Below are 68778 nucleotides of genomic sequence, written 5' to 3'. Positions count from 1 at the left end.
CTCATCCACAACTTTAAAAGAAGATTTTGACCAAAAATTGAAGAGGTGCTAGAGGGGCAGGCTCAAGAGTTTGAAGAGATGGGAGGTTAGAACAGTGTCCAAGAGCCCCAATAGTGTGTAGAGAGTCTAATTCTGAGGAATTCTTCGAGATATTGTAAAAGTGGAGGGAAAGTGAGAGATTTCTTCCTCCTTACTATTTCGAAGAGGAATTTTTTGTGTTGTGTAAAGAAAGTAAGATTCAGAGGAATTTCAAGGAGTTTGCTTGGGGAGGAATTACAGATAAGTGTTAATTACTTATTGTAGTTTGTATGACTTTGCTTTTATATAAAAATTTCAAGTTTTGTTTTATCTTCTCCATGAGTTCTGAGTAGTTTTCTCTATCTTTCTCTTTGTCTTGAGATTTATGAAATGATGATTTCAATTGGTTGAGCCATGAAAATGCTAAAGAAGTTGTGATGAACTTTTCACTTCGATCTTAATTTACTTTCAATATGGCCAATTGATTTGTTAAAATATGTTGAGTTTTACAACTAAAGTGAAGATTACATCTACGATTCAGGAAGGTCAAAGACCTTGAAAATTGGGTGCAAATAAATAAGAAAATAAAATTATCGAACGTAAAATTGGAGATTTTAGAGTGACTGACTAAAATCCAAAATTCAGTCTTATCGTTTGGGTGCTGAAGTGTAGATGTTAGCCCTCAGGCGAGGGGAACGTGGGAGCTCCAAAGTGAGAACTGATATCCTCCCAGCCTAGTCGCAGATTCAGTAACCAAGCATAGGATTGGTCAATGCTCTGTATGCCTTGACCAAAGGGTAAAGGTTATGTTTGGTCAAAATGGTAAAAAATAAGTATGCTCATATTTGACACAATACAATTTAAACTAATTCAATTTATCCATTCACTTAAACTTCTTAACAAGGAGGATGATGCTTTCTTATATATTGAACTTCACATTAGAAACTTTATTTAGTAGAATTAGTTAATTAAGAGTATATTAAAATTACATTTTTATTTCAATTGTCTATTAGTGACAAACATGCAATTTGAACTATATTTTTGTGATTAAGTATTGATTTTTTAAATCTTAGTTCGTAGTCTCTAATATTACTTCATGTGAGATCGATATCCAAGGCTCCATTAGAGCCATGTATTACTTGAGCGATACGTATACTTGCGTTGATAAGTGTACATTTGCAATTATTGAATACTTATATACATCTTTATCAAATCTATAACCGTTGTTAAGTTTGTGGCGCCGTTGCCGGAGATTTAAATCTTCTAGCAGCAGTATCAAATTCTTGTATTTTTAAGCATATATAAAGTCACTGTCAAGTTTTTGGCGCCGTTGCCGGGAATTTAAATCTTCTAGCAGCATTCTAGAAATCTTCTAGCAGCAGTATCAAATTCTTGTATTTTTAAGCATATATAAAGTCGTTGTCAGAAGATAAAATCGATGTCTCGAACACCCTCACACAGTCTGTTTTGTCATCTGGAGTCGTCATGACAAGTTTGTCGATGATCGAATCAACACACTGCATGACAAATGCGATGCGTCAAGCCGATTAGAGTCATTTGACAAGCGAAAAGTAGACCAGTCCTTGCCTATACGGCGACGAAAGTCAAGTAGAACAGTTTCGGCAGCGAGTCAATCAATCCGTGCTGAAGTATCTCGAATTCGTATTATGACGTGTTCATTTCATTTTTTTTAAATTTAATGTTGATTTTAGATAGTGACATGTGTGGATTATGGTGTTTATGGATATATTGTGTAAATTGCGGTGCTAATTTTTTTTTAAATTATGACATGTTCATTTCATTTTTTTTTTAAATTTAATGTTGATTTTAGGTAGTGACGTATGTGTGGATTATGGTGTTTATGGATATATTGTGTAAATTGCGGTGCGTCGAAGAATGAAAACTCCAAGTCCAAAAAGTATTCCTAGTGCATTTCCAATCCTTATAGACCCCGCCTTAACTTTCAACATATTGGTTCCAATCGAAATAGCTAGATATTGAAGATTTGAAACCACACATATTAGACTTAAGGGGAGTCATGGAACGTTTTGAATTTCTAAGTGGGGTGGGTCCCATTGCTAGTCTTCTAGCAGAGTCAGTAGAAAAGTCTTGTGGCTAGATCTTAAGTTCTAGGAGAAGAATTTTGACCTCACCAAAAATGAGGTCAATAGATAGACTCTCAATAAGTGTAGTGTGTTGGACAAGCACACCGCACGTATTGGTGTTGACCGAATCGATCAACCAAATTCGAAGGACTATCAGGGCCAAAATATTTAAGATGGAATACAGATCAAATTTTACTGGAATTGAATTTGAGATAGAAGTTTAAGAGTTTCCGGTGGGGCTTGAGGTATCCGGAGAAAAGGACCGAATGTAACCTTCATTCATGAATTCGAATTTGTTTGTTCATCCATCATTTTTTCTACCTTTTTTTTATTTTGAAAATGGTAAGTGTCGAACATTTATGCCGAGAATTTGGTAGTTTGGTGACAATTTGTGGAATTGCAAAATTGCAGAAATTTATAGAGCTATGGAATTGCGGAGATTGGTGGGATTTAAGGAATTACGAAAATTTTGTGGAAGCATGGGATGACAGAAATGTGCGAAAGTTTATGGAATTGTGGAAATTTGTGGCGGACATATGGAATTGTGAGAATTTGTGGTGGAATTTAAGATAAGATTGAGAAGGAAAGTACTGAGACTTACATCCGACTCAAAAAAACTGATCAAAGAAATTTGAATTTGAAGAAATCGGAGACCTTAACATCCCACAAATGGGGGACTCACACCGATCCTCGAAGCATTGAATTTGAAGAAATCAGAAGCCTTAACATCCACAAAAGGGAGACTCACATCGATCCTCATAGATTTAATTTTGAAGAAAACAGAAGCCTTAACATCCACAAAGCGGAGACTCACACCGATCCCCAGAGATTTGAATTTTAAAGGAATCAGAAGCCTTAACATCCACAAAGGGGGGACTCACATCAATCCTCAGAGATTTGAATTTAAGGATTGCGGGAATTTATGAAATTATGGTGACTGCGGAGTTTTGAAGAGATTTGGAGACTTGTGAAGTTACAAAATTGTGAAAATTTATTGAGATTTGTGAAGTTGTAAAATTGTGAAGAATTTGCTGAGATTTGTGAAAATTTATGAAGTACGGAGTTTTGTGAGAATGTGAGTGCAGAGATTCACAATGTTTGGTGTGAAATCTTGCAGAGATTGTTATGAAATTTTGTGGGGAAACAGAAGTGATGACCTCATTCACAATCAAGTAGAATGCGAAGTTTATAGATTTGTGGAAAATTTGTGAAATTGAAAATGTTTGTGGAATTTTTAAGAAGATTTGTGAGAATTTATAGGTACTATAAAATAGAACCAGTCAAACCTGTTCTACACGGCACTAAAGACTAAGAAGAGCGCGATTCTATATAGATAGAGCCAACTAGCCTCTTCTATGCGAGACGAGAATCCAGAGCCTCTTGTGGAAGAAGACTTTGGCCCGAGAAGAGAAATGGCGATAGCGATAGATTGAGAAGACTTGGCTCTAGCCACGTCAAAATTTAAGTTCGAATTTTTATTTTAATCTATTTTGATTTCATTTGATTTGATTTGATTTCCTTTTGCGTTTCTGAAGTTTCGATTTTTTTAATTTTCTTCATTTATTTTATTTCATTTCATTTATTTTTTTGTTTTAATTACATTTTAATTTGTTTTGATAGTTTTTTTATCCAATTTGATTTAAGTTTTGTGAGTTATTTAGTTACATTCTTTTTATTTAGGATTTGGACCTAGTTTCAGACAAGTGCAACATCAACACTTCTAAGAACAAGATCTCGTTTTTGAAACATTACGCGACACAGTACTTCTTGAGACACTACCACCCATTGATTGGGAGAACATGTGAAGTCACCCAGTTTTAAGGTACTATCAGAACTATGTTCCTCATGTGACGCTCATTTATGAATTGTTTTTTCGATGAGCTTTAAACATGCGAGATCAAGACCGGGACGAGAATGAGGAGAAGAAACCTGATCGTTGAAGAAAGAGGAAAATTGCGGCCATCGAATCCTGAAAGCGGACATCAACAAGATCTTTGTTAGCCCCAACCCTCCCACCACGGCAAAAAAAATTGATTTATTTTGATCTGTTTTGATTTTTTTTTTGACCCAATTTGATTTAAGTTTTGTGAGTTATTTAGTTACATTCTTTTTATTTAGGATTTGGACCCAGTTTCAGACAAACGCGACATCAACACTTCTAAGAACGAGATCTCGTTTTTGAAACATTACGAGATGCAGTACTTCTTGAGACACCACCACCCATTGACCGGGAGAACATATGAAGTCACCCAGTTTTAAGGTACTATCAGAGCTATGTTCCTCATGTGAAGCTCATTTCTGAATTGTCTGTTTGAAGAGCTTTAAAAATCCGAGCTAGTTTCTCTTTTCTTCTTTTTTTTGTCGTGGTGGGAGGGTTGGGGCTAACAAAGATCTTGTTGATGTCCTCTTTCAGGATTCGATTTTCTAGCGAGCCGCAATTTTCCTCTTTCTTGAACGATCAGGTTTCTTCTCCCTCATCCTTGTCTCCGACCTTGATCTCGGATGCGAGTCATGGAGGAGTTTCCACTCTCTAGCTGAGTTGCAACAAGATGACTTTTAATTTGCTTGTCTTTTGGTGTTTCCTCCTTCATTTCATCTTTGGCAAAGCGCAGTAGAAAGCATCGAGGCAGACATCGATTGACGTCATTGTAAGCTTGACGACAACAGACTCTTCTTCTTTCAGGACCCTGTCCAACGACAAAAGCTCTTGAGTTGAAATTAGATTGAACCCAATTGATGGTTTTGCATCCTTTATGGTGCTCGATTTCATTATTGTGACAGGTATCACCTCAGAGAGTTAGCCTGCTAGAGAATTGATTGTTGATCTCCTAAATACGATGCTTTAACTTTTAGCTAGGTTTAATCTGTTCACCATCAAACAGGTCAATTTAGAAGATGACATTTCTTTGAAATTTGCAAATATCAGAGTGTTCGCCAAATTCGAATTAAGCTCCATACTGGTTGTGGAGATTTATAAAGAGACAAGGTACTTCACGACTCATCCATTAACTGGGTGCTTCTTTTGAAACTTATCCATATGAATTTTATTTTTAATTTTGTTTTGAATTTTAACATTTGTTTTATTTTTGAGCTTGGAGAGATTTTTCTATTTAGAACTTTTTTAGATTTGGGATATATATTTTTTTTGTTTTGACATTTGATGCCATATATTTTATTTTGAGGATTTTGAGTTTTACTTTGAATTTTGACGGGCTTTATTTATTGCACGTGGAGTTTAAATGAGGGGATTTAAAGAGTAGGATTTAACCTAACCTGCTAACAATAAGCCAGACTCAAAAGAGGAATAAAGCGAAGGTGAAATACATGACTTAGTCTGAAATTGGAGGGGACCTATTTCACATCGGAATCACTTCGACCAATCATTTGGGATATATATTGTTTTTATTTTGACATTGAGGATTTTGACTTTTACTTTGAATTTTGACGGGCTTTATTTATTGCACAAATTTTATGTTGTTGAGGAAAGCTTCAGGAGTAAAATAATGTGTGATTTGTTAAAAGCAAGTCAAATTCAGAAGGAAGATGAAATGAATTTAAGGTTTAGGACACAATCCAAATTATTTGGAAAGAATGGTTGATTCCATAACAAACTCATTACGTCGCACGTAGCTCCTAACACACCACCCTATTGGGGGTCCAACCCACTTTGGAATTGGAGATTCTAGAACTCCTCTGCTTAAGGATGGATAAGCAGATGACTCCAGAATTAAGGAGAAGTTGACTATGCCTGCTCAAGAAAGAAATGAGCAAGATATGTAAACGGAAGACTAGTAGTCTGACACATGAGGGATATGAATACACTATCGATGATGAAGACTAAACCTTCTGATCAAAGATAGAAAGAGAAATTAGTACTCAGTGAAGTCGCCAGAATTTGTCGATCATTTTTTTTCAAAAATTGAAACTGCTTTTACAGATGTATGAAGACTAAACCTCCTGATCAAAGATGGAAAGAGAAACTAGTCCCCAGCGAAGTCGCCAAAATTTTTTGGTCTTTTTTTCAAAAATTGAAACTAATTTTTAGGATTTAATATGTATTTATATTTAACTTTAATTTTGAAAATAGTATTTTAATTCTGAAAAATGAGACCAAATGGATCCCACATTTGTTTAATAGTTTAGATGATTAAACATGAAACTACAAGTGATACGTTATCCCGAGAGATAAATATATCACTTGTTAGTAGGCTTAACCACCTAAATTAAAGAGTCTTGTGACATCGTAGGCAGGCTTAACCACCTAAATTAAAGAGTCTTGTGACATTCGTTTAGTTTGCAAACCTTTTTCTATGACCGATAAGTCCCAGATTAGGTAGGGTTTATATTACATGAGTTTCTAATTCTCTATAGAGACAAACCCCTATAATTAATTACATCTTAAATGACTGATGTCACTTAATACAACTCTCGATCAAGATCAGGGGTTTCTTCTTCAAGAAATTAAAGTAGAGTTTTTACGGTCGTTTGTAGGAAAAGTTGAGTGAGAATGGATCAAATAGGAATAATTATTTTTAGAATCCAAAGGAGTGAATAGTAGGAGAGGTTGAAAAGTCAGTGACATCTCAAACTAACCTATGATTTGGCTTTACATTTTTGAAAGAGAAATTATAATATATCAATCTTGCAATTTATTAGAATTTGAGACTTATATTTGCACTGCATATGCAAAAAAAACTCAAAAATATAGGAGTATTTATGTCGTACTAAACGACAACCTCAGAACTCTAAAAAGAGTTTGGGACTTATATTCACACGATATACGATCGCATGAAAGCTTAAAGGACAGTGTAAGGATTTACGTCGCGTTAGACGGATAACCTCAAAGTTCTAAAGGGGTTTAAGTTGTTTAAGGCTATGAAACAATTCCGTTGAAGATCATCCTTCACTTCATGTTGTAGTCTCGGCCGTCGTTCGAAGATTGTCAACCGCTCGATCGTGTCATCATCTCGTTCCGAGAAAAGAGGAGAGGAGAGAATTATGCTTAGGACGGTTTATCCTAAGTCGTTGTTATTTACTGTGATCTTGTGCAAAGTGTTTGAAATGATGTTCATCGTTGTTGAAGAAAAAATGAAGGATTTTATTTTAAGCGACACCGGTTAAGATCTCACAGTTCCATCATCCCGACATCACTGTTAATTTTGGATTTACTTAGTCTAACCAAGTCATTGGCTCATTTAGACAGGAGAATTTTCGTTAGCAACCGCAGGTTATCTCATCCGAAAGATTCTCGTAAATCCAAAAAAAGGTGAATTATTATTATGTTATTATTATTTTATTATAATTTTAAAAAATTATTTGTAATTAAAAAAAGAGTTAGCTATGAAATTTGAAAAGGTGTTGAAATTAAAAAAAAAAGTATGTTCACTATGTGTTATAAGATCTCAATCCTAAACATATGTTCTACATTTGTTATTCTATAGTGCTATAAAAATATGCTAGAAGCATAGTAAAAAATAACAAAATAATAATATTGCATGTACGACAAAGCATATGTAGTGAAGTGCGGTAAATAACAAGAGAAAAATATTGCATGTATAAAGAAATATGAATAGTAAAGTGCAATAAAAAAAAGAAAAGGTCAGTGCATACTTGTCGACTCTGACAAATCTTAAAAAGACTTACAACTGTGTAGCACAAGTGTATGTAAGAGATTAAGCAAATAGTTGTAATTTTAAGAAAAAAAATTTAACATGTACGTTTCAATAAAAAGATAAGTGATAAGCATATGAAAAATCATGAAGGGTTACAAGAATTTAGATTAGGGATGGGCTCAGCGCTTTAAACTTCCACATTCGTTGAAGATCATTCCACTTCATGTTGTAGTCTCGGTCGTCGTTCGAAAATTGTCAACTGATCGATCGTGTCATCGCCTCCTTCCGAGAAAAGAGGAGAGGAGAGAATTATGCTTATAACGGTCTATCCTAAGTCATTGTTGTTATTTAGTGTGATCTTGTGCAAAGTATTTGAAATCGTGTTCATTCACGGTTCTATCATCCCGACATCACTGTTAATTTTGGATTTACTTAGTATAAACAAGTCATTAGGCTCATTTAGACCAGAGAATTTTCGTTAGTAGTTTCCTCATCCGAGAGATTCTCGTAAATCCAAAAAAAGAATTATTATTATGTTATTATTAATTTATTGAAGTTTTAAAACATTATTTGTAATTAAAAAAAAAGAGTTATGAAATTTTGAAAAGGTGTTGAAATTATAAAAAAAAAATGTTCACTATGTGTATAAGATCTCAATCCTAAACATATGTTCTACATTTACTATCCTAGAGTAGTATAAAAATATGCTAGAAGCATAATAAAGAATAGCAAAATAATAATATTGTATGTATGACAAAGCATATGTAGTGAAGTGCGATAAATAACAAGAGAATAATATTGCATGTATAAGGAAATATGAATAATAAAGTGCAGTAAAAAAAGAAAAGATCAATGCATACTTGTCGACTCTGACGAACTTAAAAAGAATTGCAACAATGTAGCACAAGTGTAATAGAAGATAGAAGATTAAACAAATAGTTGCAATTCCAAAAAAAAAAATTAAGATGCATGTTTTAATAAAAAGTTAAGTGATAAGCATATGAAAAATCAGAAAGGGGTACAAGAATTTAGATTGGGGATGGGCTCAGCTTTAGATTTCTCATTCGTTATAATCCCATAGGCAACCGAGGTATCGAAGTTTATATACCAATATTGAATAGAAGCTACGAGTAAAACACTCTAAGGTTGGACAACTTTGAATCCCTATTACCTGAATGACAAGTGAACATGTAACAGGTAAGCCTTTCCGATCATATGTGTTATGTATCAATAACATAGTATTTTTGCAACATTGTAATTTCTAAACTTCCGGCAACCAATGTTATGAAGCTATAGTTCACAAGTCATTCAATGTTGGGGTTGAAGCTACCAACAACCTAAAGAAGTGAGAAGGGCAACTACTAGTCAAATATTAATTATTAAAGAGTTTCAACGATATAAGCATGAATATTGTGTTGTACATCAATGCCCTTAACCCCAAACCTTCCAACTTATAGCCCGCTCGATGATATTCATATATCGTCATATTATGAATGTCTCCACTTGAACCTGAGCATTTCCAAAATTGATGTTATATGAGACTGTTAGAAAAATTTGCATGTTTAGTATTCAATTTTCATGTATTTATGTTTCTGACACCAAACTTTAATCTTTTCTTTGCATGAAAATATGTGTTTCACTTTTAAAATGTAAGTGAAAGTAGTATGTGTGACATAATATAAGAAATAAGGAATCTGAATTGCATATAAAAAGAATAAAAATTAACTGTTGAATAAGTAAATACGCGAGAGTTGTATACTGCATATTAAACTTTTCAAATACTAAAATAATTGACAGCATAACATAAAAATGATTCACATAAGTTTGCATAGAAGAATATCTCAATGCTTATTATATACAATCTCTAATAAAAATTTAAAGTTTATCCGTGTCCGAGTGTTTTTTTTTAAATAACGTGCCATAAAAAACTTTTAGTGTTAGACATATGAGCATATAAGTAAAGTGGTACACATGAAATTTGTAGTTTGGGTGTTAGAAATGTAGATGCAAAAGAACTGCGTGGTATATAAGTAAATACTCCAATAAAAAAAAAAAACTATATAGAAAAAGTATGGGTCTAGCAAAGCTCCATATTAAACTTTTCAAATACTGAAATAATTGACAGCATAACATAAGAATGAGTCACATAAGTTAGCATAGAAGAACATCTCAATACTTATTATATATAATTTCTAACAGAAATTTAAAGTTTATCTGTATCCGAGTGTTTTTTTTTTTTTGAAAGAATTTGTCATAAAAAACTTTTAGTGTTAGACATATGAGCATATAATAATTGCATGAGTAAAGCGGTACACATGAAAATTATAGTTTGGGTGTTAGAAATGTAGATGCAAAAGAACTGCGTGGTATATGCGTAAATGCTCCAATAAAAAAAACTACATAGAACAAGTATGGGTCTAGCAAAACTCCTAATTAAGTTGTTCATCCCAATCCTCATTAAACCTGAAACTCAGTCAAACATTCTTTCACATGTTTATCATGATAAGTATGTCCTGGAACAAAGCAAGAGCAATGTAATTGGCAAACCATTAAAGAATTCAACATCTATGAAAAAAATAGTCTAAAATTGCACTAAAATAAGAAAAAAAATTATGAGTAGACTGAGAAATAAAAAAAAGGTAGCTACCATTACCATTAAATGATGATAATCTATGTAAAATATTGTAATGAACCTCGCAAATTTACAACATAATTTGCATCATCAAGTTTTCATTATACTATAAAAACGCCATAAAGGTCATGAGTTATTTTATTCACAATGTCGATGAATGGTCCTAAAAAAATTGAAAATTCAGAGAAAGGATTAAAAAAATAAAAAAAGAAGCGACAGTTACATACATAGCACCCAATTCCAATATATTCATATCGAACACTCAAATATTTCATATAGCATTAAAAAAACCACCGTTTTAACTTTTAAAATGTTGAACACGCCCTTTCCCTTTTCATGCTAGTCAAGATGGTACAAATGTAAAAATCGAAGATTAGGAGTTACATATGTAAGTGCATAGGAATTAAGTGGTTTGTATGCAAATCTTTCCCTTTTCATGCTAGTCAAGATGGTACAAATATAAAAATTGAAGATTAGGAGTTAGATATGTAAGTGCATAGGAATTAAGTGGTTTGTATGTAAATCTTCCAACTACAAAATAGCAATAAAAGGGAATATGATAATTATCCTACTTAACAAACATCTGTTCCACCTTTATGGTTATCGAAAAGAAGATCAGATGAATGCATCATCAACAACACTATTTACTAGCCTAAAAATCTTCAAGAAAACATTGCAGCTTTTAACATCTTAACATCAGAGAGATGTGACATGTTATGTTTCTATTTGTTACAGCAAAAACGAGCAAAGAATTTAATAAGCTTTAAGAACAAGAAATCCCTCTGATAGATGCTGTGAATATAGATACTGTGAAAAAATAGATACTGTGAAAAAACAAAAAAAAAACATGAATTGAAAAAAATATTCTCGTTGTATTGGCCACCAAAAACTAGAGATTTGCATTGCAACAAAAACATAAATGGGTCCAACTAAATATCTTTGTAGCTTCACGTGTTTGACAAATAGACAGTATAAGAACCATTCTTGTAATGATATTAAAAGACGAGATGCTCATAATAGTTCCTTATTTACAAGAAAACAAAAGTAAGACAAGGAAAGTAAACATAGACGCATTTGGCAATGACAGTAATGAATAATGTCAGATCAAAAGTAGAAAATGCATCATTGCACCATTGCAGTTTGGATAATGATTAAAGAGTGTGTTAACTGAGATAGTAATCCTCTTCTTCACAAGCCATTTATTTTTTGAGCTACTTTTCTCCATATTGCCTCTTTTGTCTTTTAATCCATCAACGCTAATTTTATGCATCCATCCTACTCAGTGCATTTTCTACTCTTTAATTTTATTGCACCTATTAAACCACATAAAGTCTACAAGAAACAACGGAAGCAAATCATAAAGGCATGGAAACCGGTTGTCTGCATGCAGACCTTCCAAGATCTCCTTGCCACGTCTGCTTGGGCATAAGATATCAACAGAGCCCTTTCAAAAATCATTAATAAAGATTTAGGTGTTAACCAAATCCGCAAGGTATAAAAATACGCAATGCATTTGCGGTTGCTCACATTGGTTCCCGACTTCTATATGAATTGCTCCAATAAAAAAGAAGTTTATGTTCAATTCCTTTTATCATTTTCATTATCATTTTGTGCTTGTAAATCCTTCAAACCAAGCTAGGCCTAAAGGCTCTGAAGGAATGAGCCCAAGCTGCATTTAGTAAAGCATAATACTTGAGATAAATAGATGAAACCCATATCATAAACACAAAATTTATACAAATATACTAGAATATTAGAAAGAAAGGTAAGAGAGATTTAGAAAGAAAAGCCAACATGGATATGATTGATTCATTGTGGATGAAGCAGACTTTTTATTCCAATGTTGTTCTATTTTAAACAACATAAAATTCTCTATTTTTGTATCTTTATACACACCTCACATGCCCAATTTAGACAACATTAGATCCACACTCTATAATAAATCCACAAGGCATGGTATGGACCAAAAGGTTTCTCATGTCTCATTCACAACAAGAATAATCCCACAAGAGTCAACAGTATTTTTTATGACCCATTCATTCTATTTATAGCTTCAGTTCCCATATCTCACTTCCTTGGCATAATAAAACTCAACTCATTCTTTTCAGCTCATCATATTCATACGAGCAGTAGCCATATGTTATCACATTTTTCTTTAAAACAAAAGAAGAGGTTCATTCTTTAAAAAAAAACAAGTATCTTCCCCTTATTCGTAAAAGTATTATTGAGAAGATTCACCTCCATTAAATTGAAAATGAAAGCTAACTTACGACATCAATATCCATCAATGATACCCTTGCTAAAAGATCATAGCCTTTATCTAAATTATTGAGCTTAAAAGATACCCTTGCTAAAGCACATACAAGCACATGCATGTCATGCATGCTTTTTTGTAGCCCTTAAAGGAGTAAATTTATTGTTTTTTTTTAAAAAAAAAGTTATCTTTAGCAAGTGTTATAAAGCTCAGAAGCCCAAGAATCTCTAGCACAAATGCCTAACCTTGCAACTAAATCTGAAATATTATAGCAGAGACACCAAAAAAAAAGAAAAACACCTCAGCAGCCAAATAAACAACCATACAAGGATATCGAGCAACCAAACAAGATCTCCGAACAACCAAGCCAAAATGACTAATTAGTCAAGCAAAAATGTTGAGTAACCAAGCGAGAGATCCAAGCAATCAATAACTAGCAAGACTATCAAACCGGCAAAATAACAAAGGATACATATAGGCAAAATCCTTTTTCAAGGCAACTTCATTCCGGATCTATCAGATTTACTAAATCCCGTTTAACCTAAATCTTATAGGTAACCAACACCATACAGAAAATAAATAAATAAATTAATTAATTAAAAAAAAACATCAGATAGCAAATTCTTAAAGCCATAAACAACACCTCCGCAGCCTTACTAGGCTATGCTAAAAAAGAAATGAGTCAAAGGAAAAAAACATCAAGCAACAGATCGAGCAAATAAGCAACAAAAAAAAGGGTCAAGCAAACAAAAGGGAAAGCCACCATTCGAGCCAAAACCGAGCAACCAACAAGAACTTCGAGCAAACCACAGAACTATTAGACAAACATACAAGAATATCGGGCAACCAGCAAGAATACCAAGCAATCGAGCCCACGCTGACTCGCCTAGGACAAATAGAAGTAGAGGTTAGAAAACGATCACAGACTGCAAACCCTAAGCTCTTGAGGCCGAAATCCCTTTTGCGATTTTGAGAGGAGGAGAAACTCAAGAGAGGGAGAGGTCGCCACACCCGAAAGCCTTTAAGAGAGTAAGGGGATCGATCAAGCAGCTAGGTTTCGGTGGCTGAGGGGGAGAGAGGATCGGCCGAATGATGAGAGCCGTTAGGCATGCCAAAAAAAAGGGAAGAGAGGGCCGTTGGGCCATGCGAATAAGAAGGAGATAGCCGTTGTGAGGGAGAAAAAATTGGGTCATGGCCGCGTACATTTCGCTTATAGTGAGGTTATACGGAAGTTATACGGTTATATGGGTACAATACATATATAAACTCCTCTAATCTCCCTATAACCCCAAAATATATGCAGCCCTGCTTACTTGTTACTTACGCAAATTTTTGTCGTTGTTGAGGAGGATAACGTGGTTTATAATGGGGAAAAATTTTGGGTACGTCACCGCGTAAGTTTTAGAGGTTATACAGAAGGTACAAGCGGGTTATATCCGTGTTATACCCCCTTGTAACCTCCATACAACTTATTTGTAGGTTACATGTAGGTTATAGAAGGTTACATAGAGGTTAAAATGGGGTATAATACAGATATAACTCTCTTATACCCATTGTATAACCTCCTAAAAGTAGGTAATGTTTCGTACGTTTTACGCACGCAAATTTTTTCATGAGGGGCTTATTATTATTATTATTATTATTATTATTATTATTATATTTCATTTGAATTTGTCAATTCGCGTTCGATTCACTTGTGCACGGAACCATATTGAAATGAGCGTCCTTCGTAAGTAAAATTGAACGCCCTCACTCAGTTTGTTTTGTCATCCAGAGTCATCATGACGAGTTTGTTGATGATTGAGTCAATTTGAGTTCAACCTGCGCACTTCGTGACAGATGCGATGAGTCAAGTCGATCAGAGTCGTTTGACGAGCGAAGAGTAGATCGGTCCTCGCCTAAGCGAAGACCAAAGTTAAGCAGAACAGTCTCGATAGCGAGTCAGTCAACCCGTATCAAAGAGTCTTGAATTCGTATTATGACATGTTCATTTCATTTTTTTTTAATTTAATGTTGATTTTAGATAGTGACATATGTGTAGATTTTATGAATATATTGTGTAAATTGCGGTGCGTCGAAGAACGAAAACTCCCAAGTCCAAAAAGTATTTCTAGTGCATTTCCAATCCATATAGGACCCCGCCTTAGCTTTCAACATGTTGTTTCTAATCGACTCAAGTAGCTATTGAAGATTTGAAACCACACATATCAGACTTAAGGGGAGTCAAGGAACGGTTAGAATTTCTAAGTGGGGTGGGTCCCATTGCTATTTCTTTAGGAGAGTCAGTAGAAAAGTCCTGTGACTAGATTTAAGATTCTAGGAGAAGAATTTTGACCTCACCAAAAATGAGATCAAGTTGGGGAAGCTTTTAGAAGTTCAAAATAGAGTTTTGTTGAAGTTGATTCCAAGGCCGAGAATACCCTAGATTTCAGAGGAGAAACTAGGGTTTTGAGATGGTGTGAGGGCCTAGAAATGATGGGGATGAGCTTCGAAAGTCTGTGGGAAGAGTTTGGAATCAATTTGGTAGGGCTTCGCCAAGGTTTGTGTACTTCTCCATTTTTTGGTCGTGGGGCGCCCTATTTATAAGCTCAACTATGGGAGAGTAGTAGAGCTCCAATTGGTTGGCTTAAGGGCTCAAGAGACCTCTTATGTGGACCACTAGTAGGGGAGGAAGACCAATGGCATGAGTCGCCAAGGATTGGCTTACCCATGGGTGGCTCTCGGTTTTGGCCTCACCACCAAACATGGTGGAGGGGAGAGCCTTGGGTGGTCACCATCTTGCTGTGGGAGGTCAGTGGTGGAGAGTGGTGAAGTCAGTGGGTATATGCCATGTGTCCAAGGGTTGCATTTAATGGGAAAGAATCTAGGTTATTTTAGGTTCCTTTGCATCCAAGTCATGAAAATGGGTTGTAATTACCCATGATGAAGGTTGGGTTTGGTGCCTTGGCTGGGTTTGAGGTGGATGAATCTCCATCATGGGGGATTTGGACTAATTTTAAACTTAGGTGAGTCATTATACTGGTTGAGTTCTTTTTGGGGAATCTTGAAAGTGTGGTCTTCTTTAGCCATTTAAGAAGCGGTGGCTTGCATGAAGCCCATGCATGGTCCATTGGCTTGCACATGGCTTGGGTGAAGATAAGTGGCTTGCCTATGGCTTAGGCATGGCTTACATGGCTTATATAAAAGAGGTTTTGATAGATTTTTTGGATTTTTGAATTCACATGTCATGCACCCAAATTTGGTTATTTCCATCATGTGACTTTCTCCTTTAGGCTTGATATAATTTTAATTTAGTGAGTGAGTTAAATTTTGTGTCATAAGGGACTTTAGCTTGGTTCTAATTTTGGGTAAGCGGATTTGGGCTTGGTTTTAGTGGGCTTTTAATTTTGGTCATGTTGGATTAATTTTGCGCTTTTAAAATTAATGGTGGTGAGCTTGGGTTTAATTAATGGTCAATTCAATTTAAACTTGTGAATGGGGTGAATTAATGTGGAATGTTACTTGTGAGAGGTGATGGCATCAAAAATTGTGGTTTGATTGCATTGTCTGGATTTGGCTCATTTGGCTTATTAAGGATTGATTCACGTGTTCTTTAATTTTGAAATCTTGTTAAGCAAGCCCTCGATCATATTCAAACCAAGATTAATAGAGCATTTTGTAATCTTGGATGCCTTCAATGTTGCCATACTTCTTCTTATAAAATACTCCAACTTTTATCCTTTGACCACTCCCTAACTGTTGTGCAAGGGAAAAATCTCAAGCCAGACTTACAAAACTTCTTCTTTTGAAATTACTAGACCAATTTTGATGAGCTTTATAGTTAGGTGAAATATTTGTGAAATAAGTTTTTCATGGGAGCTCCATTCTTAATAGAGGTCCAATATTCCTTAAGAAATAATGCAAAAGGCTATAACTTTAATTTTATGAATAAAAATTGATTCTTGATGTCTTACAAAATGATCCATTGAATCCCTTACATTCTCATATAAAATTACTTCATGAGAATTAGTCTTTGTCAACTTCATTGGAATTTCAATGGGTGAAACGAAGGGTCAAGATCAATTGGTTATCTAAGGGAGAAGACGGCTTAAAATTTATATATAATTATAGTAGGGTGAGTAAGTGCTCCAAACTCTCCTCTGAGCTTAATACCCCTTCAAGCATTGTTATGTCTAAAAAAAATGTTGAGGCTATTATTAACCTTACAATGTTCTTTACAACAATCCTCAATCTTCTCAAGCCACATTTTTAGACATCCTTATTAAGACCACCTTGTTTAATTCTAAGAACAATTGATTTATTCAAATCATTATTGATAAGAAGCTTATGGATACTCTTCAACTTGATGGTTTCACTGACGAACTCTTCATCCACCCACTATTAGAATATCATTACCTAGCAATTCTTTTAGTAAACCGTCATTCTTTCTCCACAAGTTGAATGCTTAGTATGGATAAGCACTCTTTCATCACCTTAATCCAAAAAATAATCATTCAAACATTCATTTACAAAGTTGTTACAAAATTTTTGCTAACCATCGTTCACACCATTGTCCAACCTATGTAATATTCTTTCATAAAGTGTATAGAAACTATTAGTAATGTTATGTTAGAATAAAAGCTTACTCAAAATTTTAACAATGTTAACTATGATGATCATTTTTTATGCTAAAATTTTTTTATTTGATAGTGTCAACATACACTTTATTCTCTTAAGACTAGCAAAGTAGAAATCCATTAGACCATTATTAAATACAGTGCTACTTATTTTGAGAATGATTCATCCTCTATTGTGGTCAATAGAGAGATTAAAGGGTTATTTAACCCTTCCAATGGTTTCAAAAAAGGTGTTCTACTCTCTCTCATTCACTTCACTATAACCATATATAATTTTTCTTCTTTGCTAGTGAGAAAAATCACTCTTGGTAACTACTCATCTTTGTTTAGTAAAAGATTTTATGCCATTCATTTGTTATTTACAAATGATCTTATTTTTATGGTTAAGGACAATCAACTCACTTGTCATTCTCTTAAGCAGTATATTGATATACATACCTTATCTATGGGTTTATAAGTCCATTTCTCAACATCTGTAATATTATTTTTTTCATATGTGGCAAATCAAGCGATGTTGAAAAATATCTTGAGTATACAAATAAGTTGTTTCCCATTTTCTTATATGGAGTTATTCATCTCTCTCATATGCTCTTAGCTCAAGATTTTCCCTCTATTCTGTAATGAATGACTTTTTGTTTAGCAAGATGAAAATTCAAGCTCCTTTTAATTGAGGGTAAATTCCAATTCTTGAGATCCTCATTTTTACTTTATTAGTGGCTAAGGGCTACTGTTATTTCTAAATCCATTCTTAAAAAAATCTCCTCCTTATCTCTTAAATTTTTATTTGATGCAGCTCCATCTAAGAAACTTTATCTTATTTCTTGGACTAAAACTACCCACCCCAAGATGAATGAGTGTATAGGCATCATAACCCAACTTATATAATCCATATGTAATATAAATTATCTAAGTTGGATTAAAAAAGATGGAGGGGTAGTCATTTTTTTCATTATAAATTAAAGATTTATTTGCATAAACATAATAATTACCCCTCCAAAACCTAAGATTAATTAAATAATTATATAATGCCACACTAAGTTCATAACAACCCAATACATATAAAACACTTTCATTCACACAACCATAATTATATAACAGTAGAAGTTTAGATCAATTTATATACTTAGTTACACCATCATTGTCTAAAAGCAACAAACACACATATATCTATTCTACTTAAGCTACTAGGTAGTCTTTCACATTCATTCCATCATTCCTTTCCTTTACTTGAATTAATCAAAAAAAGTAGTACATCAAGGATAAGCTCAAGGCTTAGTAGGATACCCAAAATTTATCTAAGGATTCATGATATGGAAAAGAAAACTAAATGTAAAGAGGCATATTGTGCAAACTTATCTAATTCATGAAGATGAATATCATTCACTTCTTAATTTATATGATGCAAATTATGATCATAATTAAAAATATATTACATAGTATAAATTTATGATTATCTTACATTATAATGGTCATGTGTGTGTGTGTGTGTGTGTGAAAATACTTAGTTTTTTATCGAGACAAACTATAACAAACACACACTTTAACTAAATGGTCGGATTGATTATATTGCATTATCATGATTTTTCATTTCATATCTACCATAAATCAAAGTTTTATTCATGCTATTAATGATTTTTTTATTGGCCAATTTGACAAATTCCATTGGAAAGGAGATAACTAGTTCTTCAATGGAAAAGCTAAAGGCATTTTTTTGTTGAAATTATCATGAAGTAGATTAGTAAAATTATATGTATTTGGTTCAAAGGCTGTTCTATTAAGTAAGTTATTTATGTTTTAATGGTAGTTAATTGTGATCTTAAAATGCTTGAAAATCTTCTTAATCCTGGGATTCCAAGTGATCCTCTGTGTGTATTTTGTTGGGAGGAATAAAAAACTCATAGACACCTCTTCTTTAGATGCCCCTCCTTAATGTGGTTGATTAGAAATATTTTATATAATAAAAGTTTCTTTCTCTTAAATTTTAACTTTGTGTAGATCCTTAATGAAGGTGTTAACATTTATTTTCAATTTCTATTAAAGAAATTTATATATCATCATTTATACTTTATCATATTTCATTTGATCCATGAATTGATCCATAATAATTTGAAATTTTCTACACTTTAAAATGATAATTATTAATTTGTGCTATTAATTATACAAATTTTGATGCATCTAATTGAAGATAAATAAGTTCTAAAAATTTTAAAGTTGAGCACAACATTCATTTCGATAATAATAAAGAGAAAATTTATAAGTTTGAAATTCTATTTTAATGTCATAACTAAAAATACAAATTAGGTTGCAGGAAATTAGACATTTATGGATGTAATGACCAAGAACTCAAGATGTGATAAAACAAAAATCAAGCTTAGGAAAGGTTTTAGTTTTTAGGGTATGGTCTTAATTGAGGTGACTAAATTGGGAAAATATTTAACCTTGATGGATTGGAATTGAGTCTGCTTGGCATGGTGCTTAACTTGGAGTTTATAGTTTGTTTTGGTAGCCCAAACTACACTTGAAAATGTGAGACTAGAGAAAAATGGTTCACTATTGGTTCTCATAACCTATAATAAGCTAGAATGAGGAGATTATACGAGCAAATGTGGATTAATTGATATTAGGGCTAACTTAATACAATAATAGTCAAAAGATGGTGTTTGACTTGAGTAACTCAACTAAACTCTGGATGATCTAATTTGGAAAAAGTAAGTCTTTCAACTCAACATCACCTTTAACTGGTCATCTTGTACTACTAAGATGATTAATCACATTATTAAGAGAATGATTAACATATCCATGAGTAATCTTTAATAAAGGTATAACAATTTTTTATAGATGCGTGTTTTATGCAATTAGGGGTACAATCCATTGGAGATGGAATGCATAAACTACAGAAGAATTTTAAAGTTTCTCATTTGTAATCAAATATGATATCAGTAATATTATATTATATTGAGTGTAAAAATACAACCTTACAATAGATCTAATCATGAAATAATGATTGCAAGCTTTGGGTTCTACATTGTCGAATTTTTTTCCGATTCCCTCTGTAGACATGACAAGGTTTATTTTATAATGGATTTGTATATCCTTAAAGGGGAAAACCACTCAATTTAGTTACATCCTAAGAGGGGCTACCTCCTAGTAAAATTGTCAATTGAAATAATGATTATTATTTACACGTATCATAAAGCTTTAAAATTTAATATTGCAATTTTTAGAAGTTCAAAGGAATTGGTTCGAACTATAGCAGTTCTTATCAGATGCCAATAAAAGAAGGAAATGAAGCACCAGATACTGAAATTTCAGTAGTGCTTCAGTCTATACCATAGTTGGGCTTTCATATTTAGATATTAAAATTGATCTTTAGGTTTAGTTTTTTTTATTATTATTCCAGAAATTTAGGGTGTATATTAACAAAATGGGTCATGAAAAATCCGAGGAGATAACTTGTCCTGTGATAAAAGCAAAAATATGATTATCTCAAAATTAAATTATGGTGAGCTCCAAGAAGCTTGAATATAATATAAGGATATAAAAGTTAGACATATAGACTTCCCACTCACTGAGGAATGAAATTCAGCCCAACTTTTTTGGGCTCATGACCCCACCTAGAGAGGACTGTCAGCTAATACCACTTGCACTTTAAAACCCATCAGTCTAGTCATGTATACGAGTGAGTGGGTAGGCTATTGCTAATAAGGAGAAATTTGCTAAGACTTACGATACAACCTTGAAGATCAAATAGCTCAAGTGCTTGTGCACCTAACTAATGCAGAATTTTATGTTTTAAATTTTTATTATTTTAGACTTGATTTTGAGATTAAAGATCACATGTATGAAAAAAATATGCAAGATCATGCTTGAAAATTTAAATTTTATGATAATCAAGGTATAACAAATAATATTCCCCAAGAAGGGCTTTGATCCTCCCTACTTATTTTTGGTAATGTATGAAGTGTCAAAGATAAGGAAATGAACCAAAATGCGTACATATGGTTTAATTAATTCTATGATTTATAATTAATTTAATAGTTGATTATAGTGTGGGTTCTATTTTTTTGAATTATTTTTAATTTTAAAGTTTTTAGTAAGTAGTTAAGAAAATTTAATTATGGTTAAAAAGCCTAATGCATAAAACACCATGCTATCTTAAGCACACAACAAAAAAGAAACCTAAAAAGTAGACATTTTTATGCACTAGCAGTGTAAGCAATCCACAAATCATGCATATACGAAAAATAAAAAAAAATAATAAGAAAAACACACTAATGTGGTTGGGTTCTGCGATATGTCTCAGAAGAAAAAAAAAAAAGAAAAAATGATTTATACCTATACAATTTGGTGAATCCTTGAAATAAGGACTTGGCTTGTGGGTTCTTTACATCCTCCAAGTTCGCCTTTCATGATTCAGGTCCTCCAAGCATCACAAGGAATCACTAGGCAGTTCGTCATTTGTTATCCTATTCCCACAGGCCCTAATCATTTTATATGAATTAGATTTAAAATAAATGCCTAAATAGAACTTTACAAAATAGAAGCCAGTAAAGGCAAACCAACACACATAATTAGGTTAAAGTCACTTATGTGGACTTAACATCGATAGAAAACAAATCATCTATCTTGGTAGACTATGCTTATGAGGCATAAGCACAATAGCTAGCACCTACAAAACATTTGTTAGTTTTATATTTGTCATTTCATGCCCCACTAATCACAAAACATATATAAAACAAGTGTTAGGCTAAAATGCCACCATAATATTTACAAAACATTTGCTAGTTTTAAATTTATTTTCATTTCATGCCCCACTAAGCACGCTCCATATAGAAAAGAGGTGTTAGGCTAAAATTTCACCAAATTATCTCTTTTAAGCACAATCAATCAACTTAATGTCGATCTAAAATAGTAATCTCAACAAACGCAAAAAATGTAAACCAATTACATGACAATACAATCACACAACCACCACCATTAATTAAACCTAAATTTTGGTTGGTGGCATGAGGCTAGTCTAAATCCTTTGTTTGTGTTGTATTTTTGTTAAGGTTTTATCATAGGATGATTCATATTAAATTATTTAATATTTTTTAAGTGATTTTAATTTTTACTTAATTTATGTTCAAGTTATAAAGAGTACTACGAATGACTAACTCAACTAATAGAGGATCCTACTATTTATAACTCTTTAATCCTAATAAGATAGATGCCCAACTCAATAAATGTGGCACACCACCTTAAAAAACTAAGATGACTTGAGTAGCTTTTGATTTGATTTATTCGCTTGCGCCACACTGATACCAAATAATCTTACAAAACCTGAAATCATGTACTCTTCACATTTTAGCGATGTTAAAGAGTAAAGAGAAAAGTGGAGGATTGTGTTAGGTAGTCGATAGCAAGCATAAAACTGTCAAAAAATCATAACATGATTCCTTTTGATCATTTTGTGAATGTTAGGGCGTCCCGTGAAAGCGACGTGATGATGGTATGAATACAGTGAAAAGTGTGTAAGAGTCGCTACTCCGACACCCAAATGTAGTGTCAAATAAATAAGAGATCTCAAATTACAGATAGATGCATGTAAATAAGTTAGTTCATGAAACTAATATTAGGATAGGATCTTGGAATATAGGTACTCTCACAGAAAAATTAATGGAATTAGTTGATATTATGATTCATAGAAAGATAATTATCTTATGTATTTAACAAACAAAATAGCTTGGAGACAATAATTAAGGAGATTGATAACTTAGGTTTTAAATTTTAGTATTCATGTAAGAGTCACACTAGAAATGTAGGTGTAATTATAGATAAGAGTTTGAAAGATAATGTTGTAAAAATTAATAGAGTAGGAGATAAAATTATAGCCCTAAGATTATCTTTGATTATTGTTGATACTAAGTTTTTTATAATATAAGTGCTTATGATCCTCAAGTAGGTTTAGATATAGGTTCTAAAGATAAATTATGGAATGACATAGAATACTTAATACAAATGATGCATCTTGAAGAAAGAATTTTTATTAGAGGAGATCTAAATGGACATGTCGATAGAGTGGAAGAAAATTTTAGAAATATTCATGGTGGCTACAATTTTGGAATGATAAATCAAGAAGGTAGAGTCATATTAGATTTTGCTTTATCATATGATTTTGTTATTACTAATATTTTATTTAAGAGAAGAGATAGACATATTATTACTTATAAGAATGAATCTAATAATACACAAATTAATTATTTTCTCATGAGAAGAAATTGTTGAGAATGTAAGGATTATAAGGTAATTCCAAGTAAGGATTTAAGTACTCAACATTGATATTAGTTCTAGATTTTAAGATGAAGAGTTATAAAATAAAGAATACTAGGAATTATTGTCATAGAATTAGATGTGAGCATCTAAAAGACAGATAAAATTATTTTTATGAGTAAACTTCAAAATTTCAAGAAATGGGATGTTCATGAAGAAGCAAATTCTATGTGGAATAAAGTAACAAACACTATTAAATAGGTGAAGAAAGATGTATGTAGAGAAATAAAAGAAAAAATTTCTATAAATAAAAATAGTTGGAGGTGAAATAATAATGTGCAAGAAAAGATAAAATATAAGAACTTATGCTATAAAAATTGGTTTAAATGTAAGAACTTAGAAACTGTAAAAAACATAAAATGACCTGCAGAGAGTCTAAGAGAACAATTTGTGACACTAAAAATTTCTCTTTTAGTGATCTTTATAATATTTTAGATACTAAAGAGGTGAAAAATATATGTATAAACTAGCCAAACAAAGATAAAAGAAAAGTAAAGTGTATAAAAGATGAAAATAAAAATGTATTTTTCTTAGAAAAAAGAAATTTAACATAGGTGGGTGGCTATTTTGCAAACTTTTTAATGAAGTTTCTGAAAATATAATCGATCTTAGTGATCTTAATTTCGTTAATAATAATAAAATGTTTCATTTTTGCTGTCGCATTAGTAAAAAATAAGTTGAGGAGGTTTTAAAGAAAACCAAAGGTGGGAAGAATGTAGAACCTGATGATATCACAATTAAAGTGTGGAAATATATAGGAGATTTAGGAGTTTCTTGGCTTGGTAGACTCTTTAATATTATTTTAAAACCTAAAAAGATGCATGAGTGGAGGAAAAGTATTTTGGTCCCCACTTTTAAGAATAAAGGGGATGCACAAGAGTGCAAATTATAGAGGAATTAAGTTAATTTGTCATATTTTAAAATTATGGGAGAGGGTAGTTAAGACGTATTACAAAGATTTCTCATAATCAATTTAGATTTATGTCGAGCGGGTCTACTATGGAAGCTATAATTTATTGAGAGGTTTGATGGAGAAGTTCAGAGAGAATAAAAGAGGATCTATATATAATTTCTATTGATTTAGAAAAAATTTAGATAAGGTTCCAAGAGATATCCTTTGGAGAGTTCTAGAGAAGAAATGAGTTGATATAACTTATATTCAAGTCATTAAAGATATTTATAGTAGAGTTGTTACTTGTGTTTCTAATAGAAGGAAGATTGACCAAATATTTTCCTATTTTAGTTGGATTACATCAGGGATCGGCTTTAAGCCCATATCATTTTGCTTTAGTTGTGGATCTTACTGGACTTTTACAGAAGGATGTGCCTTAGTGTATGTTTTTTGCTGATGATATCCTTCTCGTGAATAAGACAAGAGAGAAAGCTAAAAAAAACTTGAATTGTACAAATCCAAAATTAGAGTCTAAAAGCCATCGTTTGAGCAGAACTAAAACTGAATATATGGAATGTAATTTTACTAGTAATTGCTCTAGTGACTGAGTTGTAACTATGAGCAATCAAATCATTAAAAGGTGTGAACGCTTTAAATATCTCGAGTCTATTGTTCAAAGTGATGGTGATATGGATGGGGATGTTATTAGTAGAATTCAAATTAGCACCTTTGAAGTGGAAGAATGCTTCAGGCCTATTGTGTGATAGAAAGGAACCGCTTAGACTGAAAGGAAAATTTTATAAGATAATTTTGAGACCCGCAATACTCTATGACGTTGAATGTTGACCTTTGAAAGAGAAGCATGAAACTATATTTGTGTTGTCGAGATAAGAATGCTCAGGTGGATGAGTGGCTAGGCAAAATGCAAAATGAATATTTCTGCTATAGAGTTGGTGTAACTCCAAAGGAGGACAAAATTAGAGTTGTTATAGATGGCTTGGTCACATTAAACATTAACCATCCAATTAGGGGAGTAGATATTTTAGATTCAATTTATGTTAAGAAAAATAAATACAGACCTTGAAAGACTTAGATATATTGTATAAAAAATGATCTTAATTTATTAGAATTAAATGAAAATATGACACTCAATAGAACTCGATAGAGAAAAAATGATTCACGTGGCTGACACCACTTAGTGGGATAAATTTTTATTGTTGTTGTAAAGAGTAAAGAGAATAAATCTCACCACTTAGTGGGATAAATGTTTATTGTTGTTGTAAAGAGTAAAGAGAATAAATCTGAAGCTATTCAAAAACCAGGAAAGCTGAGAGGATACAACACCAATCTCATTTGTGAAAGCCAGCATCATGCATTTTTACAACTTCACACCTCTACACTGAAGCTGCAAATTTCAGAGATATGAAACACCATTTATCAACACAATAACATAAAACAATCAAAATAAATATAAAAGAATAAAAAAAAAATAAAAAAAAATTAAGAGCAAAGAGCAAGTTATTGCCGGTGAAGATTAAACAGAAAGACTTATTTCATATTATCAAAACGGTCGAAAATTTGCTATACAAGCAATGTAATGTATAATAAGACCTTAAGTTCATGAGAATTACAATGAAAATTGAGACTCTATCACAAAGTCTACAATTATGCAATGGGAGGGTGTGCCGTATTGAACAAAACAAAAACAAGAATCAAACATAAAGTTCACATTTGTTCAGCCTATTTTACAAACTAACACTACCCTCCCTGACTTAAATATGCCGCCTGCTGACTCTGCTGAAGCATTCTCAAGACACATCATTTACAGCTCATTAACATAGAATTTATAACATGAATGATTAATCGAATGCTTGAAGCTTCAGCAACTGTGGTTGTCTGGAGTGTTCTCTGGTGCAGAAGTCTGTTATAAACCTGCTCAAATATGGGTCGAACGTGCGATGTGATCATTGGATCTGTTGGATTTATGGCAACAGAAACATCCGTCATCCAGCCGAGCTTCCGCTGAGTTTCAGTGCTGATGTCGCAGGATAGCTGCTGAAGAAGGGCAAGCAGGACGCCTTGACTGAGAGGAAGCGGAGCCATAGAACAAAGCCCATGCAGATCTACCTGCACAAGTTTCGTGCCGGAGTAATGAGTCTCTGTGTCATTGCAGCTCATAGATATTAAGAGCTAATAGGAAGTTTATGAGTATGTATGAGTAATGCATTTCTTAGACAGCCCTCATTTGAAGGCATTGATTTATTAACAAAAAAAATGAGGGAAGCCTCCCCCAAACACAAGTTTTGATCTCTTTCTGTCCACAAACCCAAGTTCTAGAACTCATGGCGAACGACAATCGACATTTATCCGTTGCTCAACAATAGGATTGCAACAGAAAATTACCCTTAGGTTAAGTGGTTGTTCAGTTTGTTGATTGCTAAACAGATGTCTACTATTTGATTTACTGTCAATTTTTAGATGGCAACTTTTAGATGGTTTTCACATCTGGATCCCATGCACTTGACAGAAAAATGAATAACAAAAAAAATATATGACATCACATTGTTTAAGAAAAAGTTGATCCAGCTGCATGGCAATTCAAATAGCATTGCTATCTAGATGACATTAAACCAAACAGCCCCCTAAAGTAAAAAAAAAAATAAGTGGACAAAATTCAGTAGCAGTCTTCAAGAAAATATGAACAAAATGAAGCAATCGGAAAAAAATACCTGTGAACATAACCAAGATACAATGGAAACATCACTTCTCTGGAGAGCTAATGTAAATGCTTCATCAAATTTGCGTTCAGATATCAGTCTTGTGAGCTCCTTTGTAGGATCAACGGGGGCCTCAATCTGTTGGACAGACAATGCCTGAAAATAAAAGTTAAAAAATAAAAAAGAATTTTTTATGGCTACACTGTATAAAATAATTGGCAAAATTAAATTTTTTTTAAGAAAACAATTATTACAATATCAGGATGACCACCCAATGGACCATTGCTCTGCTGCATTGCTACGGGATTAGCTTTTGAATTTCCTGAAGCAAAGAGCGCCAAGAGCTTTTGCTGGCCATCAGCTAACTCACTGACAAGGTTCTGGGTGATAGATGATGCAGAGTTAATTGAATCCTGCAGAAAAAAAAACAAAGTTGGCTAATTTGGGAAACTATTACACGGACTTCAACTTTATTAGAATAGTTTAAGTAAGAAGTTTCAGCCAAAAAATCAGTTAGAAAAGTCCAAGAAACACTAAAAGATGTTATATTATTAAATACCCTCAAAGTCAGTGCAAGTTGGGTATGTGTGGATTCATATTGCTGCTGAGCCGCAGCCACGTGATCCGTTAAACCTTTCTGGAAGGCTTCATCTATCTGCTCAAACAGCCCTCTGCAAGATTTCTCAAACGCAGGAACCACTGATGATTCCAGAGTAGATTTCAGTGTATCCTACATTTTCCATAAGAAAGAGAAATATGAAAACAGAAATTAGCCTTCTGAAATTACAAAATAAAAAGATGCCAGAACATTTATGCTTGGACAAGGTCTATATAAAAATAATAAAATTTAATAAATTAAGAAACAAGTGGAACGGCCAAATTTCAGTTATAATACCTGCAGGGTCTGTTTGCCTGAAGTTTGAAATTGTGACTGAATTTGCCTCGCCAATGAAGCTTCCAGCTTTGAACCGATAGTTTTCTCAAGCTGACTAACTGTTTTATCTGTGACCCCTCTCTTGAAAAGAACATAGGTAGTTTAGGATATAAAAAGCCTTAATGAAAAAAAAAAAAAAGAAGAAGATAATAACAGAAGTCAGATTAAACCTGAAAAGAGTCACCCATAGCTGAAGAAATGCATTTTTCAATGTTAGGGGTGATTGCACGAGCCAACACCTGGCCCACTGCAGATAACTCCTTCTTAATTGTCCTCTCTACTGCAGCAGGACCTTACTAAGGCAGTTCGTAATTAGGCTTGTTAATTGCTGCATGTTCTCTCTTTCGTTCTTCTCTTGTTTGGCATTTTCCTCTTGAATATGAGCCCGCAAAGAATCAATGTTGGCCTTGATAGATTTCTCCATGCTCCGGCCGAGAGCAGCTTCCAACCTTCTCCCTTCCTTGACAACAGGAGCAGACACAACCTCAGCCATCTGCTTCTCTATCTCCTTTTGATTCGTCACTAACTGCATGAAACCCAGTTAAAATCATCAAACTCTTACAAATAACAGGAAAATATGACATCTAGTATCACAGATAAATTCAAAACTGGGAGCACAGTAAAAAAACAAGGATCATAACAGGGTAAACATATTTTAGTAACATGTAACCACAGCAAAAGCTGTAGCATATCTAAATCACCATAGTTAGTGAAGAAACAATATGGCCCAGCACTATATGTATGAAACTGGCACAAAGCGACAAGCAAATAGCAAAATAATCACTCGGTACACATCCTCAAAGCAGTTCAATATGAGAATTATCAAAGAAGATCATGAATCACTCAATAAAGCAGACACATACCTACAAGAAGAAAAACTAAGTCACTTCAGGCTGTGCACACTTGTTTCACCGACATTTTAATGTTAAGGAAAGCACTATCAATTTATACTTCTCAGATACACATGGATATAAGAAGGGATATAAGTCCAGGCAACAGTCATTGACATGACTAACTTTTAGAAATTCATCTGAACATGACCAATTCTTTGCAATAGCCATTGACATGACCAACTTTCTACAAATTCATCTGAACTGGCAGCCAGCTTGCAATTCATGTAGCATTTCTTAGAAAACTTTGTTGGATGCACGGTTCACTGTCTACTGCCATGGAGCCAACTTGCTCTTGTATATTTGTTTTACCCATCTGTTCTCCGAAAGGCCCAGCGCATTCAAGGCAAATCAATTTCCAAATGTGCAAAGAGCCAAGTGACCACCATATATGGGTCCAAGAAAAGTATGAAGGCAAAAAAGTAACATTTATATCATTTATATATTTAATTTAATTAAAAGAAATACATTTAAAGTGTAAAATGATAAAATATAAAATATGATAAACAGAATAACGATTTTTTTAAGTTCAATCACAACTCAAGTTCAAAGAACTTGCTAAACATAATATAATTAAAAAGGACTAAATTACTTGCGTTTGCAATGCACATAGATTCTAAGGATAATCTAATCTTCACTACTATAAATTCCATCTTTGTCATCATCGATGCCTTCTTCTATATAACTAAATTTGTAGCCCTCTTAATATTCAATCAAATTTCTTAGGTTCACCTCTTCATCTTTAAGATTTACTATTCAAGTTTCTCTCTTACACCTACATTTCATCCATGGTTTCAGAAACTAAACAGATAATTAGTCTGACTGGTTCAACTATGAATCAATATTCTGGCCAATTCAGTACAAGTTCAAAACCATTTCTGTACAAAATTAATAAATATTTAGGTTTGACAGGCAAATCAAATTAATTTTTTATGAACCGGCCAATTCCAACATTGATCAATTTTTGGCTTTTCTAGTCAAATAGCTAGAAATAAAAGATTTAGATAAAAAGTAGAAAATAGTTGAAATATCACATCCTAAATTTTGATTTAAAATTATATTCAAAATATTCAAAAATGAAGTGTCCTAAATTATATTATTGTATATCAAATTGATGAAAAAAAATATTATTATATCATTAAAATCATAGAAAACATTTTCATATTTATTACTTCATTCATTAAACCCTAATTGCACTGTTGAAAGTTGAACCTCATATTCTTCGATTCAATATCAGATTTGATTTTCATAACCTTTATTTTATCAAAACATTTACAAAGGCACATACTTGTTTTTCCATCTAATGCTCTTTCACGTTCTCATGTCAAGTTAACTTCATTAAAAACTAATCTTATATTAGCAATATTTGTACTCATTTTGAAAATCAATGTAATGAGCTCGCCTCATTACATGGCATCTTAAGGCAAGGCGCTGGCATAATCACCCTTAAAATAGTGACAACCTGGAAGGTGTACGAGTTAGTACAACTTCACCTCACGTTGTTGGTGGTCAGCTAACGGCTCATATAGCAATCTATAGGGGAATTGGATATATGATAAAAGCATTTCAGGAATTGCTCTTATTAGTCTTTTTACCTACCACCATTTTATAAAATTGAAGGCAATATAATTTCCAAACGCCCAAAGCATTAGACGCCAAAATAGTTGCTTTTCCATTAAATGAGTGTCACTAAAAAAATATATAATTCTATAATTTATAAATTTAATCTAATTCAGAGGAGTACTTTGAGTATGATCACTGCGTTAAATTATGTACAATAAAATAGCCATCCTTTTTAATTTCCATCACAATTCAAGTTCAAAAAACTTGCTAAATATATCTAAGATATTAAACAAAATATAATTATATAAGTTTGTAGCATAGATTAGAGGGATAAACTAATCCTCACTATTATCACTTCCGTCTGTCATCATATATGCTCTCTTCTATATAAATAGTTTTGTCGCCCTCATATCTTTCACTCGCTTTCTAGGTTCATCGTGTTCATTTTCAATATTTACTCCTCTAAAATTTAAGCTCCTATGTCATCAACTTGTTTCTCCATTTCTTGATACTATTTTCACATTATCTCATGTCAAATTAAAATCATAAAAAATTATCTTACATTTGCAGTATTAGCACTTATCTTTCAAATCAAAGTAAGGTGCTTTCCTCACTGCCTCATGTCTTAAGACAAGGTACTATCAAGCATTAATAAGAGTAACATCCCCAAAGGTGAACACGATAGTGCTACTTCGGACTTGAAACACCAATTTTATTGATACAAGCAAAAGGGTACGATTGTAGAATTTGAGCAAAACAATAATCAATAACTGTAGTGAGGATTATGGGGCCAAAGAACGATAAAAAGGAATATTATTGTGTAAAAAAGCATGAGAACACACATGGCAACACAACCTGGACTGCCAAATCTATGATACAGCTACGAGGAAGAAGAATGGGATTAGCCCCACATTCCCAAAATAAATAAACTCGCAATTCTAAAAAAAAAAAAACCCTTATTTATAAGCATTAAGGGCCCCCTTATTCATTTCCAATACCAGATCTTCAGTTGTAAACCTTCCATGGTGAGTTTTTGACCGAGACAACCAATAGTTCTTCGTGCAGGCATCTTAGGTCAGCCATTATGATGCCTGACAGTGAGTAAATGATATGTGCCTGGGCTGGAGCGAGAAGCTTTTAAGCAGGGAAAAATGGCTAGGAAACACAAACAAATTAAAAAAAAAAATGGAAAGCGAAAAAATAAAATAGCAAGTAAAAGCCCAAATCTATTCTTGCACTATGTCGACAAGGTATGATTTCAGGGTTTGGACAGAAAAAAAGAGAAACCAATTCAAAATTTTGAAAGAGAACTTCAGTTCACAGCAGGAAAAATAGAGCATCGATAGAAGACAAAAAACAGGCAGAAAAAATAGGGACGAATAGGAAGAAATGCACAAGAACTGATTTTGGTCGCCCGACTGAAATGAGTGCATCACCCTTAACTGTGATACCAAATGATACTGAGAAAAGGGTATGATTGTATAATTTCAGCAAAACAGTAATCAAGAGTTTCTATGAAGATTTTTGGAGACAAAGGACAACAAAAAGGTAATATTATTGATGTAAAGAAAACATGAGAATACACACGACAAGACACCACCTGGACCGCCAACTCCAGGATAATACTGCAAGGAAGATAAATGGGGTAGCCCCACCTTCCCAAAAGAAAGAAACTCACAATTCTATAAAAAAAAAACCTCCTATTCACAAAATAACCCCTCTTTATAAGCGCTGAGGCCCCCTTATTACAAGTTTGTCATCCAAATAGAAAAGCACATAAAAACAAAAATATAAAAAACCGAACTTTAACATAATGTGGACAGCAGTAGTAGTACTGATGCTCCTGCGTTAGTTATGCTACCAAAGAAACTGCAGGTTGACAATGATGGGATAAGATAGAAACCTATACGCTTAATTTTATCCTTGATTTTCAGAGATGTGTTGTCATTTCCAATTGCTCTTTTTTACCCAGTTTCTGAATATTTTGAATTAAAAACATGAAACTCTAAGCATTAATAAAGAACTTATGTAAAGCATTTAACCATCACCTGGTTCAACTGCTCCTGAATGAGACGAAGCTGGGATAAAACATCTGTAGAATGATTGCCGATGATAGGCCCATGCTCAACTAAAGAATCTGAGGCAAAGGGGCTAGATGCAGGTGATAACAAAGCTGATGCTTGAGATCGATTTTCTTTAGGTCTATTTAATTTTAAATCAGAAATTGGTTGTGAATTTGTACCAACAGGAGACGTATCCCTTAAGGGCACATCTTTTCTTTTGGTTTCTTCAACAGCTTCCTTGCCTGAACCTGCAGGCACGTCTAATTTTCCAGAACCAATAATATCCGGGGTGTGAATTTTCTCTGCATCATGCTCTTCTGTTTTAAAGGCATTTCTCTCAGCAAAATTGATTGGTTCCGAAGAAGGATGCTTAACTAATTTCCTCTGTTCTGTGAGGGCTTCGTGAGGTTCTTTTTCAGAATCATGCTTGGTGAAAGCCCTATCACCAACGACCTTACCATCCCCATGGCCTATACCATTTTTATCACTTACCTTCAGAGCAGTTGACTCCTCACTTCTAAGCCCATGATTAGGAAAACTGCTTTCAGGAGGAATGACACCTGACAATATCTCAGATGGAGTTACCAAATGTGTTTGTTTACTATCCGGCTTGAACAATGTATGGGCATTTGGCACCATAGGAATAGTTTCAATTACAGCCTTGTTTTTTTCCTTACCAGAGGTTTCGACAGGAGGAACATCAGGAGCATTTGTTACTACAGCATCCAATGTCTTGTCCACCATAGAATCATGGCCTTGGCTATCAACACTACCAGCGCTAAGTAATTTCTCTTGCTCACCAGAACCTGAGACGCCTTGCATAACATGAAGTTTCTCTGACAAATCCCGATTCAATGGGAGGGAAGGGGAAGAAGCTGCAACATCGCCAGTAGTTCTATCAATGTTTGAAAGTTGAGGGGCAGATATGGCTGCTTCAACATTTGAAGCAGCATGTTCATGAACAACAGTAGCCTCTGCGGTACCTGAAACTGCCTGGTATTTATTATCTTCAGAGCGGTTTGTAAGAATAGGTTTAGGTGAAAAATTTGCAAGAGGCCCATCATAACCTGTAGCTCCCGAAGATGAATGCGGAGCAGATAATCCTTCTGAAATGGGGCCATCATGAACAGAATTAGAGGCAAGTTTCTCCAACCCCTCATTGTCAACAGGAATTGGCAAGCACTGAGACAAATCCAATGCATACTGCTGAATAGCCTGTGTCTGCACGCAATAAACTTGAACAATCTGTTCCACATCTGACAACCAGTCACTTGTTCCAGTAAAACTCAATATTGGCATTGTAACAGTAAAATCTGCTATGTAGTCCATACGTGTTGAGGCTGGGTTTGGACCATAATCCACATGTAACGCATAGATAGCATTTTTCTTTGCATTTGCCAGTAATATAAAACTTGCTCGAGACAGCACTACAAATTGATTGAAAAATGCCTCCTCATGCCTGGGCTCGCTGGAACTTCTCAAGTCTAAGGTCTGATTACATTTCCATGACTCAGAATCACTTGGTAAAAGCCAACCTTCTTCACTGGCAGAGACCCATATCTTCAGTTCTCTGTTCAATGGGCCCTAAAATAACCATTCAAATGAAAAGACAAGTTATTACTAGATAAATATTAGACTGCTACTACGATCTTGTTCTTTGTGTATATTCTTGTAATTCCATTTTTAGGTAAAAGAACCACATTCCAGACATAAATGAGTGCTGAACAGTAAGATATTGACTAATTCACAATGGGGAACATTCAGATTGAATCTGCTAAATGACAGGACCATTGCAAGGAAAAGGGAAATGATAATACATTAAATGAGAAGCCACTGGGAAGAGCAATTTTGATTCATTGGAAAAGACATCAGAGACAATGAACCGGCGTCGAATATATAATAATAGCAACGAAATGAACAAGAGCAAAGAAGAAATCTTCTTAAGTTTAAAAAAGTGCTGGCAGACCAGCTCATATTGGGAAGGAAAACAAGGATTGGTATAAAACAGAATAAGAGGAAATCAATATCAAGCGAGCAAATAAGCTAATACTATACAAAGAATAAACATGATAGAGAAAGAGAATTCCCTGTTTCAAAGTGCGGAGCACAAAGCAAAACAAACGCATCATCATCATGAAATTCCATTTTTTTCTATTATTTCATAAATTTGACAAACAGGCATTCCCCTTAAAATTCATGACCTACAGCTCAAAATGACTCAGACCAATTTTTCAAATTCAAGATGACAAGGTAAGAACAATCAAATCATAATAAGCAAGTAGCAGCATTATGAAACAAAATTATTTCAGACATTATAAAAGTAAGAGAAATTTGCAAAATAAGTTGTGTATAAACATAAATCAAATCTAGAACACTAGCAATTTGAGTAGTAACTGTTGAACAAAAAGTGCAGGATAAAAATCCTACAGCATCTCCGCTAACTCAAAATTTTAATAAACTGATTAATATTGTAGAGAAAACAGTTATTGTGTAGACAAAGAGAGATCTTGGAATTGCAAATTACTTAAAATGCCAAGTTAGAATTTAAAGAATTCAAGCTAATAGCATAAAAAAAATTAAATACAGTTGATATCTAAATAGTAATTTCAATAACAACTAAGATTTTCTCATTTATACAATTCTTAACAAACAAATAATCAAGTTTCAGCCTTATTTCTATTTAGTCCAACCCTTTACTAGAATCAATAATAAAACAATTAACAGTAGGTTTTTTATATATCTTTAAACAAGATCAATATCACATTTATTATATAGAATGTCTACTGACAAATGTAATTGAAACATTTGTTACATAAAAATAGTTATTAAAGATATTCTTTATAAGCATAAAAACTTGGGACCGATATACATATTTTTAAAAATATAACATAAGCTTCATGTGCATTAACAAATGTAACTAAAAAGTTTCTACATATTACTAAGAGAAATTGACATACATAGCACCCAATTCTTATGAATTTACCTATCTCACACACATAGCACTTTACATATGGATGAAAAGATGGATTTGACTATTAAAAGGTGATAATGAGTGCTACTTTCAATATGATATTTGTAATTATGAAAATTTAGGTGTGAGATAGGTAAATATGAAAGTTTTGGGTGCTATGTATGTAAAAGACCCTATTAATAATTGTTATAGATATGCTTTAGATGTGTAAAATGCTTGGGAACCTCATACATATTTTTAGAAATTGTTAAAATAATCATGAACCCTTAGAAAACATTTTTCCATCCAGTAGCAACCAAATAAAACAATCCATGCACAGTAGCTTTCCATCTATAGTAATACAATAATCCATGGACAATAGCTTTCAATATAGCAATCTGATAATCCGTGAGCATCATCATTCCATTTATGTTGTGTAATCAATTATTAATTCTAGAATTAAAAGTTCATTTCTAAATTTGTTCATCTTATAGAGTCATTTCTCCACCTATTCATATACAACTTCTTATCTTATTTCTTGAACAGATGAGAATATAATCAATCATATAATCTCATTTTACACTCACATCATCTTATTCTAACTTCAAATATGGTATCAAAGATATTAAGGTTCTACTTGCCATGAAGTCAAAGGGTTCTTCAATATGAAAACTCTCTAATGTTGCATATGAATTCTCATGGCTATGTTTGGCTAGAGTTAATCATGATTGTTTAATTAACTAATCAAACAAATATGAATGCTTTTATAAATATTTAACTGATAAATGAACAAGCTTGCAGAAGTTGGTGTTCTACTCATTTATGATAATGAAAAAGTAGTATTTAAAGCTCTTTAAGAAGATCAATTAAGGCTTGATAATATGATCAATTGGGCTCAATTATAAATTTAATTGATATATGATTATATGGAAGTTTTGTTCTATTATATATTATGTTCTTTTTGTTCATGAATACAAGCCACTTGCTTATTCACTTCAATATATTTGATCAATTAGTAGGTCATTCAATTAAAATCTTATTTTTAAACCTAATAGGTTGCTCAGTAATTGGATCAATAAGGCTTTTTCAATTAACTAACAAGCGACTTGATAGAGTTTCTTATTAAGAGGCTCAATAAAGCTCATTTATTTAGCCGTGAAAAGATCAAAAAGTCATAATTTCAAATGAATCAAAATTGAACACTACTATAAATACTTGAATCAAGTTCAAGCTTGAATAGGGTTTTGGCAAACATATTCAAGATTGAGTAAGCTTCCAGCAGGCTCAACTCAACCCATTTGTAGCCCCAAGTCTTAATATAGAAAGATCCTCTTGGAACTGAAGACGATGGACAATATCATTGAAAGCAAGTGGTTAAGAAGCGACAACTTCAACATTAAAAATCAACTTTAAAATGCACCCAAATCCAAAAAAATTCATGATGAAATAAATAGCTATAAAAAAAAGAACCAACAACAAAGATAAATCCATAAATTCTCTCATTCATGTTTCATCCAGTAAATAACAGACTAGAATAAAAGTTTTGCTTAGAAAGTAGACTCGTGAGCTTTGTCATGTGAGAAAAAAAATATATCTTCCACAATTATAATTCAAGACATAAAAATTACAAGGTCTGAATTATAGATAGGCCACTCCAAATGTGGTTGGAATAAGTTTTACTATTCTCTCAAAAGTTCTGACACTTGACTCAATGCTTCTAGCACCTAACATAGATTGAGACTAACAATTAGCAAACTCCATCGAGCCAAAAAATTGTGTTGCGAAGTGCCTAACAATCTTTATCACTTTAAAAAATTGAACTAAAAAAAAATGATCATTAGTGCAGAGATATGTTCATAGCGCCATCTTCTACATAATGATCCTTAAACAAGATGCAGCTCAAAATGAATTGTGTATTCACCAAAATCTAACTTTATATTCAAAATATACTTCAAATATGGTAGCATTTGGCAATGGCACTATTGCCCATGACACCCAAGCTTTACTTTCCTTTAAAAATTAATTCCTTCTTTATTCATAAATAAAAATTATAAAGACTTTTATTGTGAGATTTGTCATATAGCTAAACAAACTCAGCTAACATCACAGTCAAATCAACAAACTTTTCCAGACTTCGCTTTAGTTCACAATGGTTTATGGAGAACACCTAAAGTCAAAAAAAAAAAAAAAACTTTGGAGCTAGCAGTTTATTTCCTTCATAAAAAATTATACACGTCTCACTTGAGCTTTTTTAATAAAAGAAAAATCCATATTAAGGACAAATTGTTGGATATTTTACGCCCTAATGCACTCAATTTCAATCCAAAATTCAAGTCCTGAAAGCAACAAATATCACAAAATACTTGACACCAAACTTCATGAGTTAACACACTTAGCAAAATCTAATTGATGAAAGAAAAATAAAAAATTATTAGACTTGACTAGATCAATGCTATTTTTTGCAAATAAGTCAATATATTTTTGGAAAGTTGTCCAAACAAGTACATATCTTATTAATAGAGTGCTCTTCAAACTACTTGAATTTCAAAATCCTACTCAAAACCATCTTTATTCATTTCCCAAGACCCAAAAATTTAAGGTTTTCAGACTTCATCTATACTCATTCTCAATATCATCTATACTCATTCTCAATATCAAAGAAAATTAGAGTTTAATATTACCAAAGATATCTTTATTAGATAATCTCCAAATTAAAAATGATACAAACGCTATTCTTCAAACACTAGAAAAAATTATAATTCCATGAATGTAACCTTGAACATAAACCTTGTTATTCAAGGGATAGAAAATTCAAAAGCAAAAATGACATAATTTTAAAGCAGTCTTTTCATAATAAATTAATTAGTAAAGGAGATGGTTCTTTTTCTTTTCCATACAGGCAATTTAGTAAATAAAGGAGATTTAAATGTCATATGAATTGAATAGGCCATAAAAAACTTATCCCTTCAAAGAGAAGGGAAGTTTTGGAAGGTTTCTTTCAAATTATCATGAGAATTGGGAAGGGTTGCCCAAATTTGGGGGTGAGTTTTCCCAAATTTGGAGAATCTGGGAAAGTAAGGATTGTAGCGAAGTCAAGAAATTTCCCACAACAAATTGCCAGAGTTTCTACGCTACATTCTAGGTCCCTAATCTTTGAATTCCATCGACTAGAAATAGGGGCGGTGTCTATCCAGGTCGAAAAAACTATCACAGTTCTCTTGTCTTTGCGTTAAGAAGACCTTTAAGTGGGTATGTGGAGATGTCAGAACTAATTGCAGCAATTTTAACACCCCCCACCAAAAGAAAAAAAAAAAAATCTAAATGAAAAGGAAGACCCTGTGCAATTGCAGGGTGACATTAACTCTGACTGCAACAACTGTAAAACAAAACTTGTTGTGCGTACTGAAACTAAGGAAAAAAGATAGAAAGCAAGGCTATAGCAATTGATGGCAGGCAAACCATACTTGCATTGGTTTTTCTTGCCTTTGTTAGGTTCTATGACACAGGAGATTATCGTTGATGCGGTATTGTAGTTGTTATAGTACCACGAGACACAGAAGATAGGCCGAAACAGTCCTCTTTTCCTTTCTTATATTTTATTTCTATTTAACCTTCATTCCTTTTAGTCATTTCCTATATGTGTGTTGTATTAGAGTTTGGAATGCAGTTTTCGCTCAGATTTTTGTTAGGACAGCCGTCGTCGTCTGTTTCTCCCTTTGATAGCTTTATCCAAGGGTATGGTGGTGCTCCAGCTGTATATCTCTCCTCCACGTGTTGCTCCCGACTGCCCTCCATTGTTGCAGCCGCACCTTGTTGTTTTCCATGCAGTTTTCCCAATCCAGCCACCTGCCCTCGTTGTCACCAACCCGACAGCCGTCCTCTTGCTGCCTTGCACTTCCCCGCATCCTCCGTCGCTTCTGCCAACATTCCCCCTCGTTGCACTCGCTAGCACTTTATAATCCAGTATCAGAGGGAGTCTAGAGAAGACACATCATTTGGAAAATAAAGACACTTCAAAATAAATGTGGATCTACCAGAGTTCGACGTAGGTATAGATCTAAATGATTTTATTGAATGACTACAATCAGTTGAGATGATCTTTGAGTACAAAGTGGTGTCAAAAGATTGAAGGTTGAAACTTGCAACTATCAAATCAAGAAAGAGCGTCTGCTTGTGGTGGGAAAAATTTTAGAGACAAAGGAAAATAGAATGCAGTAATAACATTTCAATATGGAAAAAGACGACGAAAGTGATGCAGAGAAAATACCTCCCACCCTAATACCTCTAGGACATGTTTTTGAAGAATCACCACAAACAAAGAGTACAGATTAGTGGAGGAGTTCACGGTGCAGTTTGACCAGTTTCAGATGAAGTGTTCTAGTCGAGCAAGTGGAACACACCATAGCCCGTTATCTGGGGGACCTGAAGCTCACTATTAGTAATGAAGTGCAGCTGCAGCCTTATCGATCACTTGGGGATGTTCAAAACTTAGCAGTGAAAGTGGACAGACAATAGAAACACCGTGGGTAACTACCACCAGTCAGACAAGCACCCATAATTTGAGACACCAGCAGGAGCACGCCTCAGGGAGTTGAGAAAGCTAATTCAGATAATAATAGAGCTACACCCAATGAGAAGAAACTTGAAAAAATAGCACGCCTACTATAGTCCTTGCCAGAAAATACTTCAGATGCCATGGATTTGGACACATCGCCTTCAACTATCTGATGAGCCAAGTTGTGTCTTTTACCAAGCAGGGTGTCGTGGAGGAGGTTAGCGACAAGGAGATCACTGAGAAATAGGCGGAGATGTATCATCTTCTACCCAATAGAGAGACACTTGTGGATTGATGAGTCATATAGACTGAGAATGCGAGGGATTCACAGTTGTTTTGTCACAATATATTCTACACCCATTGCACTGTGAACGAAAAGGTATGTAGTTTCATCATCGACAAAGAGATTAGCAAGAATGAGACATCTACACAAATGGTAGAGAAATTGAGCCTCAGGACTCGGAGACATTCCCAACAACATTCATTGACAGGCTGAAGGAGAACAAATAATGAAAAAAGCAGCACATTTTTGTGCTTGGCTTGCTTTAGATAAATCATTTGCTTGGGATGCTCACACTTGTGACAATTTTTTGAGTGTGGTGGAGGCTGATGCTAACCACACTGTTTCTTTTGTGTATCTTTTACAACTGTTTCGTACTTTCTGGTTTTATAGTAATACAAAATACACACCCTTCACAGTTGAAGGAGAACAATATTAGCATCGACTAGAGGTGCTTAGTGGAGTTTTCAATTGGGTCGGCTGCAGAATCGGGTGTAAAGTGGCGTGGTCCCCATGGATGTCAGCAATATTTTGCTGAGGAGATCGTGATAATTTGATAGTGGGACTCAACCCGACAGATTTAGAAACATGCATTCCTCACCAAATATAGGAAGCGCGTAGTTCTCCCATCGGCGGAGCATGAGAACACAGATGCTCTTACCAACAAAGCAGTATCTGGGAATGTTCGGGTTTCCAACTCTAGACACAGGACAAACATGACAGAAGGCATTTCAGGATAACACGGTTGATACCTTGCCACTGGCGCCGCCACCATGTGGGGATGTTCAGGTTACCCCAACTTTAGATAAGGTTAAGCCGACTTTTGATTACTTTGGGAGTATTTAACAGCAGAGGCGAGATTCATAGACTCGGTTTAGTTTAGTAGAGGACTCCTAGAAGTTTGGATCGATGTGGATGTTTGCTCGTAAATTGGGAAAAATCACCAGGTGCTTTGGGGGAGGGTACAGTCATCAGTGAGATCCAGATGCTACTAGGGCCGTAATAAAAAAACCTTCAAGGCCGAGAGATTACAACTCTGTCACCGTCAACTTGTCAATAGAAGCTTCAACGAATGAGGTCGAAGCTCCCCCAACCACGAGAGACTTCGTGGGGCTCATACGAGGATTGAAACGGTTCATTAGGATAGCCCCAAGGGGATAGCTAGCCTTTGGCTTGAGGCTAGGATCCATTGAAGTGAGAGGGATCCACTTTAGTTATCGAGTAGTATTCATATGTATTTTCTTGTGTTAGGGTTCAGGTTTTTATTGTGATTTCTATTTGGACAATTGTCAGCGTACTACATTTCCCTTCTAGGATTGTATCTGAGGATGAGTGGTGCTCCAGTTGTATCTCGCTCTGAGGTGGTGATTATCCTTCGACTTTCTCATCCCAACAATATTTCCCCCCGCTGTTGCAGCCACTGTATTTGCTGCAGGACAGCAGATCTGTTGTCTCTGCAACCCGAAATTCTCCCTCTTCGTTGTTTTCCAGTCCACATCCCCAATCCCCTTCCTAGTTGTAAAAATTATGCCCCTCCACATGCTGCTTCACCGAATCAGTTAACCTACCCTATGGCAGTAAAACCACTACTTTACCCCGCTCTACTGTGTTGTAACCCTCTGTCCTTCCCGCCCACAATTGCTACCGCAGCCTACTCCACTATATAATTGCTGCCTTAGCCCACTCTCCACCATACAACCCCACCTACTGTCTTACCCCCTCCCACTCCACCATTCAACCTGCTATAACCGGCCACTAGCCTATCCCTAACCACCCTTCCTACGAATGTCGTAGTTGTCCGCCATACAACCGGAGTCTACTCCACCATACAATTACTGCCTTAGCCCACTCTCCACCATACAACCCCATCTGCTACCTTACCCCTCTCCCACTCCACCATTCAACTTGCTATAACCGGCCACCAACCTATCCTTAACCACCCTTCCAGCGAATGTCGAAACCATCCAATCCACCACCCACCTTGTTGTCGAGCCGGTGCGCACCGCCTTGGCCCTCGTCCTTGGGTATCTTTTATAGTTGTGGCCATCTATTTCCTGTTTTTGGAGAATCAACATTGTAACATATTCAAATTTCAGCAATAATATTTCCGTTTTCGATTGTGGTTTGGGTTAACTCCGATATCATTCTCTATTATCATACCCCTTGTCTGTTATTTGTTTTCTTTGTATGTGATATGTTTGATCACCTAGCTTCTTGACTTGCCTGTTAAGTTAGTAGAATTTCCGCCTATCTAGAGCCTCAAAACCAACTACTGAGACTTGGAAGCTTAGAACGTTTCGATGGCTAAGGGAGTAAAACCAAACTTCTGTGAAGTCCTCTTTAAATCAGGATTTGGGTTGAGATTAACAGCACAGAAACGGGATCAATAAATATCATTCGCTGGAAATCTTAAATTAGCCATCTCTAGTTAATGTATCTAGCAATAAGCCGAATTACATGCCAGTATCAATTAGAAGTTGCACCTCCTTTGAGGATTTATAGCCAACTAACAATAGCATAGAAGAAATTAAATGAATCACTCCAACTATTTAAAATTGCTTGTAACAATGTGTTTCATATTTGTGTTTAGTACAAGTAGTATTTATGATTCTAGATGCAATTCAATATTGTGTATTTTATTAGCCAAGTCTTTTCAACATTTTTTGCTGTGCCAAAGAATCTCTAGTATGGAACTCATTTCTCATCCATCATCGTCTCTGATAAAACCCAGAGAAAATAAATATTTCTCATTGCCCCTCATTCTACATACTGAAGCCACATCGAAACCATAAACTATCTCATCACCTTAACAATACACCCAACCTATGAAAAATAAGTTCTATGTCTACACTAGGAGAGAAAAAAAAAACCAAAAAAAAAAAAAGAGCAAACATAATATCTTCAGCACTCCCAAGAACCCAGATTTGGTTCAATAACTGATGAAATACTGCCAAGAACCAAACTTGGTTCAAAAACGAATGAAATACAAAATACTAATCTTCACTATCCTATAGTCCTAAAAGAAAAAGGCTATGACCATGCATCAGATACCCAATCTATGCTTTAAGACTTGCAAAGAGTTTTCAGCAAGATTTCATGCTTTTACAACTTCTCTTGATAAAATACGATTTCATATAAAATTCATAAAACTCAGAAAGACCCGAGTTAATGAAAATCATAACGAACGAATTATATGATACAAACAAAGAAGTGACTTTCTCTCTAGTTGCCATGCTCAACACAAATAGACTTTTAATCTCTCTTGTGACAAATTTAGAATAGCCTCTATATCAACTTAATATTAATGATACTTGATAGACATTTTGAGGAAGTATGAATGAAGATCTCATAAGGATTGAAAAATCGCATAAACATCAATAAGAATACTCAGAAAAGCTTTATATGACCTCAGAACAGTAACAGCAAGTGTTTGTTTAACAAATTACCAAAATATACTAAATGATGTGGATATAAACAATATCAACTCACAATCTCATTAGAAAGAAATCAGCTAAAGGAAAATAGATGGTTCGTATCATCCATGTAAATGATGTTATATTGAAAAAAGGATTTGCAGAAGGGTTAACAAGATTAAAAAAGAGTTTCTAAGCAGAGAATTTGAGATAAAAAACTCAGGAAATCTAATATATTTTCTTAGTACGGAAGTGGCATGATAAAAGAAAGGTATTTTATTTTCAAAATAAGGAATATTCTTGATCTACTTAATAAGTGTGAATGTTGGGATGTAAGAATGCAGAGATTCTGATTGACCAACAATGAAAATTAGAATCACCATTAAAAGCACATCATTGATAAATATAGACACCAAGACCTTATGAGCAAAATTCATCAAATCTTTCTCACCAATTTTGATGTTTGACTTCTTGTCTGTGTTGTAAGCCAACACATGAATAAACCTATTGAAGCCCACATGAAAGATGTTAACAACATTCAACATAACTTAAAATGATACTAAGAAAATACCTAATAGAGAAAAATTCATCCAATATGTACATCGAATTTTTTACAAATGTTGATTGAGTTAGATGTAAAATAGATCAAAAATTCACCTCGGGTTATTATATTTATGTAAAGGGAAATGGAAGTAGATGAATAACCATGAAACAATTCGTGGCTTCAAGAAGCAGTTGAAGCTAAATATAGTATAGTGACACTTAGTATTATGAAGGAATATGGTTAAAAAAATTGTTGAAAGAACTAAACTTTCAAGTGAAAAAAAGAATCTTTAAAAAAAATAATCTTTAGTCTACTGTGACAACTAGAATGCTATAAGTATCAAAAACAATCTTGTCCATTAAGATGAGACTATAAAGCTTAAGATTGACAGGCTCATCTCAAATTATAAAATAAATTTAGACTATGCTAACTTAATTATATTCCGACAAACTCTCAAACTACAAATATCCTCACAGAAATTCACCCAAAATGACTTTTGACTTTTGATAAACTAATCAACAAGCTCTGCATGATCAGCATATATAACCCAACATGAGCATTGTTGAAATAATCTTGAATTTGTGACCAACAACTTACCATCAACAACCAATAAGTAACAGCTTTCCATCCACAACAATTTAGTAATCTACACAAAAAGGCCTTTCATCTATAGCAATCCAAAAATGCAGATGCATCATTTCATTTATGTTGTATAGTTAATTCAGGATTTAATAGAATTCAAAAAATGAAAAATCGACCATTCAATCTCCTATCTTCTACTCTTGTATCTTCACATTCTAATTTTTACGCGAAATATACCGTGATCTCTGCACTACACGCATTTCATATTTGTGCATTCACACAAAATACAATTAAAGTGAAGGAATTCAACTTTGTTTTGCCTAATTTAATGTTTTTAAAGACAAGTCCAATACTTACCTAATGAAGCTATATCGCCTCACAAATCTTTGAAGTGAAGCCATTATTGAAGGATGCCCAATCAAACCTCTTGGCTTAAGGTGTCAAGCATGGGTAGTGCACTATTTCTTGAATCAAGAGTAAGTACACATAATGATAAATAACTTCATCCGAAATTACAAGAAAAAAATATCAAGTTTCGGAGAAATAAGTAATTTCCTTAGAAACAAGTTGATAAATAGAAGTCCAAGAAACCAAGTACAAGAATAGAAGACTTCGAAAATAAAAAAGATGAGTCTAAGAGAAATAGGAAGAAGCGTAAAATTCAATAACAAAAAAAAGAGCATAGATGATAACGAAGATGAAATAAATTATAGTGAAAATTAGATTATCCTTAGGCTATTATATATACCTAAAAACTTAGTTTACTTGTTAAAATAACCTATTTAAAAGTTTTTAATTTAAAATGCCACGCAATTTAAAATTGATCTTTTTTGCCCAACAAAATTTAATATGATGATTATCATTTAATTTTCTTCAAAAATATTCATAAAAACTAAATAAATTTATAAGCAGTATAGCTTTTTTTCATTTAGTATTCCAATCCATTAAGATGTGTGCTTGTTATGGTGGCTAGCATCGTGGACAACCATATCACCTTCAAGCTTTTAAAATAACTAGTTTTATTTGAAGGGCAAAATAGCTACTTCAAAACAAGAATGTTATGTCTTAAGGTAGTAACAATGAATAGTAATCTTATGAGGGAAAAAATAAGGAGAAAGATTTTGATATGACATAAACATGAATATTAAAGATTAGGTCCTCTGCAGATTGTTGCCCTACATAATGTAAAGCAGGCATGAAAAGACCACCAAGCTTCAACTCACAATGGCTTGCAACGATGATTGGATCTCACACCAACTTTCTAATTGGATCACAATTGACTAAGCCAGCAAAAATTTTATAAAAATGAGAATAAAATTCTAGCAGTGGATTTTAGAGAAAAACTCGGTTACAAATATCTTACTCCATCAAGTAATATGAAAGGTTGAAACAGTTAAAAATATGCATGCCTACATATAAGGGGATCAATCAAGTATATGTAAGCAGTCATACCGCAGTTACAAGAATTATGTGATCAGGGCGCTCAGGCGATGTCATAAAGGCAACTGAGCTAACAGGTTGGTTGTCATGTGGAGTGAGAATGGCAATGGGCATCACCTTGCGATCTTCCCAAATTTTTATCTGTAGTATTATAGAGAACATAAAAAATCCATTAATGATTCAAAAAAATTCAGAAAAGCACTGAAATTTTGAAAAAATTATGTAAACACACCAAAAATCATTCTCATGCTCTTAGTAGAAGATTGGGTTAAAAAAAAACCCTTTGCTTTGCAAACCAAGCCTATAAAGTAAATTGAAATTTTTTTATGCATTTATTTTGCAAGAGCATTTAAAAAAAATTACCTAAAAAGGGATTTGGTGTAAGGTGCATAGGTAATTTTGCACTAATCATTCTAAAATATCACAATATGAATTCCTTTTACTTGCACCTCATTTTGCAGCCAACTAAACAGCCACTAAAATAAAATGTAAATAAAAATCACAAACAGCATGCCAGAATAGCTAATCAAAAAACAAGTTCTATATAAACTGAGTTCTTAGAAAAAATAGCTTGTTGCAACATGTAAGGATTCATACCAAACCAATAAAATAAAAATAACATGGCAGTCAGTGATAATATTAAAAAGCTAGTACAATAAAAAGCTCTCAAGTAAAAGTTAGACAGTTAATTAGAAGATTCCAGTAGTTTGGCTATGATCGATGATGGTTGTAACTACAATTTAAAAAATAAAGCCATTTTTGAAAAGAATCGTGTTGAATCTAATAGGTGTCCCTCTCCCTCACACAGACCTCAAATAGAACAATGCGTCTTGAAAATTATATGAAATATCCAACCAAATATCACTACCTCTGGAAAATTCGTAATGTGGCTCATCTGTTTAAAACATGCTGCCCAGAATGTATAACGATCCACAAAAGAGACATTTTTTCTTTGTAAAGCTTTCTAAGAATAAAAGATATAGATAATATGAAACTCATTTTATGTTGACTGGAAATATCTTCTTCTCAAAAAGTGGAGACGTTCAAATTCTTTAATGAGCACAAATACCATACATATCATGGAGCATGTCTATAGCATTATAATGATGGTAAAATCAAACACTTTGTAAAAGTGTTTGACAAAAAAAGGAAGACTAGGTGATGTGAACAATTCGAGATTCAAGAATAGTTTAGATTAATATCAGGATAGATATTGCCTCTCCTTTTATTCCTTCCCGTATATTTTCTCCTGAAGAAAGAGATATTTAACACACAATGAGCACAAGTACCAAGAATTTAATGTGAGTATATTGATTTTTGAAAAAGTATTAATACACAACAAAGAAGCAAGAGAATAAACATATGGTTCTCTTTCGGACATTAAGTTAGAAATTTAAAAACAAATAAAAGATTGTTTTAAGAAAATAAACAATTCTTTTATTGTCTCATCCATATCCATTATTTTAACTTAAGTTTAATGTATCTTCTTTGAGAAGAATGTAAAGATTATCAGGCTAAGCAAATTGATCTTTCTCTTGTTATTTGTGGATTAAACAACATGATTGTAAGAATCGAGATTTATTTTTAACAGATGAAGGTATGCTTTTGCCAGGTCTTTCTTTATACACACCGTTTAAAAAATCGCTTGAGGCGCTAAAGAATAGCCTCGAGGATTAAGCCGCGAACCTTCAGGAGAGGCATATGCCTTTTTATTCAAAGCACCCCTGGAGGCGTTTTGCCTCAAGTTGTTTGTGGCATGCCTCAGGTATAAATAACTTAATTCCCTGCGATCAACAACCATCATTTAGGTTTTGCAATCCCAAGCGCAGCATCAGCTTTGAGCGTTCACTTGAGCGTCGACAAACATTCCTGCACCGACAACGTCCTTGCTTCAAGCGTTGACGAGTGTCTTTGGTTTCAATTTTGAGCGTCGTCTAGAGCGTAGCTTTTGAATTATGAAACCCACTAAGTTTTACAACTTAAGCCTAATATAGGATATGAGCATCATAGTTGGGAATCTGAGGTGATTTAACAGGTGTGAAAGTAATTGCAAGTTTGTAATTTACAAAGCACAAATAATGAGTGAGGAACAAAAAATATAAAATTTTAAAATAAAGACAATTTGTATTTGTGGTGTTGTTTGAGTTTGTGCTTGAGTTTGTTGTATGTATAATTTATGTTATGCTAATAAAATGGAGAAGATTCTAGATGTGCATGCAAATATGATTTTTTAGGTACTAGATAGTAGATACTAAATATATAAGAACTGCATGGTATGCATGTAATTGACCTTTAACTCTTTTTATTTATTTAGTCATGTTTTTTGTTTATTATTTTGTGACATCGGAGGATGCATTTTCTTATTTTTTTTGAAACATATTTTGTTTTTTATTTTTAATTTGGAGCAAATTATTTAAATTTCTTAATTTTTTTTTGTGCAACTGTAATGTTGTTTAAATTTGACATTCTTTTTGTTAATTAAAATGGGTGGTGGTGCAAAAAGAAAGGATTCAGCTTGGAAATATGAGGCTCAAGTTGAAGTGGCAGGAGAAGGTGTAAAAAAGGATATGTTTTTTTGAAATGTAAATTTTGTGATAAGCGATTTACTAGTGGTGTGCAGAGACTTAAAGATCACTTGGATTGCACACAAAAAAAAAGATATGTTATTTTAATTTGTCACATTTATTTCCTGTACTAAAAAGAAACGGTGCAAAGAAATATAGAAAAGATGATTGGGAATAGTAATTATGGTTCTAGAAGTGAAAGTCATTTGCATTCTTCCGATAGAGGAACTCGAGAACCAATGGATAAACTTGTAGTGAATATAGATGAAGATAAGAATATCAGCTCAACTAATTCCTCCTTTAGCTCTGCAAAAGAATATAAAAATAGAGTGTTTAGATATTGCAAGATGCTTTTATGAGAATAAATTATTTTTAATGTGATTAGGTGCCCTTCATGGATCAACATGCTTCGCTCTTTTGGGAATTATTACTGAGGATTGAAACATCCTAGCATGTATGATATCGGAGTTTACCCAAACCATGATGCACGACACAATTTTATTAATGGCTTAAACAAAGGTTACAATGAAAACTAAAAAAAAGGACAACACACAAAGCAAAAACATAAAACAAAGAATTACAAAGAAAGATTCGAAAAAAGAAGCAACAAGCTTGATGAGGAGGAAGCTCGCGCGGTGGTGCAAGGTAGGTGGTTGCGGTGAAGGCCGAAGATGTGTCTTGATACTGTAGAAAGGAAGGGTAACAAATCAGTGATGGTAGGGGCGTCGAACCGCAGTGGGAGGGAACATGGAAGGGCAACAGCGGTTGCGGCCTGTAGGAAAGCTGCAGAAAGGAGGCGTTGCCTGCTAGAAGAGATAGATGAGCAACAGGTAGAGGTGGCCAAAAGGTTGTTGTTGATCCTAGAGAGGGGCAGTGGGGGCTGCAGCCTGCAGGAAGCTGTAGGAAGGAGGAGCGACCTTTTGGAGTAGGGAGGTGAGCAGCAGGTAGAGGTGATCGGAAGGTTGTTGTTGATGCAGGAGAGGGGCAACGGGTGTTTTAGCCTGCAAGAAGATGTAGGGAGGAAGGCCGACGAACAATGGCAGGCTAAAAGGCTGTCGACGATCGTGGGGAGACAACAGAAAGGGTGGGGGTCTGCTGTAGGAGCTGGAGAAGCGGTTGACAGCAGCCAAGAGGATGGATGGAGAAAAAAATATCTCGGCGGGGTCTAGCTATAGCCGGAGCACTACCCGAGCCCGTAGAAACAATCACTACCTCAGACAAGGGACAATCGGAGCACTACTTTGTCATCGGATACAGTTCTCAAGAGAAAAAACACTCAAACAAAACTGAATTTAGATTTTCATAAAAACCAGCCTCTAACTTTAAGCACCACCTCTCTTATTTATAAAGAAACACAACCTATCTCATGAAACCTTTAAAATAAGGACAATAAAAAGCTGATTTCAGATTTTTGTAAAGGCTTTTCAAAAACGAAAAAGGAGAATAAAAATCAAATTTTATATTATAGGAAAAGGCTTTGTAAAATAAGAAGGGAGAATAAAATCAGATCTCATATTTCAGAAAAAGAATTTAAATTTAGAAAGTGCTTAGGCGAGGAGGAGAGAGAAAAGGTGAGAAAAGGAAAGGAGTACAAAAAGGAAAGAGGGAAGAGGAGGAAGGGGCAGCCCCCTCCCTTGAGGACCGGTTGGTCCTCTCCCGAGCCCCGCTTCAGTCTCCCGGGGTTGGAGGAGCTTCGACCTCATCTATCGAAACTTATGGTCCCTTGCCTTTAATCATAGCAGCATTTGGATCCCATTATCGATTGTATTGTCTCCGAAAGCATATGCGAGCGTACCACCATCTCAGTCTAATCTCCTGGGACTGAAATCTCTGGCCTGGTGGTGCCCATGGTGGTTGAGATTCGATTGTCACTAAGACCGACCCTGCTACTATGTTGGTGAGGGCTTTTGTCTCCTCAAGCTCTATTGAGGAGGGTTATAAACGAGCCAAGCTTGAGCGAGCTGAGCCTCGGCTCGTGTTCGGCTCATTCCAATTTGGCTCATGTTCGAAATGGCTTGTGAACATTTTGTTTCTATGGTCATGTTCGGCTCGAATAAAATATTTTTGTTCGTGTTCAGCTCAAATTCGGTTCGAAATAAGCTCGGTATAACATATATCGCGAAATAACATCGAGTAACACCACGAATAACATTGTGGTGTTATTCGAGGTGTTGTGTTCATGTTCGGCTCGAATAAAATATTCTTGTTCGTGTTCTGCTCGAATTCGGTTCGAAATAAGCTCGGTAGAACATATATCGCGAAATAACATCGAGTAGCACCACGAATAACATTGTGGTGTTATTCGAGGTGTTATTCAGGTGTTATTCCGAGGTGTTAGTCGGTGGTGTTATTCACCGCGGAGTAACACCCACAACGCTAATAACACTGTGAATAACTCCTGATTATCACAGCGGTGTTAATTGGTGTTACTCTGCAGAATAACACCAATAACACCGCGGATTATTGAATAAATTTATATTTTTATTTATTTATTTATTTCTTTTCGAGTCGATTTAAACCGAACACGAGCGAACAAATATTTGTTCTTGTTCGGCTCGTTTATATTTCAAGCTTAAAATTTGTTCATGCTCGGCTTGTTAAGCTGAGCTGCTTAACGAACCAAACACTAGTTGCTCGAGAACGAGCCATTTTGACAGCACTACTATCGAGGGGAGTAGAATGTTGTCCTTGATGAAGGAATACATGTTTTTGAATCCATCATGCTGAGTCTTTTGGTCGAATTGCTACGGTCTCCCTAGCAGAAGGTGGCAAGCATCGATGAGGACCACATCACACTTTATTTGGTCCCGCAATTGACTTTATTAAAAACTCTACTAGGTATTGTCAGTTGATGTTGATCTTGTTTTTTTCTTCTGCCACGTCAGTGAATATGACTGGAATGCCTCTGAGTCATGAGTATCAGTTTCTCTACCATCTAAGTCGATGTCACGTTCTTGCTGCTACCACCATTGATGATGAGACTACATACATTTCCGTTCACTGTGCATCGAGTGTGGAAAATGTTGTAGCCTAGCCACTACGGATCCTTCATGTCCTCGGCTTGCAGAATTTGTTGAACCACAAGTGCTTCTCCCTCACTGGTTGAAGTTGATGCTCCCCACCCTGTTCCTCGACTTCCTGCTCCTCGCTAGCCTCCTTCACAGTGTCGTTCTTGGTAAAAAATACAACTCTACTCGTCGGGGAGCTAAAGGCTATGTGTCCAAATTCGTAGCATCTGAAGAGTTTTCTGGCGAGCACAGTAGTCGGCTTCTTTTCACAGAGAATGGTTTTCTTCGTATCCAAACAAATTTTCTAAACCTTATGCGGTGTGCTCCTGCTGGTGTCTCCAACTATGAGTGGTTGTCTGGCTGGTGGTGGTTGCCAGCTCTGCTTCTGTTGTCTTTCCACTTTCAATGCTAGTGTTTAGATATTCCCCAGCAACCAGTATGGTTGTAGCTGCACCACATTGCTAATACTAGGCTTCAAGCCCCCAAGATATATGTCTACTATATTCTACTCGGGCTCTGTCAGGTCGTACTTCAGTTGTAAGTGGTCGAAGTGAACTATGAACTCCTCCACTGAAAGGTCTTTGTTGTTGTAGATTGTGGAGTTTCAAAAACATGCCTTGACGATAATGAGGGGAAAGATAGTTCTTTTGCATGGTTTTCTTCATCTTCTCCCACTTAATAATCTATTCGTTGTCTTCTCGCCTCCACTGCTGCTGCACATTCTATCACCATAAAGAGACACTTTTCTTTAATTTGATAACAACTAATTTGACCCGCCGCTCTTCGGGTACCTGTTTGTATTAAAAGATCCGCTCAACTGCTTGTAGTTATTCAATAAATACATTTGGATCTATGCTTCCCTAAACTAGCGCAAATCTACCTTGATCACATGGTTTTGGTGCTCCGAACGATATCTCTTCATGGAAAGTTTCCCTGTGGAAGGGACATAGGTATCCTTCTTTAGGCCTGCTCTGATATTGGATTTCGAAACCCTGTGGCCTATCTTTTTCATTGTTGAAATTATCCATATGAAAGGGATTCAAATCCTCTTCTCTCTCTCCTCTTCAACTCTCCAGGTCTTGGTCGAAGGTAACTTCTTGTGTCATCGCTTTAATCTTTTCAATTCTTTGTCGGAGGCGACAGAGTTCTCACCGTATCTCTTCCCAGGTATACTTAAGCATATTTCTCCTTGGTGGCATGTTTCACAGTTTGGGATCTGTGGAAGAAAAGAAAAAAAAAGAAATAAGAGAAGAAACATAAACGAAAGAAAGAAAATAAAAGTTAGTGTTGTAAATTGAGTAGGGGCGGATGCTAGGAACCCAAGGATGGGACTAGGATTGGGCTAGCTTTGATACCAAATGATACTAGAGTTCACCCAAACCATGACACAAGACATAATTTTATTAATGACTTAAACAAGGATCACGATGAAGACTCAAAGAATGAATGATAACACACAAAGCAAAAACATAAAATAAAGTATTACAAATAAAGACTCGACAAAAGAAGACGCAACAAGCTTGATGAGGAGGAAGCCAGTGCGGTGGTGCAAGGTAGGCGGTTGTGGTGAAGGTCGGAGATATGTCTAGCTGTTGTGGAAGGGAAAAGCAGCAAATCAGTGATGGTAGTAGCGTCGAACAACTGTTGGAGGGACCTTGGAAAGGCAACGGTGGTTGTGGCCTACAGTGAAGTTGCAAGAAGGATGTGTAGCCTCCTAGAGGAGGTAGATGAGTAGCAGGTAGAGGTGGTTGAAAGGTTGTTGTTGACACGGGAGAGGGGCAGCGGGGCTGCAGCCTACAAGAAGCTGCAGTAAGGAGGCGCGACCCTCTGGAGGAGGGAGATGAGCAGTAGGTAGAGATGGTCGGAAAGCTGTTGTTGATGAGGGAGAGGGACAGCGGGGGCTGCAGCCTGCAGGGAGCTGTAGGGAGGAAACCCGGCGAACAATGGCTAGCTAAAAGGCTGTCGGCGGTCGTGGGGAGACCACAGAAGCGATCGGGGTCTGTTGTGGGAGCTGGAGAAGCGGTCGACAGTTGGTGGAAGGATGGAAGGAGAGATAAATATCTCGACGGGGTCGAGCTACAACTATAACACCGCCCATACCTGTGGAGATGATCACCGCCTCGAACAAGAGACACACGAAGCACTACCTTGACGTCAAATACAACACTCAAGAGTGAAAACACTGAGACAAAACTAAATTCAAATTTTTATAAAAACTAGGCCTTAACTCTAAGCACCTCTCCTATTTATAAAGAGACAACCTATCTTAAGAAACATTTAAATTCAGGACAATAAAAAGCAGATTTCAGATTGTAGGAAAGACTTTTAAAGATCAAACAGAAGAATAAAAATCAGATTTCAAATTTTAGGAAGAAAATTTAAATTTAGAAAGTGCTTAGGAGGGTAAGGTGAGGAGAAAAAGATAAGGTGAAAAAAGAAAGGAGAGCAAAAAAGGAAAGAGGGAAGACGAGGGAGGGGACGGCAACCCCCCTCCCTTGAGCACTGGTCGGTCCTCTCTCGAGCCCCGCATCAATGTATGAGTTGCGAACTTGAATGTTGGATGAGGAGATTAGAACAACAGCAAAAATGATTGATGAAGTGAAGACATAACTTGAAACAGAAGTTACATTAATGTTAGATGGTCGATCAAATATTACACAAAAAAGCATTATAAGTTTTCTTATTAGCAACTCTTATGGAACAGTATTTTTAAAACATGTTGATATATCAAACTTTGTAAATAAAACTCAATATAATTTAAAATGCTTGATGAGGTTGTTGAAGAAGTTGGGTAGAGTTTAGTTATTCAAGTTATTACAGATAATACAAGTACCTATAAGATTAGACGGAACATGTCAATGGAGAAAATAAAGTATTTTTATTGGACTCCTCATGTTGCTCGTTGTATTGATTTAATCTTCAAAAGTGAAGACAATTGCCGCAACATAAATTTATTTTGCTTAAAGCAAAAACAATAAGTAAATTTATTTACAATCATTTTAGGTATTAAGCTTCATTAGGAAATTCACAGATAAAGAACTTATCCGACCAACAGTTACAAGATTTACAGCGATTTATTTGACTTCGTAAAGATTTAAAGAGCTATGACAACCTTAGGAGACTATTTTTGTTTATAAAAAATGGGTGAAAAGTTCTTGGGCAAAAAAATCAAAAGAAAAGCAAGTGAAGATAATTATTATGAGAGATGATTCATCTTGGCGTAGTGTTAATTATGCTCTAATTATGCTCTGAAGACTATAAGGCCTTTAGTGAAAGTATTATGAATGGTTGATGGTGAAAGTGCTCATGCTATGAAATTTATTTATGAAGCTATGAACAAAGCAAAAGATTTAGGAGGATAAGAAGCAAACTATAAAGAAATATTAGAAATCATCAATGAAAAATAGAGTCATCGGTTATATCATCATTTACATGTTGCATATTATCTAAATCTTCAAATTCATTATGATAAAGACTTTCATTTGGATAAAAAGGTTAAGATTGGTTTATATGCATGCATGGATATAACTGTCTCTGAGTCTCACTATATATTAAGTCAAAGATCAACTTGAAGATTTTCATTTGAAGAATGGAATGTTTGAGTTTAGAAAAACTCAAGCATGATATAAGACAAATTCACCAAGTAAATTTCATTCATCGATAATTTTAAATCTTTGAGTTTAACATTTATATATATAATTATTATATTAATAAATATTGTTGCTTTCATTTAATCTTATGCTAGAACGTTGGTCGGCCCAATTTGGCGATGACATGCTTGAACTCAAAGTATTTGCAGTGAAAGATCTTAGTCTTGTTCAACTTCGCAAGCGAGTGTCATTAGAGCATATTCAACTAACTGCATAGAAAGAATAAATTGATTGGCTACAAATCGAATGAACAAGTTAGTTTATGTTATGTTCAATAAAAAATTGAAAGATAGACAACTTAAACTATAAATACAAGGAAATGGTGGAGATGGAGTAGATCATTTGACTCTTGATGATATTGTGTCTGATGATGAATAAATAACACCTAAGAATGATGAAGGATTTGAGTTTGACGATGAAAAGAATGACTTATAATGATGATGACAATGAAGATATTAATGCTAACATTAAAAGGGGTAAAAAAGATTTGAATTTGAAGCAATTTCTACTTCACAATCATTTAAAAGAAAGAAGCAAAGTGGGGTTAGAGCTTCAAAAAATTCTAAAGTTAATTTCATAATTAAATATAATTGACTACTTAGTTGTATTACTAATTTATTATTTTATTTAAAATTATATTGAATTCAATGTTGATTGATGTAGGGAGTAAAATTAAAGATGTGAAAATTAAAAATTTTGAAGATGATGATAACACATAATTCAAGGATGATAAAGTTATTCCATATGATGTTTCTTCTGAAGATGATAAAAATAATGATGATATCACTATGGATCCTAATAGTTGTGGCATATTTAACTTCTAAGTTTAATGTTCAAATCTTAGTTCAAACTTTTCTTTATATTTGGGATTTGAGAATACTACATGCATATTATTAAAGTGAAGTATTAAAGTCTATCGGCATGTATAAATTCTATGTTTACGAATTTTTAATTTTTTTTCGTTTTTAGGTTTACGCCTCGTAAAGAAAAAATGCCTCAGTATCTGATTTTGCTTTTTAAAACATTATTTGTACATGGGCAAAAGTAAAAAATTTTCCACCAACGTTCTAGCAAAGTGCTGATCACACAATGCTGATGTATTTCCACCATTTTTTAGAAGTTAATCTTTTTTCCAAATGTGCTGCCCCATAAACTCATTAAAGTTTAGCATTATCTCTATGCACGTGTGTGTGAGATCACAAGTATACAAAAAGAAAAGAGAATAAAATATAACTAAACAAAACATCATCAGAAAAAAAAAAAAATAAAATAAAAAAACTGAAAAGACACCTATACATTGGAATAGTGCCCTCTAAAATCCCTCTAAACAACATCCTTGCAGAAACTGCATTATAGTATCTTGGGAAATCAGTAGGTGAAAGAAATATTAGCCTCACGTTAATGGGTTATTCAAAGTAGCTCGAAGAAGGAAGAAAGCCTTTCATTTTATAGTTTTTTCATAATAATATTGAAACATCAAAAGCTTAACATCCATTCAAAATATTGCATTTCTATTCATGAGAAATTAAATTACAATGAAGCCAGAGAATTATAAAGTTGGTTATAACTATAAAAATCAATAATAAACAAAATCTACACATACATAAACTATATAACTCCAGGCAAAGCTTAAATATAACTCCAGGAAAAGCTTAAGGCTGTATTTAATATTGTTGTCACATCTTGTTTAATACGAAATAAAGTCAGCGTACTCTCATAGAGATGGAAATGTGCAAGTGCAGTTCATGTTCATAAACCCTTGGAAGGCAGGCACAAATGCATATAGCACTTTATCATGGCACATTTACACCCAAATCTACAGTGGTGCACGTCAAGTTCTCCAAAAATTAAGCAGCCAAAATAAGTGAATTGACCATATAGAGAATGGTCCTGCGACAATATTAACATAAATAAATGCTACATCAAGCATGCTAGGCATTTCAAGATGAATAAAACATCTTCAGAAATCTAGTTTCCATTATAATTATTTGACAAATGCTGCTTCAGCTCAGTAATGAGTAGAATAAAAGGGAGTATTTATGTGACATGTCTAACACACAAGAAAAGTAACCCTTTTTTGAAGGGTTATGTGTGAGTGTATGCAAGGGTTTATGAACATTAATGAGTTAACAGGTTAATATTGTTCATGGAGATGTTATTTAGTGAATCTTTATGAGTTAACATCACAAACAATTGCATGCATGCAACAACTTCAGCTTGCAAAATGAACAGCAACTATGAAATATCTCAGAACCCAAAACATAAAAACAGAAATATCATCAGGAACAGAAAAGACAAACAAATTTAGCAAACTAAAGATATGGCATAATTTGTCAAAACATTAAAAAGTTGAGTTTATTTTCATTGTTAAGCAGGGTAAGTGCTAAGATTCATCATTAAACAATGCTTGAAACAGAGTTACAATACAGAATTAAACCTTCCATAAGCTGCCTCATGCACTTAAAGATGCACACCTTTCCATCTTTTGATGCTGAAGCCAAACGAGTTGTCATCCACTGAGACATGGAAATATCTGTAATTTCTCCATCATGTTTACCAATATGCTGCACTCCATCAATAAGCTTATCAATGGGGCATTTAACAGGTTCGTCTGCAGAAAACTGCCCAATTCTCCCAACCTTTATTGTATCAATTTTTAGCAGATAGTTCCCAACTCCAACAACTAAAACTTCCTATAAAATAGTAATCAAAAGTGACAAAATCATATAAATGAAAGCTGGCACACAGAAAAGACCGCAAAAAGGAATGCTAGACAGCAGGTCCTGAAAAGAAACACTTGAGAGAAGTTACTTGTTTATGAGGATGCCAACAAACTCGAGGATGATAAGGCTCTCCTTCTCCAGCACCTATAAGTTGTATAGCTAAAACAATTTTTCCAGTTATCTGAGGCTTACCATCCTCATCAAATTCCTCATTAATCTTCCACACAAAAATTCTACCATCTATACTTGCACTGGTAAAGAAAGAATATTAGTGTACAATAAGAGAACAAATGAGAAACATGACAGTAAAGATTAAAAACCTGGCCAACAATGGTACATCTTCAGCAAAGAAAGCCATGTCTGTAACTTTCTGAAAATGATTTAATAAATTAGATAAGGGGTAAAACATAAGAACTTCAAGAACTCGATGTTAAACATAAAAAAAAAATTACAAGACCCTGAACATCTGCATTAGTAACAAAACATACTAAACTATAAGGACAAAATAAAAACAAAAGGAGAAAGAAATACAAGCATGTCACGAACCCTAAGCTCAAAATTGCCTGGAGACAGCAGGTTTCACAGGTCAGTGCACTAAAGACAAATACTATAAGAAAATTGACATGACAGAGATGGGCAGCCTACAATAATGGAGGGCTTCAAACCACAAAGCAACCTCTACGAATGCAAATCCATTGTTACATGAAAAGGATATGTAACTATTATCAAAGGCCTCTCTATTGCCAACTAGAGATCTGCAATATTAAACACAAAGTAGTGGTGCAAGAATCTCATTGAAGTTGGAATTGAGAATGCTAGCCTCTTCTGTCTATCCATAAAAAAAAAGACAATAATTTGCCTAAAAAAAGGGATAAATTAAAAACAGAAAAGAGGATTAGTTTCACTTTACTTCTTTCAGTATAGTTTCATGCGTTAAAAAAAATGACTTTACTTCTCTATTCATAAATGGCTTAAGTTTCTCTCTCTCTAATGTGCATCCTCATTATGATAAATCTTGCTTCTAATAAGCAATTAAATATACATTACAAATACCCGATGAAAAAAATAATAATATAAAATATAATCTAACAAACTTTGTTTATCGTGAGGTGAAACACATTTTTTTCATCTTTCCAAATTAATCGATATATCTTGGTGCTGTCAATATATCTTGGTGCTCTACATGTTCCTTGAAATTTCTGACAAAACACTTTAGTAAGCTATGGAAGATTTTAGCAACGCAACCAATAAGCCACGCTGGACTGAATTTTAACAAACAAAAAGCAAAGGGACAGCCATTCTTTTTTCTTATTTTCAGTAAGGGTGCTTAATAGAGCTACAATATGATGGCATGCACAGTATTAAGAGATAATTTTGAATTGATGATAGCATCAATTTGACAAAAATTCATTGTGAACTAGCATGAACCCAAAACAAAGACTCAATTACCAATTGAACGAAACTAATTTTTCATTAAATCAGTATATCTACAAAAATTTACCACACGAGAATCTGAATAACCCAAAGCATAGATTAGCGCAAACATGGCTATTATTCTAATCAGGAAAAAAAAATTAATAACAAAAAGAGGAGCACTAAATACAGACAAATATCATCTTTTGAGTTTACTCCCATTTATTTCAGTAATTGGCCGCCAATTAACTTAAATACATTGCCTTTTACAATGAAGTAATTTGATAAAATTCTGTTTTAGTTTCATCTGTCATTGTCTCTTCTTACCCAATTTGAATTCTGGAAACTAATTCTGAAAGATGCACCACCATCAACAGGCTACAGTAGTTCTCAGTTCCACAATACTCAAATAAACGAACAAAGCTGAGAATGAAGCAGAACCAGGAACAATACATTTCACAGACAATTGTATTTTTTTTACTCGTTCATACATTTTCATTGCACTGAGACGAGAGATGGTGTCCCTATGTTAAAGCATAAATAATGATAGTGTCCAAAAAATTACTTTAAATATATTTGAATTAAGAATACTCCATGGGCACAATACTGATAACTTCACATCACAGTAAAGAATGCCCAAGCAGTGAAAACTATTTCAACATGAAGTTGTAAACGTTTCAGTTACTCCCAAAGCTACTGATTCTGCAACTAATAATACTGAGATCAATAACCAGTTAAAAGTATGAACATAAAATAAACATCTTCATCTGTGTACCAAAACCACCACAGCGGATGTTGCTTCAAATTTTTGCTTTACGCTTGAGATTCTCTCACACTTGATAAAAGAGTGAATATTCCAGCTGACTAATATAAAACCAAGCCCAAACTCTAAAAGTTTAGACGTGCTTTTGCATAGAAAGTCACTTTCATGCGTCAAACTTAAACCCAGAATCCCACTAATTAAACCACGCGTCTTGCGTACCAGTAGAAAAATAAGCAACTTCCAATCAAAAACAGAAACTTTTTTCGAAACTCAAACCTGAGTATGCCCTCGAAGCAAAGATCGAAGTGCCGTGTTGATATTAAGCACGCGAATAGCTCCAAGCTTGAGCCCATAGCAGATGTACACACGGTTAAGTGCAATCTGCCGCCCAAGCACAAGGCCTGGATCCGATATATACTTAGTAATAGGCGTCACCTCCAGTTGAGGCGGCTGAGACTCCCCTGGCAACCTTGAGTCCACATCGTACACCGCACGATCCCCGGCAGCCAGGCGGCGCCCCCGCGGTAATTTGCTGCTTGGAACTCTCGCAGGATCCGGCTGCAGCATGGCAGGAGGTGGCGGATGGAGAATCGGAGGGTTACCGGGCGCCGCAGAGAACTGTGACGGCGACGTTGACGATGGCATCGAGATGGCTGACTCGAGGTTTGCAGGTTGGGCTGTGCCGAGAAGTGCCATTAGGCGTGCGCCTGCATTAGGATTAGGGTTGGGGGAAGCGACAGGAATAGGGGAGGGAGCCTGAGGATAGTGAAGGAAGGGTCGATGCTGGAACGGCGGAGTTGTGGGAGGGTAGGAGAAGGCGCTGAGAGGCGCCGACGGCGATGGCGATGGCGATGGCGAGGTGGATGGTAATAGCGGAGCGGGATAGGAAGAGGGAGGTGGGAGGAAGGGGCTTGCACCCCTCGGAATAGGATTAGGGTTAGGGTTGGAGGAAGATGGTGGAGGTTTGAAGAGCTTCTGAACGTCGAAGGTGGGGGAAGCCGTGGGATTAGAGTTAGGGCTAGGGCCGGGGCTGCCACCTGAGGAAGCCATGGATTGATCTGCAAAAGAAGTCAGCAAAGTGACAAGTGAGGGGAACGGGAGAAGTGAGAAGTTAGGGAAGAGCTAGCCGAAGAAAATGAGATGACAATTTGAAATTATTTGTTGTCATTATTCTCAAAGTCAAGAAGTCTAGAAAATATGTTTTTTTTCTCCTCATCAATAGTACATAATAGCATAATTATTTATTAATACAATTAGCATTTTTTTAAATGTGATATGATGTTGTATGTGCTTTGCTCACCTGACATAGTTGAAATGCATTGTTTACTTTTATTTTTGTTCATCATTTCTTACATTCTCAAAAGAATATTATATATTATATGCTTATAATAATGTTATTTGAAAATATAACTATTTAGAAAAACGACTTCTTAAAATTTATTTAGGGTATGTTTGGGGCAGCTGTTGATTATTTATAATCTGTTGATAAGTAGATTATTTTGATAATCTGATAATCTGCAGATTATCAGAATAATATAGCTTGCTGTTTGGGCCAGCTTATTCAGAATAGCTAATTAGTAGTTATGGTTGTATAAATGACATTCTTACCTCTGTTTGGTAAAACTTTTTTGGACAGCTTATTTAAAATAGTTTATTGGTAGTACAGAAGCATACAATCATCACAGATCAGTTCCAAATGATGACATACAGCTCTCTCGTGAGTACCAGAAAAAATTAAAAAAAAAAGATAAAAACAAGTACAAATATAATGAGAAATATTAAAATATTTAATTTCAAACTTTGTCTACGTATGTCCTCAGCTGCACTATCAACTTGGGAAATATGTAATGCCCGGGTTAAAATGAACCAACAACAGTGTCCAAATTTTCTCATAAAAAAACACAAAGGAATTATGTGGTTCGATCAAAGACCTACATGGTTCGGTCAAAGTTCTGCATCCACAATAAACATCGAACATGTTTTATTTTGCAATTATGTAAGATTACATAGCTATGATTCTCAATAGAGAACACTACAACTAAAGTACATGTGTAACAATAAAGCAATACACATCTTATATTTGATATGCAACTTCTCATACATGTCGTGGAATCCAATTCCACTGAAGCAATTGCCGAATTACCATAATGCATTTCCATTATCTAAGATGCTCATATCGACAGCCATATGACAACCATTATCATTACCATAATAGTGTTGCAAACCGAAGCTCTAAAGACTAATACAGCTCATAGCTCTAAAATATAAGCAATGTATTTCCTCTCTACCCTCAGCATCAAAGAAAGCTTGAAAACCCCATAAAAATATACCAACCCGGTGCTCTAAAACCCAAACAGAAATAATTCATCAACACAGAAGTGAATAGTATTTGAATTCATTGCTAATTAAGGAGTGGAATGTATGTAAATGCATGTATGTAAATGCACTGCATATAAATTTCCCCATCATTTGTTAATCAGTGAATAATATTTGCATTGCAAATGAACTTGCAGGTATTATTTCTTCTCCACATCCAGTTTAATGAAACAAGAACTGCATCTAACATTTTCTATCTAATACTAGAATCATTTTAATGAATCAATATATTTAGTAAACAGTGAAACAAAAACTACACCCATCCAAAATTCCATAAAAACACCCATCCAAAATTTAGAAATATGTAATGCCCAAAATATGTAATGCTCAAAATTTGTTGGGGATAAACCATTTTAACGAAATTCCATAAAAACACCCATCCAAAATTCCATAAGAACCATTTTAATGTAATATGTAATGCCCGAACTTTCATCCAAATTTCAGATCTAGCAAAAAGTGAAACAAAAATTGCATCCAACATGAGTTCGAAAGCACAAGTGAAACAAAAACCGCATCCAAATTTCATATCTAGCAAAAACAGAGAAGGGTCGAAAGCATTGAAACAAAATTGCCTCTAAATTTCAGATCTAGCAAAAACACCCATCCAAAATTTCATAAAAACTGTTATAACCTCTGAAACCATCAATGGTGCATCCAAACAAAGATGCAATGAGACACAAGTTAAGAGTAGAACCAGATCTAGCAAAATCAGAGAAGGAATGAAAACGATGGTGCATACCAGGCGTGAAACTATGGTTTCGTTAAGAGGGCGAGGGCGAGGGCGAGAGAGAGAGCAGAGAGTGGATTTTTTTTTCTCAACGGCCGCGAGGAAGGATGTGAGGGCAGGGAGACCGAAGAGGGCCACTAGACGTCTTTTTCACCCTAACGTACGAACTAAACGCAGGACGCGAAGGGAGCTCCGCTTATACGAGTTCACCTATTTCCTCTAATATTGTGTATCAGCGGTAAGAGAACGCTTGTACGAACGCTCTATCTAAACGCCATTGTGGCATTTTCAAACCGCCACCGCTCCCAATAAGCTGCCACAAATGATCACTTAGAATGAAAATACCATTAAATTGTATATATCTACTGACTACTTCATAGATGATATTATGTTACTGTTATAAACACTGCTAATTTATTTATTCTTTTTTATGAGATTTATTCTAACAAAATTATAGGAAGATTATGATCATGCGTTGAGGGAAGAGTTTTAATTAGACATTAAGTAATTATGGGTTGTTATTTGTAATGTTTAAATAATGTTATGCCATATCATTAAATTGTTTATTCAATGATCAATATTATTTGTATTAGTTACAAAAAAATAATTTGTGAAAATTGAATTCAATTTGATAAAATCAAACATAAAATTATATAATAAGATTGAAGAAATAAATTAAAAAAACATTTGATTAACAGTGAAAAATATTTAGATTTCGTGCAAAACCTTTGTTGAATCATTTTTTTAACCTAGTTATAAGGTTGCTCAAATTATTTGTTTGAGGTTCAAAACAAGTTCGTATTTGATTTGAATCTTTGTTCAAACCTTCTTAGAATTTTATTTAATCAAGATTCAAACTTTGCTAGACTAGTTTAAAGCATATTCAAATCAGGTTAGAATCACGTTTGAGTTACGTTCAAAACTTATTCAAACTATTTATAGAAGAATTGAACCTAGCTAAAATTGATTTGAATATGGTTTGGACTAGAAATGTATCATGTCTTTATTTTTAAATCATTTTTCATCTTTAGTTGAAACATGCATCAATATTTTTATACTATACAATGAATAATGGAAATAAGAAAGTAAACTTTTATTTAATAAAATTTTAATGCTTCCAAGAAGCATAACATTCAAATAACTCAAAAATCTTCTATGCACAGTGGAAAAGAAGAATAAGTGCCAATTTAATTTTAAGTTAGGTAATGTATTATTTTGTTAGAGCACAATCTACTTAATTAATTCTTCTAACTGAAGTTGTGCAACAATTTTATACTTCATACTTCTATTAGATTTTATATCCATTAAGCATCATTTACTCATTAGATATCTATGTCAAAAAGATTTCAATTATAGATTGTAACCATAAACAAATTAGTAATAAGAAAACAAAATGAGAGTGAAAATTGAGGGAGATGGAAAACTAATCAATCTAATATCTACATATGTTGTAACATATATTGATTTAAGAGCGAACAATAATGATATTAAAGATAGTAATATCTCCATGAATTCTTCATTATTAATTATTCATTACAGAAGAAAACATCAACATATTATGTAATCAGAAATAGAAAATGGTAGGAACATTATGATTTTGAAGCATACCCTATGTCTAAAAGTAATAATTCAATTGAAACTAATTATGTTGTAACTCTATCATCACAAATTTCTAGATGATTGTAATTGTTGGCATCCATTTTTTATGCAACACATCATACGTTCTATCGAGTGACACATGATCGTATTGCATTCTTTTGTAATATCTCGTCGTTCAAGGAGTTCGTAGAACCTTCACCGAGAACATCGTACGACATGCTAAGGGCATGTCCCATTTTGGTCGTGCTCGAAAGCGGCTATCATCGTTTGACATTGGCTCCCCGATTTAGGGCAATCTCATGACCATTCTGGTGTATGAAAACCCTAGTCCAGTCATCTAGGACTTCTTGTGACAATAATGAGCCATAAAACCACTTCGATGGGTTTCCGGAGACTAAAATGGCCTAAGGTCCCAACGTGACCAATTCTAGATCTTGGTGTGTCCACGCCTAATAGCAAGTGTAACCACGTCCAGTAGCTGACATGACCACGCCCGAGCCGCAAAAGAGGCATGATGCCTCACAATAGGCATGACCACGCCCGCCGGATCGAGATTCCGGTGTAATTACGCTGGTTGTTGGACGTGGCAATGCCCAAATTGTGCCTGCAACGCATTTGAGGCAGTGTGGTCGCGCCTAATCTTGGGAGTGAACACACTAGTTCACCTAGTTTGGGGTCATTTTACTCTCTAGTTCCACCATTAGCAAGTTGCAATCCTTTGATAAAGCTTTTTGCCTATTTCTTCACCCAAAAATGGCATCTAGAGGAAACCTAGCCCTTTCCTAATGAGGCAAGAAGCCATTTCTAACCTTGATCTAAGGGATATATGCTCTCTTGAGCAGATTGAACAAAGGGATCAGAAATTTGGAGAGAATCCGAGCGGGGAGCATCCAAGGAGTGCTTGAGATAAGATTCTTCATCTTTTGCAAGGAAAAGCAAAGAGAGCTTGTTTCTTCCACCTTTTTCGTCTAATTCTTCCTATTTTTCCTCATTTCCATCGGTTCCTTCTTCCTCTTTGGAAACTCTCCATGAGTTGAGCCCGAGAGAGCTTCTTTCAAGCTTTAGAGAAGGAGAACATCCGAGATTTCTTAATCCTCTTAGGTAAGGAGAGCTTCTTCACCACTTTGGAAAAGGGGATTGGTGTCGGCCTCATCATTATCACCGTGAAGGAGCTTGGACAAGCCCATAGAACGTGTCATCCAACACTGCATTGGTGAAAAACTCTATAAACCTTCATTATTCCTTTTTAGCGAGCCCCTAGGCTTTGTGTTAGAGAAGATAAAATATGGTTTGTGCTAGAGAAAGCCTAATAGGTTAGGAGCTTTTTGATTTCCTTATGAATCCATGAGCGAAAACTTCATTTCCCTTAGAGCCATAATCCTTATGAATCCATGAGCGAAAACTTCATTTCCCTTAGAGCCATAACATATTCGATCGAGAACTTTATAACCTCGGTGTTTTTTTGTGGCTTCAAAATTTAACGAATGGGTTGAAACTACCTTGATCTAGAGAACAATATTTTTTTCGATCTTTGTTCCCAAGATTGCGAAAGCTACGTACATGTGAGAAAGTCATCATTTTCATGGAGGTTTATCTCACATGGAAATGCTCTTTCACCTTTTACAAAATAATTAGAGGTAGGCCCTATGTTATGATGAGTAACGAACGTCATCAACGACTTTCTTATTTACCCTAGGTTCTCTATGAGATCGCTAAGACGAGTCTGGTTTATCACCATGCATGATCAGGATTCATTTTTTCATGTGTCTGCATCGTTGCCATATGCATCACATGTTTTTTTTTCAAAACATCCATTAAATTGTCTATTTTTGCATGTATCGTTGACCGGTAGCCCATGTTGGCTTGATCAGTAAACTTTTCGTCGACATGATTGATCATCCACCAGCTACCTGATCGGTCAATCAACCACCTTTCATCGACTAGTCTGATTGATCATCACTGACCTAAACATATTGATCGACTCTGTTCGTCAACATGATCGATTGGTGTCCACCAACCCGATCTGTCAATCGACCACCATTCGTTGACTCGATCGATCGACAGCCACTGACCCGATAGTCTTGATCGACAACTTCCGTCAACTTAGTCAATCAAATGCCACCAGCTCGATTGTCTCGATCAATCACTTCCATCGACTTGAAAGATTGACCGCCATTTATCTGATTTTCCTGATCGACCGAGTCTATCGACTAAGTCAACCCACCATCACTGGCCCAATCGTATCGATCGACCACACTTCCAACAACCAGATCGATCATCCATCACCGTCCTGATCAATCGATCAACCTCTTTTTTGATCGACTTGATTGATCAACTGCCTTTATCCTAGTCAATCAATTATTCAGTTTCAGTTATATGTTGCATTTGTACATGCTTTCCTCACATCGTCTGCATTGGCACCTTCACTTTTTGACACTCATATGTCACTGTGCTCCACATCTCTCATGCTTGCATTCATACTTGCACAACTCTACATGTTGGGTTGCACAATATCATGCATGTCCATGAATTGCGTGCTTGAAGTTTTGCACTTTTTTTGTGTTCCCATGAACTTATCTCACACATTCACATAACTTGTGAAAGGATTTCCTACTATAAAGCCCATTCGAGTAACGACTCTTCCTAACGAGAGTCATGTCCTTTCATTTCCTATAACATCACCCGTATGTATCACACGTATGTTACACTGTGTCACTTGGCACAAATCAGTCCCAAATTCTACTAAATTTTTCAAGTAAATAATGTGTGTCCACTTGGGCAAATGACTGCCACCTAGTATGGATCATGCCCCAAAGGTCTCTCAATCCATTTGGTGCGCAAGTCACGTCACCCATGAGACCACCTTGGTATGTCATATGTATGACATATGCCTTGTGCCTATCATTTGCTTGTGTGCTTGGTCAAAATTGAGGCAATGCCCTATATCCTAGGTGGCCAAGCACAACATCAGTTGTGCGACGTGCCCTGTATGTGCCTCTTTGCACTGTCAGCATGTTCCTCACTAGTACATGCCACTGCATACTTGTGACGAATAATTGATATCTCGTGATCGCTCCTGCCTCGACGAAGTGGTCACAATGCATTAGATCACTTTGCATTTGCATGTGCATTCTCGATTATCTCGATGATGAAGCTGGCTTGTTAGCTGAGTGACTTGCTACTGGTCATAATGCGTTAGCGAGTATTGTCCATGGAGATGTCTTGGGGGGGGGCAATACCAGCTATCACTTTGTTACTACCATTCATATGTTGTGCTAAGGTTACAAGGGTCTAGTAGGTGCCATGTCTAGTAGGTGCCATTTAGGCTTTTTTCTTCTTAGGAACTATTTTAAAAATATAAAGAAATTATATTTTTATTACACTCTAGTAGGTGCCATTTAGACTTTTTTCTTCTTTTAAAAATATAAAGAAATTATATTTTTATTACACATATGCATCATATTTCAAAAAAACTATTTGATATTATTTATGTATTTAGCTTAGATCAAACATTAGGTCAACATCTTAAAGCTCTTGTTCATACAAAACTTGCATCTAGTAACATCTCTTAAAATCCGTAGGA

General features: G+C 34.7%; 1 protein-coding gene across 1 annotated transcript; it reads right to left on the bottom strand.

Moving 5' to 3' along the window:
- Positions 1-25975: 25975 nt before the first annotated feature.
- LOC110027125 (enhancer of mRNA-decapping protein 4-like) lies at positions 25976-61667 on the bottom strand. Its single transcript, XM_020728426.1, is given in 13 exon segments — positions 25976-26568; positions 27171-27314; positions 27413-27571; positions 27718-27888; positions 28054-28173; positions 28263-28384; positions 28387-28618; positions 32594-34192; positions 46385-46513; positions 58069-58287; positions 58406-58568; positions 58638-58687; positions 60770-61667. Coding segments are annotated over 13 exon segments (4191 nt in total). The 5' UTR covers positions 61544-61667; the 3' UTR covers positions 25976-26259.
- Between the last annotated feature and the right edge of the window lie 7111 nt (positions 61668-68778).

Source organism: Phalaenopsis equestris, unplaced genomic scaffold (genome assembly GCF_001263595.1).
Source record: "Phalaenopsis equestris unplaced genomic scaffold, ASM126359v1 Scaffold000414, whole genome shotgun sequence".
NCBI lineage: Eukaryota > Viridiplantae > Streptophyta > Magnoliopsida > Asparagales > Orchidaceae > Phalaenopsis > Phalaenopsis equestris.
This window is presented reverse-complemented; position numbering and strand designations above follow the sequence as displayed.